Raw genomic sequence first — 70,828 nt, forward strand, 5'->3', positions numbered from 1 at the left:
AACTTTTAATTGTAAATAATGTTCCACTTGGGTTTGGACAGTGTTTACTAAGTTGTTGTACCATACAGCACACTTGACCAAATAAACACTTTGTAGCAAATTGATATGAAATGTTCCATGGTAGTCCGTGTAACGCTTTGCAGTGCTATGTTCTATTTGCAAAATGCACATGAAAAAATATAAAAATAGGCTTAAAAATCCATTATCCATTCTTTAGGACGGGACAGTAAATGGGTTATTGTTGCTTATTTTGATTTTCAATTGAGCACAGTTACGGTTTTCTGTTCAGAAGTTAAAAATTGAAATGATGCGTCAATTTTCTAATTTTCCTTTTTTGCGCTTGTGGTGGGACTGAACCACGAGCACCGGGCGGAGAACACCATCTAGCTGGGCCAGGCTAGATGGTGGAAGAGAGCGCCACCTGAAGTTGTTCGTGATTTTAACTCATTACTTTAGAGATTAATAACTAAAACTTCGCCGATTTTTGGGAGATGGCACATTAAACATAACTTTCAGCCTATGTTGAACATATATGCAGTATATTTGAATACCATGGCCATCCCATACCATAGCAAATAATCCCCCAAAGCAGAATGCTTTGCCATCGACGTCAGTCTATACAGGCACTGTTTGATATGGGAAATTTTTGCTTATTTAACACTTTACGCTAGACTAGGTTTCATTAGGCTAAACGAAGAGACAACAGTGAGTAGGCCTAATTTATCAGTTTATCCATTTATTAATTTCAACAGCAAATGGCCTACATGATAAAATGTGATCACCAACACCGCGCACCAAAATGTATCAGGTCACCCCACGCTTGTGGTTCAGCCCAACAAAAACAGTAAAATCAACAAAAATCCAATATTAACTGAATTTTGCTTTTGTTTCTGTTTTTTTCTTTATCTTGCATGACTAATGACACATTTAGAAAATAGCAGCAATTATCTATTTGCTGACCAGTTAAAAAAATTGACAATTGGATTATTGAACACATTTTTTATTTGGATCAGATGGATGGAGCAAATAGAACAAAGCACTGCAAAGGGTTACACGGACCCATGGTTTATAGCAAATACGTATTTTTCATATTTCATTGAAGGCATCAATGATACATCAAACAAATCATTAATTCTGTCATCTAACTTTGAGTTGAAAATATGAAACAATTACTAATACTAACACCCAAACAAATATATGATCACTGTTATTCCCCATTAATGCCGCATAAAGTGAGTCAGTGTACATACTCTCCATACAGTGGATGTGTCATTTTATGGATATGAAAACATATGCAGTTTGCCTCTTGTTTATTTTTAAATAAATAGGAATCAGATTTCATACAAGGTATCAGAGGGCCTTTAACTGTCCTTTGCCCATTACATGCTTCTTTGTATTTTGCTCTGGTCTAAACATAATTATAAAACACTTTGGGGCAAAAATACATGCAATTAGGCCAAAACTAGAAGCTAAGATGGCAAATATTTCCACAGCTACAGTAAATTTTCCAGGAGAGCTGACATAAGCTGGAATAAAAGTGATCCAGACTGCACAAAATATCAGCATACTGAATGTGATAAATTTGGCCTCATTAAAGTTATCAGGTAGCTTACGGGCCAGAAAAGCCAGGAAAAAACACAAGACAGCAAGGAGTCCAATATAGCCTAATACAGCCCAAAAAGCACCCACTGAACCCAGATCACATTCAAGAATGATTCTTTCCTTGTAATGGGACATATTCCTTATAGGGAATGGGGGTGACAGTGTCAACCACAAAATGCATATTATAATTTGTACAAAAGTAAAAGCGACAACTGCCATTCTTTGCTGTGCAGGCCCAAACCACTTCATGACATTACTGCCTGGAAGAGTGGCTCTGAAGGCCATTAACACCACTATTGTTTTCCCCAGAACACAGGAGATGCAGAGAACAAAGGTGATCCCAAACGCTGTGTGACGCAACATACAGGACCACTCAGAGGGCCGACCAATGAAAGTAAGAGAACAAAGGAAACACAGAGTCAGTGAGAAGAGCAGCAGGAAACTCAGCTCAGAGTTGTTGGCTCTAACAATAGGAGACATCCGGTGTCTGTAGAACACAGTAGCCACAATGACAGCAATACAGGCTCCTGCAATAGAGAAAACAGCTAATACAATGCCAAGAACCTCATCCCAGGACAGAAACTCAACTGGTTTAGGCAGGCATTCATCCCTCTGGGCATTGGGCCAGTACTCATCAGGACAGGAGACACAGTCAACCGCATCTGTACAGAAGACAATAGTGTGTGCTTACAGCAGGCACAGTCAAATTTATCAATGCAATATTTCGGATGTCCAAGTAGCACAAGAAAACATGACAAAATTAGCAAAATGAAATGTACACCTGGTTTGTATACATGTACTGCAAGTACTGTACCTGTTTCATTGCTGATCTCTCCCTCTCCACATGGTATACAGTCATAGCAGCAGACAGGTCTGCCTTTCTGTACAGCCTTCCTGGTGCCTGGGGGACAGCTCTCACTGCACACAGACACAGGCACCTTCCAAAGACATATATATAGGAAGACAGATGATAGAACTTTTTGCGATAAATATAGTATAGCCTAGAGAAAATGTAAGGCCTCTACCTGTATTTGTCCTTCCATCCAAGTGATGTTTTTGTGCATACTAAACTCATGACCTTTGGGTTGTGATGCATCATAACGGCCCACTGTCACAAATTCCATAACTCCATTTTCAGTGACTTGCCAGTTAACAAGCTCATATGTGGCAACAGGGTCCCCGTTAGCATCAAAAGAAACATGATTTCCATTTATGGTGAAATTGACCTTTTTAAGTTGCTCGAAAACCTTTAGAGCAGAGACATTTCATATTTCTTCACAAATAACAATGTAAATTCATATTTAGTTTCAGTTTAAATTCTTTCTTATAATAGACTACTTTTGATGTTATTAACACAATACATTATTTAATCAATGACATATCCCCAATGAACTCATGGATTTGAAAGCTGACATATAGGCTACATTCATTTATAACCCTGTTATAACTTTGTCACATTATATTTATTTTCATTATTATTAAATTGACTCCAGTGTCCATTTTACCTGATCTGACTCCAGGACTAAGCTTCTGTTGCACTGAGATAAAGACTCTGGCCTATCTTTGCATACAAGGCCATGGATAGCATGAGCTATAGCATAAGCAGCTTTGTAAACCATGTTGGTGATGCGCAGCTGCGAAGTGTCCGTGTAAGGAATCTGAATGCCATCCAGGTTTTCATTGCCGCTACATGGCTCAGCTGCTCCACTTTCATGGCCTGCTTGTGCCGAGAGAAGGGTGCAGTCAAAAACGCCTTCCCAGAACTCAGTGAGAAGTGTGGATTTGGACGCTTGAGCAGGGGAGAGGTCCAGAAGGAAGTTTCGCAAACCAGGAATGACCGAACGCTCAATTCCAAAACCAATGGCTCCGGAACACAGTCCAAACCGTAACATATCTGTATCTGTTACCCACGACTCACTGCCAATCCACTGTAAGGATGGAGGGTTATGTCGCGATAACTCTTCTAACAAATTGCGCATGTCACCTGAGGCAAGAAAAGCCACCACAACTCGTGCAGTAGAGCGGCGTATTACCTCTGCTACTCTTTCTAATTTACTACGAGGATTTGTCCTGTAGTAAGCCACAGAATATTCTACACAGATCCCTTCACTTTTTGCAGCAGTCAGGAATGATGCCATCCCATTGTTACCATAGTCAGAATCACTACGAACTGCCCCAATCCATGTCCAGCCGAAATGTTTAATCAGTCGTGCCAGTGCGGCTGCTTGGTAGTGGTCGCTTGGTATAGTCCTGAAGAACGCAGGGTGCTGTGTCTTGTCGCTCAGACAGGCACATGTGGCAAAGTGACTAACCTGTAAGAGTTCGTGTAAAACAGTGAAATTAGACGTCTGTCGATTCCTGTCGGTTTGTAATGTAAAGAAAGCATTTAGGCCATTTTTTTGAGACATACATTCATATTCACACGGTTTACTCAATTAATTTGGAATCACCTGTGGAATTCCGAAAAGACCTAGAATTCTGGATAATCCAATGGACGGTGTTGAGCCAGACTCCCCTACAACAGCTACAACGTTGGCTTTCTTGGGACAAGAGGTATCCATTGAAATATTAGGGGTCATCCCATTAGCAAACTGAAAAGCAACTTTCACAGCGACAGACACAGCTGCACAAGAGTCATGTATTTCATACCCCAGGGTAATATTTGGTAGGATATCTGTTCTATTATTAATTTCTTGTATGGCAAATTCCATCGTGCGAGCAAATCGAAGTTCCCGAGTGTCCATGCTGCAAAAATATATAATAGAAGAGGTTAATGAGGTTAATACACAAAGAGGCCTTTTCTTTATTATATAATTTGTTTTATCTGCTTTAACTGAACTCTCCCCTTTGTAATGTACCTCCCAGTGCATTTTAGAGGCTCTGGCATACTGGAATAGTTGTGCTGTAATGTATGCAGGTAATAATGGATTGAGAAAATCCCCCCAATCACAAAATCTCCATCCTTGAAAAATGCAGGGGGCTTGGTAGCTCCTTGCAACCTACAATTTAAAGAACTCATGTCAGACTCCACAGTAAGCCCCGCTCCCCACAGGGCAACAAGGAGGGTGAGAGTCAGAGCCTGAGTGATCCACATCACAAGACTTACAAATACTCACAGATGAGAGCTATTTGTTTCAGGTTTAAATAACTTTGTCTTATATGCTTCCTCCCCCATGTGTCCTAAAGATGAATCACAAATTGGGGGCCGGGCTAGTTTTACCTGGGTTCACTGGTTCTATTGTTGGTGATGGCAGTTGTTTTGTGCAAATCTTGTCTTTGAAATGAATGATAATAATCCTTTATGATTATTCTATAACATTTATATTTATGATTGACAAAAGTTTCTGTACTACACATTGAATGTATTGCCAGCCCTTTCCACTTATTATCATACTGTAAAACCCATACTGGTTTATATCATACCCTTACTCATATAACATTTGATTTATTGCCCTTGAAAGCCATATTCAAGTTGCCATCCAGCAATGACATTTGCCAATTGTTACCTACTAAAAGTGATCGAGGGGCCTCATTTTTATTGATGTGTCAAACAAATGAAGAGTTTTGTTCTAAAACGCAATTTTAATGAATTTTCCATGTAATTTCAATGGAACTCTATAATTGGGTTATTGTTATTTGATTTATCTTTACTCAATCAAAACAATTGCAATTGTATTGTAATTAAATAACATGAATGTTTTTTTATATATAAAATTGAGATATATTTATATTTTCCCAGCAATGAGAATAATGTTTGATCTATGCATTTGATACACTATACTAAACTTTAGACATGGCATGTCAGTTAAATGAAAGTAATGCAAGTAATGTATAAATTTAATGAAGAGAGAGAGAGAGTATTGTTACCACCACATAGTAGATATAATTATTTAATGTGGAAGAAAACAAAGATATTATAGATTTATGTTCTTAAAATGGAAGTGAAGGACTTGAAAGATTAGGATACTGTGGTCCCAATGTAACCAAAGGCATTTCCCTCTCCATCTGAATTTAATGATTTAATCCAGTAGTGTATTATATATTTTAAACGGTGAAAATGAAACAAATACATATATCCTGATCTAGAATAAGGGTAAACTAAGTTTTCAAAGTTAGCAAACACAGACAGATTAACTGAAATTGTTAGACACAGAAACAATTTTTACAGTGGAGCAGCCTTGCCTTTGCTCACAGGGCCAGCAGGTCAGGGCATGTGACGTCTAACTGGGGGCCACTAGGAGACTGACGTGGCTGCAGGTCAGGTGTTGGTTGTGGTTGAGGTTGCTGAGGTGTTGGTGGTTGTGGAGTATTAGGGCCCCCTTTGGCTCTATATGTGCTGGCATATTCCCCCACATTTTCTCTTGGCAATGACTAAGTTTGAAATCCAGGGGGCAGCATTGACTGGCTAGATAATTCTCGAAGCTCGCAGTTGACCTCATCTCTCAAGGGGTGCATCTCATTTCTCTATTCGTCCATCCTCCCTTCCTTCCTTCCTTGCTTCCTTCTTCCTGTCCTAACCCCTTCTTCTAATTCATTTTGTGAAGGAAATGAGGAAGGAATGTATGGAGTACAATGGAGTATTCAAGGAGAGAAAGATATGAGAACTGAAACAACCTGTTCACTCACGCATCTCTTTTAAGAGACGTTAATTACTCATGATGCGGAGAAGCATCACCTTAGCCTAGAATAAACAGATCATTGTTACACACAAATTGCAGAGAATATGAACGTATACCAAAGCCTAAAAATATCCTATGAACATGGAGTATTCCCACTTATTGACCCTGATAATTTCTAAAATTTGAACAAAATATCTATCTATCTATCTATCTATCTATCTATCTATCTATCTATAATGAGGTAATGTTTGATAGTTCTTGTCATGTAGTAGTTCATAATAAGTAGTCATGAATGAATACTTATTAAAATACAACACGTGAACAAAATAGGCTTCCACTTTTTTTAAAGGGACACCAGGCAAGCCTGATGCTTTTTCTCTATGAAACTCCCCCTCGCTCGGTCTGAAGCTGTTTTCCTTTTCTTTGCATCTTCCGTCAAGGGTTTTTGCTGCTTCTTCGCCGGCTCTGCCATTATACACACGTTTGCAACAATCTCTAGCGTTTCATTAGCCTGCCTCTGTGCTGTAAACTGATCCTGCTTCGGTCGGTGGGTAGGATACACCGAACTTGCAAGTGGGATATTCTTCCTACAGGCAGTAGGGGCGGGCGAGAGAACCTTCATTCGCCCCGTAATGAGTCATTTAACCATATACCGACTTACGAAGATGATTAATTAACACGAAAACGTTGCCTGGTGTCCCTTTAAGTTTGCATGGTAGTTCCAGGATATAAAGATATTTTCTTGGTCTATTTAGTAATTAATTGTCACTAATAAATCGTTACGAACTTGTTTGAAACCGAAAGTTGACATATGTGGGAGGGAACTTTTCATCTTGGCAGCTTGGACCAATGATCGCACAATTTCGACTGAAAACATTTCCGCATAGCATGCTATTGTGTTTCCTTGCGTATCGGCCCTTTCTCCTCTCTCTTCATTCTCACCTCCTCTGTTTGCAATTAGACCAATACTCTAATCCTCGATGACGTTGAGCTTTGAGTGATTTAGATGAGCACGAGCTAGAGCAGTGGTTCTCAACCTTTTTTCAGTGATGTACCCCCTGTGAAATATTTTTTTCAGCCAAGTACCCCCTAACCAGCGTAAAGCATTTTTAGTTGAGAAAAAAGACTTAAAACAGAGCACTGTGCCATCAATGTCTAATTTATTTATTTTTAATTTTTTTTTAATGTACTTTTTAAATATATTTTAACTCTTAGTACCCTAAGCTATGAACAGCGGAGCAATGCAACAGAGAAGAAAGGATGTGTTTTTTGACGCACTTTGCCTCAAAGGGTTCTTCTAAGGGTTAAAATCTCACGTACCCCCTGCCTTCACGTACCCCCAGGGGTACGCGTACCAGGCTTGTGCAAAATTCCAGAACTGAATTGAAACTGGCTCTTAAATTCCAATTCAATTCTTGAATTTCACTTGCATTTCAATTGAGGTAGCAAACAGGAAGCAGAATTGCAATTTGAATTGTGCACAACCCTGACGCGTACCCCCATTTGAGAACCACTGAGCTAGAGGACCAAGGGCCGAGGAGAGAGCAAATAGATTAGTATTGGCCATGTTTGCTTCCAGATGGAGGTGACATGGTGAATGTCTGAGTCAGCATTGTCCATGAGCCTGTGTCTCAAGCCTGTAAACAGGTCTAGGCCAAAAAGGTAGCCTCCTCCTAGCAATGTAAACTGGGAATGGTCTAGTTTTTTCTGCATTTTTGTCCTCTGGTAGGGCAATGCTGTGCCAGTGTGATTTAGAACCACAGATGACACATATCTCTGAGATTTGCCTGCCTGTTCTGCCTCTTTGTGAGCTGCACTGGCTATAGTTTGTGGAGTGAGTGCTGTAATACACTTGATATTTTGCCTGATGCCTCATTTACACATACCCGGATATTTCTACAAATGGATATTAAATAGGTAGTTAGCTTGCTACAGGCCCATACACACCAGATCCCATATGAAATAACAGTGCGAAAATTCGAAAAATTTGTGAGCGAAATTTTAATTAGACCAGCGATTACCAAAAATGTATGTATGACAAATTTTGTCCCTCTCCGTTTGTAGAAATATACGTGTTTACATAAAAACGTTTACAAAAAGAATTGCCTTTTGACGACTTTGCATAAATACGACGCTCATGCTAGCCAATCAGAACCCTGCTAGAGAACTACTGTTTGTACAAGGTGTTAGGGTGCTCTGAAAATGAGAACCAAAATGATTTTTTAGACTTGTGAGGTCTGCTGTTCAGACCTTGAAGGAACTTATTTTCTGTTCATTGCTTTTTGTGAGAGTGTTTCTACTTACCTCAATAAGGAAAATAAATCAAGAGCCTATGTTGAGTACAAATATGTCTTCTGAAGGCCTATAAACAGAGCCCAGCCAAAACCAAAACAATAAAATTTTGATAAACTTTGAGGGACAGCTATGACCATGCAGGATCATCCAGACCAAACGTGACGATTTTGCTACACACTATTCCTATTTATGTACCAGCATGCAAAATTTGAGCCTCGTACATGGTTTAGTTCTTCCGCTATGGACTTGTGAACTTTGACAAAAAAAAGAGGCCGAACAAAATCGACCCCCCCCCCCCCTTCCCCCGTAAAACTGGCTGTATTAGTTGAATTGACGTGGAATGACCCTTTATTTATTTGATTGAAATATTTCCACTTATTATGACCGCCGCGCAGCGAAGCTGCCAAATTTTCCGTCAAGGATTCCCGGGACACTGAAAGACCGGGGTACACGAAACTTGGTGGGCATGTACCCCCACATGGATAGCATGGAACCGTCATTTTTCGTTTTCATCTGCAGCCCCCCCGCTGGACTGGACCCCCCGAAAGGTGGGTAGGGCAGACACAGTTCTCTGTGAATCTTTTATGGTATGTTGGTCTCAAGGGCCCACATCAACCTGGCTCATAATCACTCATTTGTGATTTGCCCCCCCCCCCCCCGCCCCGGTCAAAAATGAAAATGCAATATTATTCTGCTTTAATCGCCCCTATCTTCAGTTAAGATGTTCAGAACTGCACCAAATTTTATGTGTATGATTGACCTGGCATTCTCTGGGGGTCTGGGGGTATGCCAAGTTTCGTAGAATTTCATCCATGGGGGGGGGTTAAAAAAATTAGGTTATGTGTACATTTAGTGACTGTACACTCATTGGCCTGTAAATGGCGGTGCACACATATAAACATGCACACACACAGGCACCCACATACTATCGGTATTAGAACGGCCGATACATAATTACAAATTCAATAGGATCAAAAGAAAGCCAAAATATTCATCATCATCATCATGGCTGCATTTTCAGTATTGGCGAAAAGTAGTCGTTTGTCCACTAGATGGCGCATCGTTGCAGTGAGACGTAATTTTTGGAAGTTAAAAGTGGGTTGAAAAAATAATGGACACTTCCTACAAGGACTGTAATTTACATGGCGAACATCTAATAAGGACAGGGCGATGTTCACATGAAGTGTAAGTGAGGATGAAGTGAGGATGTTTATCGGACATGCTTGGTTTTACTGCAGGTACGTTAATCTTGTAATATCAATAAGGACCTAGGTAATGTTACCGTTAAGCGTTGGTTGAGTGATGGAGGCCCATTTGATTGATTGCATTTGTAGAAAACTATAAATGCGGTTATACCAAACAAATTGATAGCAGCACTGTTTGTATCTTTCGACTGTCATTTATTGCACGTGCTACAAAATCATTCTGTGCAATGGAAGATTTACCAACGTTACACCGGTCTGATACAGTTTTGCCTATACATGCGTGAGACTGAGACGCCTGTTTATTTTGTTTTAAGTGCGTGCAGGGTGTGAGAGGGGAATCGATGTGCTTTGATTCCAGCTTGGTAGTTGTAGTCTGTGAAATTAAAAAGCACGTGTGTGTGAAGTATCCAAACAATGACACCTTCATTTCATTATGGCTGCTTTAGCAACACACCTTAAGCTACTGTGTAGTGGGTCCCATTTAGAAGTGGCTACTTCATTCGCGCTTTCCTTGACTCATGGAACTGCGTGAATGTTATTACAACTTTTCGCCACGATATGGCAGTTTAAGTCCGCTTGATACTGTAAATTAAGTAAGCCATTGGTTTCAAAGGAGATTTTATTTGTGTCGCCAGCATAGCCTATTGACAATTTATGTTGTAAATAGGCCTACCTTATAATCCTACCTGTAGCTTAGGGAAGCTAACAGTTTTCTATTAGGATCTAGTTTGTTAGTTACAGTTTTGTCATAACTCCCTAATGCATTTTGCATTTAGAATAGCCAGAGCGTGTATATCTCAATCTGAAAATTAAACAATATCGGGTGCCTATGGACTAGGCTGGGTGAACCCAGCCTGATCTGCCCGCTATTTATTTTTGATTTCTTAAAAGATTGAGCTTGGTCTGATGAAAGCCAGACTAGCCATGGACCTCAGTTACACAATGCAAGGGAACATGAATCAGCCTATATTTGCACGAACAATAACGGACAAAAGCTCTTCAACTTTGGCCCGTTAAAATGTGTATGAACAGTCTAGCGACGCATTTCATCAAGGCCCATTTGGACATGTCAGTTATTTGCACCACTGGTTAGATGTAAAACAGCATTTTCGTTTCAGACTACTGTTACTTAATTTGTGCATTAACAATAACGTTTCAGACTACTGTTACTTAATTTGTGCATTGACAATAAAGTATTACATGAACTAAAGATGACTAAAATCTTATGTAGAAGAAGAAATATTCACAAAAAATCCATCCATCCAAAAATGACCTTTGTTTTTGATAGCTGTTGAAAACGGCATGGAACTGACAGAGATGTTTTTGTTTATAAATACATAAAAAATAAATAAATAAATAAATAACATTATGCTGATACCTTTTGCTTTTCCCAAATACAATGTAGCCTACAGGTGTAAGTGACCTTTTATCAATCCAGTTGCAATGGATGAACTGTGATGACCTGCCCTACTTGTGATTGTTTAGAGATTTTAAAGGTTTTATAACAATGCTACATCTTCTTTGGCTATTCTACAATCTATTCACCTTTTCAGCACAAGTAGGCTACTTTCTGTGCAGCCGCACACACACACTCAGGCATGCCAAACAAGCATACACAAAAGTTTCAAGAGTGGGGGATGGAGTAAAAGATGGAGACAAATTGAAGTGTGATTTATTTTCGCGGAATGGATGTACAGGACTGAGCGGCGGTCATATTTTGTACCGCTATGCGGTACATCTAGTTCATACTTGAGGCTGTACACATCACTTTGTTTCTATTTTCTTTATTGATGTCACCCAAACTTCAACTTTCTGTATGCCCCTGAACTCACACAAATTGTAAATTGCAATGCGCCATTTAACCAGTGGTGTAGTCTAGTTAGCTGTAGTGGTGGGTATACTGTGAGCAACCCCAAATGTTATTTAATATGTATCCTTGCCTATTTTAAATGGGTACACTGAGATGATGATGCTTTTTAAATGGGTTTACTGTGTAGTCCTGTGTATCACGTAGACTATACCACTGCATTTAACTGCTTTGGTATTTAAGTCAAAGGTCATTGCTTAATATTTAACAGTAGCCTTCACAAAGTTGTAGAAGTTAGAAGAATATTAATATCAGAATAATTATTGGTTATTAATTCAATGATCAAGATGTAAATCCCCAACCGCCCACTGCGTTCTTCTGATGAGCCTCTGTTGTGTCGACCAGTCTTAAACGCTAGGTCAAATTCAAGACTCTTTTCCTCAGTGGTTCAATGTTGGTAGAATGAGTTGCCCAGTGCTCTTCGTTCTTGTGATAGTTTTTGGTCTTATAACACTTATGTGTAGTTTGTATGCAGTAGTACTGTTTTATTTTCATTAGCCTGTTGATTAATTTGACATTGTGTATTATTGATATTCTCCTTGATGTAGTCTTACCATGTTATTATATTACTGATTGGATGGACATTATTACTTATTATTGCTTCCCCCTCCTCATTATCATTGTTTATTTCATTAGGCTTTTGATTGATCCCTGTTTTAAGGATTATATTGTTTTGTATTTGTATGTCGCTTTGGACAAAAGCGTAACCATAACCATCATCATCATAATGTGGTATTTTCTTGTGCACTTGAAACAAAGAATAAAAATAAGTTTCTTTACATGTAGTACAACTTTAACACATCACACACTGAACAGCAAAGTAGCTTCCTGATTATGTGTAAAATGTTTACAGAGTATCCTGATGTAGTAGGTCCATGTTCTCATATTTTTACAGCTGACATGAAGGCTGCAATATTACAATTTTGATTTATAATGGAGCACCTGTCTCTGGTGAAAGACTAGCAAGCCTGTGGTAGAGGCATACGATTACAGACATATTGAGAAAGCCTATCAATGAGGTGTCACAGTTTTCAAATTAGATGTATTATTTTGAAATGGGGTACGTCTACGGGAGGATTTACACATCACTGGCAAGACCTGATCAAATCATACCAATGCAAAATGCTTCTCCAGCAGTGCAACGATACCTTAACTCAGCATTTTCAGATACCGCTGTTATGAGCATACTAAGCAAATTGTCCATTTGTAACTTTGAATACTACCTCACGTTAAGCTACGGTCCAATATGTGTTCACTAAAAAACAAGTAAAGTTATTTGTCGGGCTGATTCATAAATGGGCATACCGAGGTTGTCGACCTAGCAGGCTAGGTGACGTTTATTGCCATTCGTGCAAAACTAAGCAAGAGTTAATGTTAATGAAACTTAACATCGCCTTCTCCCAGTGACGTAAGTGTATTCAAAAGAAGTTGCAATGGTGGTGGCGGCAATCACTGGTTACATTAAACCATTTGAAACAAGTAGGACTGTAAATGATCGTGACTATGGCTAACGTTACTTCGGATCAATATAGCAGAGCCCTTTTACTTTACCTCTCAACTGGCTAATGCTAGCATGATTTAGCATGCTATAAGCTAATATACTTAGCATCTACGAAAGAATAGCACATATATTTTTTCACTAAGAATCTGTCACAACTAACAACGATGTCTCTTACAAACAATTATACAATGTATGACTATCGATATGTATTTAATCAGACTGTGATAAGATATAGCGTAATGATAACAACAGCAACACTTATTTAGGTTAGATTACGTGTCGATATTAGGTGTCGTTAAAATAAGGTAGCGACAAAGCGTTGTGTCTGCTGCCAGCCAGCTGTCAATCATAGGTGTAAACACGGCCTTTTTAGATTTGTTAAAATAACACAAAAAAAATAATTTCAGCGAGAAAAGAAAAATAGTGTGTATTGAAGCATCTTGAAAACAATTTTTTCGAACAAAATGTTGTAGATGCAAAAATAGTTTTAGGTGAGAAAAGTGATACGGAAAGTTGGCTACTTGCCCATTGAAATACATGGAGATGGGCGGAGTTACGCATTGTACTGCAACCAGCCACCAGGGGGCTCTGGACTAGCGCTCGCATCACTCTTAACAGACGGCACACTGTCCAGTTCTATATATACAGTCTATGTTTTAACCCATTCCATATGCACACATGTGCATAAACAGATACACACGCACACACATACACAGTAATCATGTGTACATAATGTCATGTTTATTTTTTGTATTGATTTGTCTAGTTAAATGTTTTCTCACTTTATTTACGTTATTTTTTTTTTAGTTTTCATGTTATTCTCTTAGTCCTTTTTACTGCTTTGAAGTCGGCTGATGTTGTTAACGTTTGTCCATTGGGAGCTTGCTATGGCTAACGTTAGCTTTTGCTCTGGGCCTCTGAAATCCTTCCCATCCATCTGTGAGCCGGTGCTGCACTTCACTGTCTGGTCGAGGGGATTTCTCGGGACAGCACCTGGAGCTACTCTGCGAAAGATCTGCCGAGGCCGCCGAGCTGTTTCTGACCTGTGAGCTGCCATGCCAACTGCCTGGAGTCTGGATTGAGCAGACTAACGTTAACGTTGAAGAACTCTGCATTACGGACCAACAAACTGTCGCTGTAAAAAGTCCACCGAGTTGCTGATCTACAAGATCGCCCACGACTTCGGACTGTTATGCTTCTAGTGATCTCCAGACTAACAAGTTAACGTTATCTCCAGACTGCCAGTGAGTGTAACTTTGCGGGCGTTGCATCGGTTGTGGAGACAAAGCTGTGCGCAGTTTCACGCGAGTCATCATTGCCCTTGGACATTTTCAGCCGGTTGGAAATTGGACTAATTTTATTTTTAATTTTTATTTATTTTATCTATTAATTTGTTTGTTGTGTGTCTTGGTGTCACGGGTACGCTGGCGACTACGCCGCTCCGTCCGGCAACTTTTGCGTTTGTTATTTCTTAAATATAGTTCTATGTCTTGGTGTCACGGGTACGTTAGTCTATGTGTCAATGACAATGTCTTATATGTGGAGTGCTTTGGGTTGTACTCTGTGCTATACAAATAAAACTGACTTGACTTGATTTGACTTAATCATACATATGACACATACTCACACAGTAGACATATGTATGCATGCATACACATGCACACACACACAGGCACATACACAGGCACACACAAAAGCACCCACACACACACCCACACACACATAAACATGAACATGTACACGCCCACATGCACACAATTCAAGAATTTCTCAGAATTATGAACAGGCAAGATGGGGGTGGGGTTGTATAAAATGTATTTTACATGTGAAATCTATGAACTAATCATGTTTTGGTACTTGTTGTCTAGCAGATACCATGAGAATTGAGTGTGAATAATGCAAATCAGTGAGACATCATATATGCCTTTCAGCGTGACTTATTTTTGTGGAAAAAATGTGCTGGACTGGGCGGCGGTCATATTTTGTACATGTCTATCTATCCAATGGACTGTTAGGACAATCAGTTTACCATCAAGATAAAAGGAAATTCACACCACAAGATTTCAATGAGATTTTATTCTAACATTGCATACATGTACTTGATTTTACCAGTTCCTGAATATTACATGTTATTTTGGTTACTTTTCTTTCCCCATTAAGTGATGCTTAGTGTTCTTCTCTGGTTTTACCAAGATGATGTAACACTTTGGAGCAAATAAGCACAATAATAGACCAAAACTGGATGCCAAAATGGCGAAAATCTCCACAGCTACGGTGAACTTTCCAGGCGAGCTAACATAGGCTGGAATAAAGGCTAACCAAACAGCACAGAAGATCAGCATGCTAAATGTGATGAACTTTGCCTCATTGAAGTTTCCAGGGAGCTTCCGGGCCAAGAAGGCCAGCACAAAACACAGACAGGCCAGAAGTCCAATATACCCCAGAACACACCAGAAAGCCAAATCAGAGCCCACGCTACACTCCAGAATAATTTTGGGCTGCTGGTACTCGTGATTTCTCGAGGGAAAAGGGGGAGCAGCAATGAGCCAGGCAGCACAGATTATCACCTGAACCAGAGTACAGGAGAAGATGATGACCCTCTGTTGCTTCGGCCCCAGCCACTTCATTATGTTGTTTCCAGGCCGAGTGGCTGTGAAAGCAGCAAGGACCACTAAGGTCTTGCCCAGGATGCATGAGATGCATAGGGAGAATGTGATACTGAAGGCAGTGTGGCGCAGCATGCAGGACCAGTCTGTAGGTTCTCCGATAAACACCAGTGCACACAGGAAACATAGAGTGAGAGACAATAGGATGAAAAAACTCAGTTCTGAGTTGTTCACACGGACAATGGGAGTGTTTCTGTAATAGAGGAATACTGCTAGAACAGAAATTGTGAGACAGGCACCTACAATTGCTATCACTGTCAAAGTCACTCCCATTGCATCGTGGGAAAGAAATTCAACAACCTTGGGTATGCAGTGAGTTCCCTCAGCATCTGACCAAAAGTCTTCAGGACAGGACATGCAGTCTATTGAATCTGTAGGGAGAGAAGAATATTAATTTAAAACATTAAAACGTTAAAAATGGTTGTTCAGAAGAATATTTCATGATGGGGCCTCACCTGTCTCATTGCTAATCTTGCCACTGTCACATGGTACACAGTCAAAGCAGCACAGAGGCTCCCCAGAACGGACAGCCTTCCGGGATCCTGGAGGGCAGCTGTCGCTACACACAGACACCAGCACCTGTTTATCACAGAGCACAGGGAATCACTCTTATTTCAGACATCTAGTGCAGTGATATTCTAAATGATATGGAGGGTATGATATCCTGTTGTTTATTACAGTTGCACAATCTTCAAAGAGATTTCTTAGCCTAAGTTTGTGCAGCCATTTACACCCATTACAGCCATTTTTTGTTACACTCACCTCCTCTCTACCCTAAAGAACTTGAAAAGATGGCATCTCATGTATTCAAAAACACACTGTGAGCAGCTTGCCTTGCTCTGATGGCCTGTCCACATGATCATTTTGTCCTCTATGAGCAGCTCTCTCCCAGCTTCCTTTGCACCGTCAAACAGTCCGACATTAATGAATTCAATGTTCCCTTCATGGCCTCTCTGCCAGTTAATAAGGTCATATGATGGAATTGAATCCCCCTTTTCATCAAAGTTTACTTCTTCTCCTGATATGGTGAAGGATACGTCTTGAAGGTAGTGCTGAAGCTTTACATTATTTAAAAAAAAAAAACATAAAATCACACAATATGTACCAATGTTGAAGAAAATAAAGATTTTGATTTTCCTTCATATGTTTCTGCTACCAACCAATACCTGTTTATTGGCTGTGCACAGGGATTTCTAATTAATAAATCAATTGGGTCAGTAATACCTGCCATGGATAGATGTTGTTGATGTCTGCACATGAAGAATTTTTGAATGGCCCCTGTCCAGATTTACAGTGCATGAGGTTGTGCATGGAATGAGCAATAGCATATACACCTTTGTACACATTGTAGGAAATGCGAGGGCTTGAAGTATTCATATAGGCAGAATGCTGCTCTAGCAGAGTCTCATGTCCTGTACAGGGTGGCAACTGGGTTTTTCCAGTTGTGTTATTGGGAGAACAGCCATAGAGAGTCTCCCATAGCTCCTGTACAAGGGCATTAGAGGGGTAATGCCATGGGTCCACTGTCATCAGGTAATCTCTGAGATCTGGGATTTGGCCTTTTCGTATCCCAAAGCCAATCGTGCCCCCCAGGAAAGGGTAGTATTCACTCCCAGTGAAAACAGAGGAAGTCACCCACGCCTCACTGGCAATCCACTGGATCCCTGTGACATTCTGCTCCATGTAGTCTCTCAGGAAAGGGGTGAGCTCACCCTCAGCAGAAAAGACCACCACTACTCGAGCGCTTGAGGTCTGCATGACATTAATGATTTTGAGGGCTCTCTGCCGGTCATACAACAGAGGAATCATCTCCTGGTAGGCAACACAGACACCTGTGCCCATCAGCTCTCTCAGGAGGCCCTGCAGGGCAAAGCGGCCATACTCATGGTCCCCTCGCACCACACCTACCCACGTCCAGTTGAAGTGCTGCAGGAGCTGGGCGATGGCTTTAACCTGGTAGTCATCACTGGGAATTACTCTGAAAAAGGTGGGGAACTCCCTTCTGTCACTGAGACAGGCACAAGAGGAAAAGTAGCTGATCTAAAAGACAGATAATTTGACATGTTTTCCTTATTTTGCTGTTAATTATTTTCAGTCATTACACAATGTACATTACACACTAGAAACTTCCCAATGCTTTAAGAATATGAAACAAATCAGTGTTAGTATTATTTTTATAATATAGCTACAACCAACACATTGTTTTCACAAAGTAAACATTTTTTTCAAATCTTCACAGAGTAAAAATACCATTGGTATCCTAAAAGGTTGAAGAATCCTGGACACCACTATTGACTGAGCAGACCCTGACTCTCCAATAACAGCTATTAATGGACCAGAACCAGAGCACAGTGGGCTACTGACTTCACTGGGTCCATTTAGTACAGCCAAAGCTGCCCGCTGACCAGTTAAAGGGTATGCACAGGAGTCAAAAATCTTATAGCCCAGTGTGTGGTTAGGTAGTAAATCTTTGCTGTTGTTGATCTCCTCCACAGCCAGCCTCATGGTTAAGGCCCAGCGGAAGGCACGTGGGTCAAACCTGCATACAAAGAAAAATATGTCACCGAGTATGAATTGATCTCTATTGCAGCAAACAAAAAAAACATATGTGTGGTAGTAGTGGACTAGGACTAACAAAATATATTACAATATGACTATTTACAAACAAACTTGCATGTTTTATGTTTTATAAATTAGAATATTTGACTCTCACTCACCCATTACATTGTATCGGTGGCGGTTTGTAGGTAGAGTTGAGGTCTGGCATCTCCATATTGTAATGCAAAGGAAATATGCCTCCAATAATATAATCTCCATCAGCTCTAAAGCCAGCCTCAAAATGTGCCTGCAGAGCACATGGTGTTTCCAGTGCCAAGGCAGGAATAAGAAGAACAGAGAGATGGTGGACCAAGGAGCATAGGAGACGGGGAGTCATCCTCTGACAACACTGGTGTCTCTCGTGGAGTGGGAAGGGAGACACAAGAGCTGTTTTATAACCGCAGTACTCAACACAGTTGTCCACCTTTCAGTTCACCTGGAATAACGTTGCTTTGACCAAAATGACATCATCATAAAAACAATCCCCAAGGACGTATGACATTCGATATCCAAGCTCCACATACATCTGATAATTTACGTGTACCAAAAGGGGTTCATTAATCCTCCTGTGTACCTGTGATTTGTCACTTAAAATGAGTAAATGTTATGAAATAAAATAAATATATTTGTTGTTTTAAAATTTTGATAGATAGATAGATAGATAGAAACTTTATTTATTCCAAAGTGAAATTCTAGGTATATTTTAGATAAGGACATTTTGATATGACACAAACCACCAAAAATACTCTTCTTGAACTGATGTTGATATTAAGAATTTCTTTCAGTGTTGAGCACACGGTATCAATTCTTTCTGCTCTGGAATTTATATTCCATATTTAGGGCCTGAGCACAGGAGATGCAAAGCCCTATTGTTACTGTAAGGATTATTATAGTTGCCGGTCTCCTGCCGTGCTTCGCTTTTCCTTCCCCTTCGCTTTTTTTGCGGTGGCTCCTAAGATTTGGCATAGTGCCACCAACTGGCAACAGAAAGAATGGGTATTGCACTGATGTCACATGATCAATTTGGATGCACCTCTCATAGGCTGTTCATCTGATTCATGTCAAATGTGGTATACATGTCAAGATGTTACTGATATTATATTGTGCCAATATTTTTGATATGTTGTAATATGCTGAAATGGAGATGAGATGAATTTAAATCAATTGTCATAGATAACAGTCAGTGACAATACCTTGGCCCTGGGTGTGGCTCAGGAACTCCACAGCGCCCCCTTGTGTCACTGAGTCTTGTGCCTACCATATATAGTAGCTTTAGCTACACGCACAAAATTTGGGAGGTGTGTGTAACTCCTCAAGACGGACAACTTTCCCATGTACACTGCATTAGCCACACCCAATAGGAAGTAAGGTAATTGGGATTTTGTACATTGTGACATGATAAATTTTGAACAAATTGGCGATACAATGAATTTTAATATTTCACCACATAAACACAAACACATTGTGTCACAAATTCGCCATACATTGCTTGACATGACTGAAATATCAGTTTATTGAAACCTGAGGTAATGATATTCACATGCCCACAATGCATGTCTGGCATAGGGCCACAATCTGGCAACAGATAGAATAGCTATTTCACTGGTCTTACCATTCCTAGATGTTTTATCAGACTCATTTCACTTTTGGTGTATAAAAAGTCTATAGCTGGGTATAGTTTGGGTTTTATTTGATACCGGTGCTAAATTAATACTTTTAAAACGGTGCCAGTGCCAAAACGGTGCCTGAACCGGTATTTTGTTTTTATAATGAAATGGCCAAACCAATTGTCAAAAGCATGAATTGATTTATTTTTAATGATAAAACAAATATGAACATGAAATTGAACTATATATTCAATTTATTATCAATATATTCAATTTATTATCACTATATATTCAATTTATTATCGGTAGTTTCATTGCTTCTAGGCACAATTCTAATTGCAGGTGCACTCTAAAAAATGGTTAAAAATAACCTAAATATAACCCAGGCGCTGGTTATTAGATTGGGTATGATTCTAACCCAAAACGCTGGGTTATATCAACACAACGTTAGTTAAATTGGCACAATAGACTGGGTAAAGGTAACCAATGTGCTGGGTTATAACTATATAAATGTTGAGTACAATTCACACAGTATACTGGGTATAGATTCAACCCAAACCACTGGGTTACATCACCAGAACTGCTAGTTAAAATTACCAGTTGTCAGGTTTTCCAAACCCAGTATTTGGGTTGCATTGAGAGAAAAGGGGCAACAATAGCCACGCAATGAAATAAAACAGTTCGACATAATAATTTTTTTTACAAAAAAAAATATTTTTGAATGGATAGCCTACTCTAAAAGCAGCATGCAAGTTACTTCCATGAAGGCAGCTAGATTCCACGGTCCATTTGGGGATCAGCCCTGTCAATCAAAGAAAGAAAAAGAGTGAATTAATCACTGCTATTTACAGAACTTTGTATCAAGACTTTCAGAACCATTATCAGTGAATGATGTTGACAAATATTAAAAATCCCCCATGAGATAAAATATTAGCGCAACACACTCGGAAACCATGAGCACCTCATGGAGCTGTTTAACAGCAGAGTGACAAACATACGTTCAGTAATGTTAACCTTTGTGGCAGTGATACCTTTAGCTAGCTCATGTTAACACATTCAGTTAGTTAAATCCAAGTTGTGTGTAACGTTAATGTTACCACCAAAACCACCCAGTAAGTTACATGGCTAATATGATGCTACCCTGAATAAATTAGGCTAATACGTTGTTTGGCATGATGATTAACGTAGGCTACGTGTGAAGAGACTACTTCGACTGTATACATTAGCTGACACACATGCTGCACTACCACGAAGCATATTTAATTATGACCGCCGCTAGCGAAGCTAGCGAAGCAGTCATATAATGATTGTCAAAGTTTTTTTTTTTTTTTTGTCATCTACTTCCTGAATTTTTGACGATACCCGGGACACCGAAACACCGACACCACCCCCCGTGGTGGCCCCCAGAACTGCAAAAAAAGCAGTTTTTCCTAAATAACTACCTGAACCATGGCACTGAGGATCTTCAGTTAAGATGTTCAGAACTGCACCACATTTTATGTGTATGATTGACCTGGCATTCTCTGGGGGTATGCCACGTTTCGTAGAATTTCATCCATGGGGGGGTCTAAAAAAATTTAGGTTATGTGTACATTTAGTGACTGTACACTCATTGGCCTGTAGATGGTGGTGCACACATATACACATGCACACACACACAGGCACGCACATACTATCGGTATTAGAACGGCCGATACATAATTACAAATTCAGTACGATTAAAAGAAAGCCAAATATTCATCATCATCATGGCTGCATTTCCAGTATTGGCGATAGGTAGTCGTTTGTCCACTAGATGGCGCATCGTTGCAGTGAAATGTAATTTTGTTGGGAAGTTAAAAGTGGGTTGGAAAAACAATGGACGCTTCCTACAAGGACTGTAGTTTACCGCAGAAAACGTCTAATAAGGATAGGACGATGTTCACATTAAATGTAATTTCCATTTCTTCTTGAAGCCGAAATAAATCTGAGAATGTTTATCGGACATGCTTGGTTTTTACTGCAGGTACGTTAATCTTATAATATCAATAAGGACCTAGGCACAATAATGTTACCATTAGCGTTGGTTGAGTAATGGAGGCCAATTTGATTGCATTTGTAGAAAACTATAAATGCGGTTATACCAAGCAAATTGATAGCAGCACTGTAATTGTATCTTTCAACTGTCATTTGTTGCACGTGCTACAAAAATCATTCTGTGCAATGGAAGATTTACCAACGTTACACCGGTCTGATACAGTTTTGCCTATACATGCGTGAGACTGAGACGCCTGTTTATTTGTTTTAAGTGCGTGCAGGGTGTGAGAGGGGAATCGATGTGCTTTGATTCCAGCTTGGTAGTTGTAGTCTGTGAGATTAAAAAGCACGTGTGTGTGAAGTATCCAAACAATGACACCTTCATTTCATTATGGCTGCTTTAGCAACACACCTTAAGCTACTGTGTAGTGGGTCCCATTTAGAAGTGGCTACTTCATTCGCGCTTTCCTTGACTCATGGAGCTGCGTGAATTTTATTACAACTTTTCACCACGGTATGGCAGTTTAAGTCCGCTTGATACTGTAAGGCGTAAGCCAAGGTTTCCCAAGGAGATTTTATTTGTGTCGCCAGGATAGCCTATTGACAATTTATGTTGTAAATAGGCCTACCTTATAGGCCTACCTGTAGCTTAGGGAAGCTAACAGCTTTCTATTAGGATCTAGTTTGTTAGTTACAGTTTTGTCATAACTCCCTGATGCATTTCTTCAAAAACAAATGACCGAAAGTGGGGGATGGAGTAAAAGATGGAGACAAATTGATTAGTGTGATTTATTTTCGCGGAACGGATGTACAGGAGTGAGCGGCGGTCATATTTTGTACCGCTATGCGGTACATCTAGTTAACGTTAGCATACCAACCGTCTGCTAACGTTAACCTAGCCAGCTGTTGGTATGGAAATTTTAGTTCGTTGTAAAAGTTTGTTTTGTTTCTGTTCAGCAGTTCATACCCAGTGAACACAGAACTATGTTTTTAAGAGTCTGTCTTTGTGTAGATTTAACAATAACATGAGCAGTAACTGTAAGTTAATGTTAGCTAACGTTAGCTGGCTTGAATGACACAATTCTTAACCAGCTTGAGGCTGAATGGAATTGGCAGGCAAATCCATATCACAAAGGTTATCTCTGGGTGGACTTTTAAAATCCATAAAAAAAAAAAAAGTTAAAAGCAGACACATACCTTCCAAAATAGCCTGATTTCCATTGCATGTTGACAGCTGCTGGACTGCATGGACGGTTGAAAGAATAACGATTTCCCCGAACTCTCAAATAACTATGCAGCTGTGTTAAAGTTACCCTGGTGCTGGGTAGTGTACTCACGTCAGGTGGGGGAGAGGAGGGGCGCTGTCCTAAACTATCAACCCAACAAGCTGGGTTACAGAAAATAACCCAACATGAGTAAAAACGACCCCACACAATGACCCAACAGTTTCAACCCAGCGTTTGGGTTGAGAAAATAACCCAGTATTTTTTAGAGTGTGGCTTGTCATAAGTTTAAACGTTAAAACAGCTTACCATGGATGCACACACAATGGCAAGTAGCCTAATCAATCGCCCCTCTGCTTTCAAGTTTATCCAGTGCAGATGACTTGCCATATCTATAAAAAAACGACTTGCCATGGAACTGTCAGATCATGGACAACGGCAATTGCAAGTAGCTTAATCTACGGAGTCTGCGTTCAAGTTCAATGTGTTTCTAAATGTTCGTTAAAATGCAATCATTATTTAGCACGAAAGATTAATGTAATTATGTAGGCCTAGTTCAGACGTTATCAGAACTTACTGTAAAACAAAGTTTTCACATTACGACTTTGCTGATAACATTTTAAATAGATTAGGCCAGTTAGTGCATTACCAAGGTTTTTGAGTGAACTAGACTGTTGATGTTGTTTCATACCCATTTGCTTGTGTGTAGTGGGCTTTGTTGGTTGGTTGTCACCGGGATGTAGAGCTAGAGTTCAGTAGGGTGACAGCCACAGGGAAGAAGCTTCCTCTTAACTTGCTGGTAAGGGTGTGGAGAGACCTCAAAGTCAAAGTCAAAGTCAAAGTCAGCTTTATTGTCAATTTCTTCACATGTTCCAGACATACAAAGAGATCGAAATTACGTTTCTCACTATCCCACGGTGAAGACAAGACATATTTTACCTATTTAAGTCCACAGACAAACATAACATTCAAGTAAACAAAAAAGTAAGTAAATAAGTAAATAAGAGGGCACATATAATAATGAAAAAATAAGAGCAGCAAAATTTGGTTGAAATTGTGCATAGACAGTCAATAAAATACTAGTGCAAAGTCAGGCCAATAAAAGGCTTGGGTAGTTCTGTTTGACCTAAGTAATAAAGAAAGTGGCATAGTGGTGCAAGTTATGTAAGAGCAGCAGAAGTGTTGTGTTTTCAGGACAACAACACCAAGTTGTAAAGTGTACAAGTGTGCAAGTGTTCAAGTGTGCAAGTGGAGAGTGCAGGCGGCCATTGTGGGTTCAATGTCCAGGATGTTATGTAGCTGAGGGTGGAGGGGGGGGAGAGGAGGAGAGAGTTCAGCATCCTTACAGCTTGGTGTATGAAGCTGTTGGTGAGTCTGGTAGTGCGGGAGCGCAGGCTTCTGTACCTCTTCCCAGAGGGCAGTAGATCAAACAGATTGTGAGCGGGGGTGACTTGCATCACTCACAATTTTTGGTAAGCCTTGGGCGGGTGAGGTGGGTGGTGTAAATGTCCTTCAGGGGAGGGAGTGAAGCACCAATAATCCTTCCAGCTGTGTTCACTATGCGCTGCAGGGCTTTCCTGTTGTATTCAGTGCAGCTTCCGCCCCACACAGCGATACAGCTGGAGAGGATGCTCTCAATGGTGCCTCGGTAGAATGTGGTCATGATGGCTGGTGGAGCACTTGCTTTCGCCTGAGTTTCCGCAGGAAGTACAGGCGGCTGAGCCTCTTAGCCAGTGATGCAGTGTTGGTGGTCCAGGAGAGGTCTTCACTGATGTGCACCCCCAGGAATTTGGTGCTGCTCGCTCTCTCCACCACAGCACCGTCGATGGTCAGACCTGTAACAGTCTTTGATGATGCTATGCAGCTTATGCAAGCAACGCTTGCCCTGGATGGCCCGGAGGGGAGTGAGGAACAGTTGATGCACTTTGGGCACTTTTCACCACCCTCTGCAGTGCTTTCTGGTCAGAGGCAGAGCAGTTGCCATACCAGACTGTGACACAGTTGAGTCTTGTGTATGACACTATTATAAACACATTCAACCTTTATACCACATTTGGTAATGAAGACCAGGTGAATGGTTTAACGTAAGCTTTCTTTTTACTAACTGCAATCAGTCACACTGCTACATTCTCAATGCGCATGTCTCAATCACACGCCACCAATGCGCAGCAACCATACCAGCATAAAATACCATAAAACCACATACACAACAGTGAGGATGCTCTCGATGATGCAGCAGTAGAAGTTCACCAGGATCTGTGGAGACAGGTGGACTGTCCTCTAGAAGAAGAGACGCTGGTGAGCCTTCTTGATCAGGTAGAGGTGTTGAGGGTCCAAGAGAGGTCCTCAGAGATGTGGACACCCAGAAACTTGAAGCTGGTGACATGCTCCACCTCAGTCCCATTGATGAGAATGGGGGTGTGTGTGCTAGCTCCCTGTAGGCCGTCTCATCATTGTTGCTGATTAAGATAGATGAGACCAATCACCGTAGTGTTAGAGCCATGTACAGGTGTCAGAACGCTGTTGAATCGGCCGCTCCTCCGCTTAAATTCACTTTAGGTCGCTCTGCTCAATTTGGCTCAACGCTCCACTTAAAAATCCTCCCATTCCAGTAAAATGGTTCCACGCTCGCTCCAATTTAAAAGAGGGAGAAATAATCTTTAAGCCAATTGTGTTTAAATGTAAATTCTGTTTAAATGTAGTAGGTGCTTCAGCCTCTGGCAAGCTCAGAAGGGGGCGGCAAGTGACTGAGCTTGAGAGCGAAGTGTTGATGTAGGACAACGACTTTTCATTGGCAACAGTATAAAATATTTTTATATATATTTATATTGAGTTAAATCAACAAATCAAACAATCAACACGGTTCCTTGCAGTCAATAAACGGTTTCGAATCAGTTTATTGGGAATAAACCGAATATGCCCGTGTCTTGTAGCCTAAATCTTTTCAATATATTGAAATAAACCGAAAAAGGCCATATTCGGCTTACAAATAAACTGTTTGCACACCCTAGCAAATGCCTGTTGTAAACGGAATATCGGGTCATGAAAACACCTTAAACGGAATATGCTCCCATAAGGAAGAGTGTTGTAGGCCTGCACATGCTCAATTCACACAGAATTAGAATAAAATAAACCAATAGTCTCTCACGCACTTTCCCTTAAGGGCAGCCGTGGCCTACTGGTTAGCGCTTCGGACTTGTAACCGGAGGGTTGCCAGTTCACTGATTGGGATAAATGCAGAGACCAAATTGTCCTCACGGGATCAAAAGAGTATATATACTTATAGTTATACTTAATCATGGCGAAACAACGCACACACTTTTGGAAAGACCAGGAGACAAACTTATGTCTTGCAATCATGCAAATGTCATGGAGTTCATCGACGGGAGAAAATTACATAATAGCGATGTTTTTAAAAAGATTTGTAAAAAACTTAATGAGGCTGGCTATCGACGTAGGCCTACGCCTGAACAAGTGAAATACAGGTGGAAGACCCTGAAGACGTTGTATTCAGCCAAAAGAGGGAATTCCACCAGCGGAGATTTACGTCATGACGTTGGGAGATTTCTAGGCTGCGTCGCTGACTTATTCGGAATAATGTTGATTGCTAATCAGGAATATGCTCAAAATGTGAGATTCTACTTCCTTATAAACAGGTTAAACGGAATATTGACATAAATGGAATTTGGGCAATAAACTGATTCAAAACGGCTTATTCCCAGCAGGAAAACGTGCTGAATGTCTTCTAGTGCTAATGGACTGATAGCCCTACTGGTAGCCTAGGCAATTATTACTCTGGCTTGTGTTTGGGGGCCGGCCTTTATTTGTCTGAAACGACCACGGCCCCGGCTATAAATAGAATCCCGGCCATAATTTGAGAATTTATGGTAGTTGTTTTCTAGTACACTTGTATGACTTGTAGTTTCCAAAATATTTAGCGAACTCCATCCCTATCATCAATGAGCGTACAATACCCAATTTTTGTATTTTAACAGTCTTGGTTTTATTAGGAAGAAATTAATTCTGAGTGGATTTGGACATGCTCGTGACAGACTTGTGACTCATGGTGTGAGCGGTATCGGACCGAAATCGGAGCGGAACAGAGCGGCCTCTAAATTAAAAAGCGTTCCACGCCTCACCTTATTCCATTGGACGGAAGTCATTAAGGACATGAGTGTTTCCAATGGATAGAACTTGCAAAAACAAATAGCACACACCATCAGATATGTGTATTTGACAGTGCATTGTTGAATTCTGAAATGTCATGTCCTGTCCTTGGACCTGTCATAGCTGCATTTCCTTTTGATGGGTTCATCATTATATAGATTGATATATAATATTTTCATAGCAATAAATTCAGTGTCAGTTATACATCTACAATTTCCTTCCCCATTTTTTAGTTTAATACATTTGTGTGCACACTGCGCATTATTTCTTACAGTATAGTAGTCTACATACATTTCCGGGTTGAGAATTGATTACACATTGCCCATATTTTGGTTCATTCTTGCATTAACAAACAACAACAATGACAAAACAACATCCTCCATGCACCAACCTATACCATGCATCTGTTTAGAGTCAGTGCCATTTGGTATAGATATATGGATAGAAGTATTTCAATAGCAATAACTTAAGTAAATGTAGAAGTCGTAGTGTTTCCCTCTTTTAATACATTTGAGTGTTCATAATATGCATACATGTACCTGATCAGGTAGAGAAATTATGGAACTAAGCTAGAATGACCAGCAGAGGACAGTCTTACAACACATTTGCTAAAATCCTGTTTTGAATGCCCAGCTGCACAGACCAGAAGCATATATGTCTAAATGCTCATCCCAACCACATAATAGTCCAAATACTGTATATTCTGCGGTCATTACCTAATCTCCCTCTAACCGTCCAATGACAGTTTTCCTCCAAAGTTACTAGGATAATGTGACATTTTGGTCTAAATAAGCACATCAGAAGGAGGGTGAATGTGATACTGAAGGCAGAAGCTGTCAGGACCAAGCTTTGGGCCCTCTGATGAACAATAGCACACACAGGGGAACACATCACTGCTCAATGCTGATGTATCTATTTGGGGGAAATTACACTCCATTTACTGGAAGATAAACATGGCTTTTACATGCAAGGAAGCAGGAAAGCAAACCCCTTTTTGAGTGTCTGAAGAGAGTTAGTCTTGAATTTTAGTTTGAAAGTGATCCACAATAATGACAGACAGGAGTTTTACCGGAGCCACACAGATGTATAAACTTCAGATTTTATTTAAAAGTGCCAACATAAGGGACTAACGTTTCGATGTTCTGCCACGTCTTTGTCAGAGTCAAAATACAATAATGACCTTTCTTATTTATTTTACTCATGCAGTATAGCCTTATTAGACTGGGGCAGATCAATGTCATACCAAAGTGTTTTCAAAGTATAATGCCACAGAAAACTGGGAGGTCGGATGTATCCCACTTTGAGGTAGCCTGCTACGCCCACCTATCTCCTTTCAGGGAAATATATGTCTGGAACACCAGAATTCACTAATGTTTCCATCAGACCTCAAAAAGCTCAGGCCAACTCAACAAACTCCATTCCCATCAACAAACTTACAATGGATTTGGTCATGCCTCAGGCTTTTGGTGTGAACGGTATCGGAGCGAAATTGGAGCGGATCAGAACGGCTGCTCCGGCCTCTACATTTAAAAGCGCTCTGCGCTCAACAAAATTCCATCCGCTCCGCTCTCCGCTTGCAAACGCCTGCAAACATCAAAAATTACAATCGGAATAATGTGTACATTTTTAACAGGCAAGGGTAGACCTACATACATTGATCCTCATTTATCAACTGAGTGCAGAAACCAGCAGAGTGCAGAATTCATCTTACGATTGGGCTTGTGTGTGATTCATGAAACGTTTGTATCACTAACAGGCTAGGCTACATTATGGCAAGTAGGCTACAAATGTGAAGGAAAAGTCGTAGGTCCAAGATATTCCATGAATTCAACTCTTCAACTTTCCAATGAGACAATTTACTGCTGTTATGCCGCCACAAAAACTTGCGTTCACGAGTTAAGACTTGAAGTGAGATTTGGGCATAGCCACCGCTCACGTTCAAGTTGATAAATGCCATGCTCAGGAAATAAGCGTGTGCCTGTCCTACGCCTGTTTTTTGTCGTATGCACGTTTCATAAATGAGGGCCATTGTTTCCTGACTGTGGAGCTGTTTATTGTCAGTTTAGGCGAAGGAAGTAACTATGAAAATCTCTGATCAAAACGTAAAAGCATTTTCACATAGAGTGTCCCAGTGACACCACTTCCGTTAGCCTCCATGGGACCTATCTTTCAAAAAATGTTGAACGCCAGTCTATAGCGAAAAATAAATTATTTTCTGGTCCCGGTTGACTTGTGCCTTGAATTACCCATATGATGTTTGTCAATTTTAAATACAATTTTTCATGTAAAGACATTTGCAGTTTGTTTCGTAACTATTGAATTACAACATTGTGAAAGATCGTAATTCCAACGACTACAAACCCATCAGTCGCGCTAGTGGCGTTAGCTCATTCACAGCCACACTACAAGCATACCAGCAACAGGTCTTAATTGGGCTTTCCTTGCCGATGAAAATACCATGAGTCAGAGGATTAAACACATCAGGTAAGTTGTATTCGTCCATAGACTGTACATTAGATACTGTTAAGTGACATAGCAGGCAGCAAGATGCAACCGTTAACTAGCATAACAGCTAATCTTATCGTTTCATTCACGTTGGTGGCGTACATCGTTCGAGACGAGAGATGTAGTCCACTGAGCGGATTTGCATAAAACCAACATAACTTTTGAAGTCTATCGAACAACAGTACTTTCTTGACGTGAAAAATTATCTTTTAAATTCACACACATCATATGTGAAATTCGTGGCACAATTCAAACTGGACCAAAAAATAATTGTTATGTCTCCATTAACTCCCGTTCATATTTTTTTGAAAGATAGGTCCCTTGTAGCGGAAGTAAAACAGAAGTCAGTGGGACACTCTATTGCTAATACTTGTTTGACACGAGTGCTCCGGATGTTATTGTCTCTTCTTCATGAATTTGTGTGAAACATCTACATCGCCACCTACTGGCCAGGCATATGTACTACAGTGTTTTCACTTACTGTAGTTTCCTTGTGGATGAGGTATTTTCTGAAAAGGATACCATGTGGACGCAAAACTTTTTGAAAACAGAAAAAAAAAAAAATGTTATCAAAACCATTCCTTCTCATGTAGATGGGGTCTGAGCTCACACGGTCTGACCTCAAAAATCAGATATAAACAAAGAACTTTGAAAATGACATGAGGTGTTGTGTAGAGTTTTAGCTTGTTTTACCATTCACAAGGTGTGTTTCCATGGGCACCGCCATTGTTAGTTTGCGTCAGATTACTGCATTTTGGCGAAGTCATGGTACATCGATTTGCCCCGACATGCCAGAACAATTACCTAGAGACTATAAAATGCCATTACATGCTCATAACTACCTCTTTTGCCATGAGCCCAGTAAGGGTAACCAGTGTTGACATCTTGCATTCTCCCCCCGAGACCTAAAATTATCAACCATGATGGTCTCTTTTGGCTCGATGTCAACACTTAGAGAGACATATACCATATCGCTTCAAAGAGCATGACATGGGGTTGGTGGTGGCAGGTGCCGAATTAGGCATGAGAGGCCAAGAACACACTCAAAGCCATATCAGAACCGTCGCATCCAAGGCATAGAATCTGGCAAAGGTGTTATCAGATGCCCATGAGGTGCTCTGACAAATCTCGTACACAGGAACTCCCTTCCAAAAAGACCAGGAGGTTGCCATTCCACATGTGGAGTGGGCTTAGATTCTTGAGAAGGGCGGCTCGTCTGCTGCCTCAAAAGCCAGGCCAATAGCATATACCAGCCAGTGTGATCATCTCTGAGTAGAGGGTGCCAACCGCCTGCGCACCATAACACATGAAAAGCTGTTCTGTCTGTCTCAAAGCATATAAGTGCACCAGGCCCTCACAAGGCACAGCTTCGGATGACAGACCTTGTCAGCTTTTTCTTGGGTAAGCTCAATGACCCTAGACCTGTGTTTTGAAGTGAAGACCTTAGGCTGGAAGAACGAATTTGGGTGTAGGATGACGTTGGAATCCCTCACTTCAAATTGCATGCACATCAACACCACCAGAAGGGCAGTCTTGAGAGACAGCAGGGGTCACTGGAGCGTGCCTTTAAAACAAGCATATGGTTCCAATGTGGAACTGAAATGGTCGCTGGGAATCTGAGGTCTCTCATGAAGTCTAGAGGCTAGGGGTTGGCCCCAGGGGACACACCGGCCCAACCTATTTAGCAGGCTGACATAGCTGCATGGTGGACTTTGAGAGTGAACGTTGAGCAACCACACAGTGACACAGTGATAGTCACACACAGTCTTGTCATGTAAAGCTGGAAATGATGGGGATGCAACAGGCCCTGGGGTGTGGTGTTGCTGCCAGTGCACAGCAGGCCGGCCAGCTGGAGGCACAGATACACAGTCACCCGGGCACCCGGACAAAATTGGGCCAGACAGGTGCGGATGTCGTCCTGGCGCCTGTGAGAGAATGTGGCTCTCATGCTGCACGTGTTCAGGAGAAGGACCAGGAACTCCACTTCCTGAGCAAGTCGCAGCATCTTCCTACAAGGTGGTTCAGCACCATTGCAGTGTGGAGTGAATCACTCAGCAACAGCCTGTCGTCCAAGTAGTTCAGGACTTGAACACTGCATTGACATAGAGGGTGGAGTGCAGCTTCTATTCACTTTCTGAATGTCCAGGGGGCCATTGACAAACCAAATGGGAGGGCCGTGTATATACTCATAGGTCACCCCTTCAAAGTCAAAGTGGAGAAACCGTCTGTGCCCCTCTGTGACTGCCAGGTGAAAATATGCATCTTTCAAATCAACTATAGCCATGAAGTCCCTTTGTAGTGCTGTGGGCAGTTGTATGCATCTTAAGCATTCAAAATGGAAGGCAGATTGTCAGATGCTTGTTCACAGCACATAGGTTCAGCACATAGACCCTGTCTTTCCTGGGCAAGAATAAGTATCTGTGAAAAAGCGCTCTGTTATGATAGGCGCATTGAGGAGCACCCTCTTCTCTTTGTCCAGGAGCTGAGAGAGATTCAGTCACAGATGGCGCAAAATGACTACCAGGGAGCCCAGAGCACGGCCTTGTGCCTGTATCGCACCCATTACTTTCGTTTGAATTACTCGCGAACCCTTGATCGCATAGAAATGCCACACATTTCAGATGAAAGAGGAGACACCAAGAGGGGCAGCTGTGGCCTACTGGTTAGCGCTTCGGACTTGTAACCGGAGGGTTGCTGGTTCGAACTCCGACCAGTAGGCACAGCTGAAGTGCCCTTGAGCAAGGCACCTAACCCCTCACTGCTCCCCGAGTGCCGCTATTGTTGCAGGCAGCTCACTGCGCCGGGATTAGTGTGTGGTTCACCTCACTGTGTGTTCACTGTGTGCTGAGTGTGTTTCACTAATTCACGGATTGGGATAAATGCAGAGACCAGATTTCCCTCACGGGATCAAAAGAGTATATATACATATACTTATACTTATACACAGAGCTATCATTCGATACCAAGTACATCCTTCTGGGTTATAAAACAGACGACGTGACACCAAAAAATAATAACTTCATAATAACTTACCCCACGTTTTCGTGGCAAAGCATGTTTATAATCCAACGCTATCATGTTTTTCTCCATGGCAAAGCATGTTCTTAATATGCATGTTTTGAGATCCTACCAAATTCCTGCATGGCATCCAATTCAAGGCTCACATGCATTCAAGTGCATCCCAATTTGTTCGATAAAGAAACACCTTTTTTGCCTTTACTTTGTATAGCAGGGCGAGTTTTTTGCAGGACAGTACTATCACTGTAGCCAGACTACGCCACCCTGGGTCTAGCACCCAGGAAATGAGTTAAGAGAACACATAATTGCACCATTGCACACAGGTTCGTATACACGAGGCAGAGACGTGAATTCCAGTGAAAACATGACCAAGTTTATTTAATTGAAGCCAGGGAAAAGGAAGGGGGGATAGCTGCAAAAAGACATGAAGACTAGTCTGGGTTAGGAAAGTACAAAAATATGTATTATGTTTTCTTGTTGCACTTTTGTTTATTTAAAATGATCACAACTAACAGACAGGTTCCATATGGGATGCATGATGGAGCAGAATGAGCAAGGCAGGGGCTTACCTGGGGGAGGCAGACTACTGATAATGTGCCCTAGAGCCCACACACATGCACACGCACAGCAAGAAAAATCAAATCATGACACCGCAGACCACAGCAAACATTCTGATAATTCACACCAAAATGTGCATCTTTACTGCACCACCACTAGGTGACTGACTAGCCTCCTGCCAGCCGGAACCCTGCCTGCCAAATTAACAAACAGTTAAAGGTTGTTGCCCCCAGACTCTATGGAATAGACAGACACTGGATAACTAAGATAATAAAGTAAAGTAAAACAAGAGGGTACAAGTACAATGCAGGCAGTTGCCAAGTGCAAGCAAAGCTAAACAGTAACAAAACAAAACTAAGACAAGACAAGACAGCAGCACGACCTACGCTTAGGACAACGCGCATGGAAAGGCCGTGCTACCTATACCAAAGTCCTTTTTGGCAAGTCCCTCCACTCGGCAGCCATATGGTAACGCTTTTTGGGCACTCTTCGGGCATCCATTTCGGCAGAAATGCGCGTGCGCAAGGCTTCACGACACCAATCTTGCTCCAGCTGCGAGATCACAACACATGATTGGCACGATGTCTTCACAACACACCATATGATTGGCTCAATGTATTCACATCACACCACATGATTGGCTCAATGTATTCACATATCGACGTTTTGCCGAGGAAGGGGTGTGATATGTGTAGTAACGTTACAAACTAGCCCCATGCATTTCTATGGAGGATTTTTAGGATCGTTTTCATGTATGTTATTGAAAGATCAACTATGCCACTCATTTGCATTTGCTGTAATAAAACCCATAACAAATTAGTCTTTCTTATTTTATAAAAATAAAGTCATATTGTCATTCAACGGTTGATATCTTATTACTATAATCCTGTGACAAGATGGCATATCATATTTATTAACTTACCATGTTTTGTATCAGTAACTTTGCTGAAATGTGTTTAAGAGGTTATTTGATACAGGGCAATTCCGCGCAAAACTGTCACATCCATAACGCCAACACAATGCCATGGTATTTATTTGCCATTATGGATGTGACAGTTTTGCATGGAATTGCCCTACATCAAACCTTATCCTATCAATTTATTTACAATTTATTTAAAATTAGTTAATCTTATTCGGAAATGTTTGACGATTTCTATCACTATATCTGTCTTTTGATCTTGACAATTGGCTAAGCATAAAGTCAAGAGCAAGTTAAAAGAAAATTCACACCACAAGATTTCAAACATTTTATTAAACATTTCCTCTAGCATTTCTTACTTGATTTCTTCAGTTACTCATAGTTACATATTATTTACTAGCTTCTTTTGTTATTTTTCTCTCCCCATTAAGTGATGCTTAGTGTTCTTCTCCGGTTGTACCAAGATGATGTAACACTTTGGAGCAAATAAGCACAGTAATAGGCCAAAACTGGATGCCAAAATGGCAAAAATCTCCACAGCTACGGTGAACTTTCCAGGCGAGCTAACATAGGCTGGGATAAAGGCTAACCAAACAGCACAGAAGATCAGCATGCTAAATGTGATGAACTTTGCCTCATTGAAGTTTCCAGGGAGCTTCCGGGCTAAGAAGGCCAGCACAAAACACAGACAGGCCAGAAGTCCAATATACCCCAGAACACACCAGAAAGCCAAATCAGAGCCCACGCTACACTCCAGAATAATTTTGGAGCGCTGGTACTGCGTATTTCTCGAGGGAAAAGGGGGAGCAGCAATGAGCCAGGCAGCACAGATTATCACCTGAACCAGAGTACAGGAGAAGATGATGACCCTCTGTTGCTTCGGCCCCAGCCACTTCATTATGTTGTTTCCAGGCCGAGTGGCTGTGAAAGCAGCAAGGACCACTAAGGTCTTGCCCAGGATGCATGAGATGCATAGGGAGAATGTGATACTGAAGGCAGTGTGGCGCAGCATGCAGGACCAGTCTGTAGGTTCTCCGATAAACACCAGTGCACACAGGAAACATAGAGTGAGAGACAATAGGATGAAGAAACTCAGTTCTGAGTTGTTCACACGGACAATGGGAGTGTTTCTGTAATAGAGGAATACTGCTAGAACAGAAATTGTGAGACAGGCACCTACAATTGCTATCACTGTCAAAGTCACTCCCATTGCATCGTGGGAAAGAAATTCAACAACCTTGGGTATGCAGTGAGTTCCCTCAGCATCTGACCAAAAGTCTTCAGGACAGGACATGCAGTCTATTGAATCTGTAGGGAGAGAAGAATATTAATTTAAACGTTAAAAATGGTTGTTCAGGAGAATATTTCATGATGGGGCCTCACCTGTCTCATTGCTAATCTTGCCACTGTCACATGGTACACAGTCAAAGCAGCACAGAGGCTCCCCAGGACGGACAGCCTTCCGGGATCCTGGAGGGCAGCTGTCACTACACACAGACACCAGCACCTGTTTATCACAGAGCACAGGGAATCACACCTATGCCACCGCAACGATGCACATACAGTATCTGTATCCTGTGTTTGTTGTTTCTAATGTCATTACAGTATTTTACAGCACTTACTTTTTCTTAATTTGTTTTATGAGGATCTGACACTATCATAATACATACAAAAAATAAGATATTGTAAGGTTAATATACATTAAATCCTTTTGTTTGCGATTAAATTAAAGTACAACTAGGGGTTCACTTACTGCAATTGCTGTCTACAGTACTTCAAAAGATGACATTTTAATTCCAAAAAGATGCATCTTGCCTCTTTCCGTTGTCCTGTCCACTTGATTGTCTCCTTATCAATAATGAGCTCATTCCCAGCACCCTTTGCTTCATCATACAGACCGACTGACACAAACTGAATCTGTCTATTCGCATCCCTCTGCCAGTTTATGAGATCATATGATGGAATAGAATCCCCTTTCATATCAAAGTTTACTTTTTCGTCTGAGATGAAGAAGGAGACATCTTGAAGATAGTGCTGAAGCTATAATTACATACAAGTATGAATTAACACTATTAACTGCATTTTCAAACCATAAATCCCACTACACTCTGAACCAAAGAAACAAAATAATTTTATTTTCCCACTATTTTCTTTATACCTGCCATGGATGGATGTTATTAATATCAGCACATGAAGCATTGAAGAATGGGCCATGGCCAGGGGTGCATTGTATGAGGTTGTGCAGGGAATGAGCAATAGCGTATACACCTTTGTACACATTATATGCAACACGAGGGCTTGTGGTGTTCATATAGGCAGAGTGCTGCTCTAGCAAAATCTCATGCCCTGTGCAGGGTGGCAACTGGATATTTCCAGTTGTGTTATTGGGAGAACAGCCATAGAGAGTCTCCCATAGCTCCTGTACAAGGGCATTAGAGGGGTAATGCCATGGGTCCACTGTCATCAGGTAATCTCTAAGACCTGGGACATGACCCTTACGGACAGCAAAACCAATAGTGCCATCCAAGAAAGGATAAGTCTCAGCCAGCACAGAGGCAGAGACCCACGCCTCACTTGCAATCCACTGGATCCCTGTGATGTTCTGTTTCCTGAACTCTTTCAGGAAAGGAAAAAACTCCCCCTCGCCTGAGAACACCACCACCACTCGGGCAGTGGAACTTCTCATCACCTCGAGTATTTCAAGAACTCTCTCTGTGTTGTAGTCTTTGGGGATCATTTCATGGTAGGCCAGACAGATGTCAGTATTTTCTATTTCCTTTTTTAAGCCCTGCAATGCAAATCTGCCATAATCATGATCCTCTGTTACCACACCGATCCATGTCCAACCAAAGTGTTTCAGAAGCTGAGCAACGGCTTTTACCTGGTAATCATCACTTGGCACAACTCTAAAAAATGTGGGGAACTGTGTCCTATCACTCAGACAAGAGCAAGTCGAAAAATAACTGATCTAAAAAAAAAACAAACATCAGGAAAACAGTGAGAGCAAAGTTCCTTTTCTAACAATTTCATTATATCATTAAATTACACTCATGTGACTCTTGGAAATATGCAGTGTGTGCATTGCATATTTTACCATTGGGATTCTGAAAGGTTGAAGTGTTCTGGACACTACAATGGACTGTGATGATCCAGATTCCCCAATTATAGCCAGAAGAGGACTGGTACCAGAACACATTGTATTCTCTCTACTGTCTTCTCCATTCAGTACTGCAAGAACAGCTCTCTGTGCTGTCACTGGCGTGGCACAGGAGTCAAAAATCTTATAGCCCAGTGTGTGGTTAGGTAGTAAATCTTTGCTGTTGTTGATCTCCTCCACAGCCAGCCTCATGGTTAAGGCCCAGCGGAAGGCACGTGGGTCAAACCTGCATACAAAGAGAAATGAAAAATAAACATTCACTATTTCTACATGGCAGAGAATATTACAGAGAATAGAACATAACTGTGGTAACAATAATCAACCTATATAAACTAAATGAACTAAACTAAATAATTAAGGTTTATACAATTCTAGACAACAATAAACACAACACAATCACATTTGACATAAAAAGAGCATAAAAGTGGTTTCATTCAACACTAAGCTCACCCTCTGCACTGGGCAGAAACAGGTGGCATTTTGAAGTCAGTGTGTGGAAGCTCCACTCGGTAATGCATGGGGAAAATGGCTCCAATAGTGAAGGTTCCATCAGACATGAATCCAGGCAGCTCAAACCCTCCTTGAAGAGTGCATGTGGTTGCTGTCGAGAGGGCTCCCTGGAACAACAGGACATACAGAAAGAGAGATGTCATGTCCACACTCCTTTCCCAGATTGGCAGGATTAAGGAAGTGGTTTGGCTTTTATTGGCCAGCCTCCTCTGCATCTTTGTTTTATTTCTCAGTGGATTACACAATAGGTTTATTATTTTAGTTATAGAGCATCTCCCTAACATTGATTTCAATAAGTTTACCAGGCTCTGCTAAGTTTACTCCAGTGATAGGGCTTATGTCCTACACACCATATCACACACCATACTGTATTAATAAATGTTTCATACATGCCCAGTGGTGGAGGAAGTACTGAACCTCAGTACTTAAGTAAAAGTACAAATACACAGAGAAATATTTACTTTAGTAAAAGTAAAAGTACCACCCACAATGACAACCCTACTTAAGTAAAAGTAAAAAGTACCTGCTTTTAAATGTACTTTAAGTATTAAAAGTAAAAGTATTTGCATAATGATTTATTCTCTTAATATCTATATTCTAAAAGGAAAAATCAGTATGGGCTGTGGCATTTTAATTAAGCTAGTTTTAGGTTATACTCGACTAGATAGTTTTAAGTTAATGCAATTTTGCTTACCATCTGTGGCCCAGTTTACATTCTGACCTACAATTCTAGAGACTGTAATTCTGGTTATCTACTAGGGTGATCTGCTGAGTAATATCATTCAGCAAAACACGAGAGCCTGAAGTTTAACGGGGTAGACAAGGGAAACGTCGGGTGGATCGTAATGCCAATTATGCTGATTGAACAGAAAAGTTGCTGAGAAAGGTGTCTTTATGATTAAGTTCAGTTTCACTTGCGCAGACGCATAGACATTGAATGAGCGCTCACGTTACTCCCCCCCCCAATTGTAGGCTATGCATCTTTATTTAATCACACACAATTAAGGAATATTTCCTAATCTGGAAAATATTACGTTTTTTCCGGCCACCGGTTCATTAATAGTCTACCATTCATTTGTGCCGCAAATGATCAGACGAGTGACAGAAGCATGGGCATAGCCTGTAACTTCGCTGATCCGCGGATAGCAATCTCATCGGAGAGGAGGCCCTAACGCTGCAGATAACAGACAGAGAAAGGCACAGAACACAGTTGCATGTACAGTGTAGCCATGGGTCTGGTGAATATAGCCTACCGAATGCAGATGGCTACAAGCTCACGCTTTGCCTGGTCTAGACTAGAAGCTTATGTTTCTAAGAATGCACGTAGCGCTCCAGAATCTTTGGTAGCAACCCCCGGTAAAAGAAACGTGTTTGTCAGAGAGAAAAAAAAAATGATCATAAACTGTATCGTAAAAAGGAACGATGGTGTTGTAGAAATGTAGCGGAGTAAAAGTACAGATAATTGCTGTAAAATGTAACGAAGTAAAAGTCAAAAGTATGCACTATAAATTTTACTTAAGTAAAGTACAAATACGTGGAAAATGTACTTAAGTACAGATCATAGATGCATTACACAAATATTTGGCATGTACAGTGGTGGAATGTAACATTCCACCACTGTACATGCCAAATATTTGTGTAATGCATCTATGATCTATAATTTCATTTTTATAATCTGCTGTTCATAAGAACAAAAATGTGTGTCACAGAAGATTTAATTGGTTATATTTTATATAAGAAAAAGGTAATTTATTTGAGTGACATTTTATTAAATATCCTGATGCATGTTTGTTGCAAACACAGAAAAAGACAAAGTTGTGTAAATATGTGTTTGTGTGTGGTTGTGAGTAAAAGTGAGTGAGAGAGAGAGAGAGAAAAAGGAAAGAGAGTGTCTGTCCCTTGTCATCACTGATAACTGGACTTTACAGTAAATAGAGCTCTCAACCTGGGAGTTCACTGCCACCTACAGTTGATGAATGTGCATGGCATGTCCAGAATATTTCCTTGTCAACAGCTAGTGGGAAATGTGCACATGTTTTTGACATATGTTTTATTTATGATTTGAAGAAATATACATTATTTTATTTGATGAAATACATATTATTTTATCTTGCCTGGCTTGTCATGTTCAGTTTGGTTGATGTCTTTTGTATGGATTGAAAGATGTTCTTTCTTTCTTTTTTTTTGAGAATGGGGTAACTAAGCTTTATGCCAGCCCCCTAATTCTAGAGCTCTATATAAAGTCCCTCACATGTCTGTGAAATGTGTGAGCAATGGCATATATTTCCAATAAACATCTGGCAATCTGGCTTGTTCTTATGTGTATGCATTTTCAACTTGTAATGAGTAAGAAGTGCACCTTTATAGGTTCAGAGGACACCAACAGTTTTTACCTGGATGGGGATGTTGTTCTTGGGGGATTGTTCCCATTGCATTACCATGCTGAGTCTTTTGTGCAGTCATTTGTCAAAAAACCTATACCATCTGGATATAAGTTGTGAGTTACTGCTGATTTTTTTCACCTGCCTCTACATAGTGAATTGTGTTATAGTCCTAAATGACTAAAACTGAAAAAAAAAAAAATGTTTGTTTGTTCTAGCTTTAGCTCCAGAGCTTTGCGCTGGATGCGTACAATGACCTTTGCTGTGGAGGAGATCAACCAGAAACAGGACCTCCTACCTCACCTAAAACTGGGCTATCACATAAGAGACAGCTGTGATGATATCCCAGTTTCCATGACAAATGCACTTCTCCTTGTGAATGGGCAACCCGACAAGGACAGTGGCTCTACATGCACGGACCTTCACAAAAAGGTTTCTCCTGCAATTGTTGGAGATGCAGGCTCTGGAGTGTCAATGGCTGTACTACGAACTTTAGGCTCTTTTCACGTTCCCTTGGTGAGATGTTTTCATGAAATTGTTACGTAACCTGTTAATTTTTTCAACAAGGCTATGGCATGTTCAATTATGTAACTATGTTTCTCTTATCTTATTTTTTGTATTTCTTTGGAAACATTTTACTTGGTCTTTTTTATGTCAGGTGAGCTACTTTGCATCATGCAGTTGCCTGAGTGACCAAAAAGAGTTTCCTGCTTTCATGCGGACAATGCCAAGTGATGCATTCCAGACAAAGGCTCTGGCCAAACTTGTCAGCCATTTCCACTGGACCTGGGTGGGAGTGATTGGCGTGGAGTCAGACTACGCCCGCTTTGCCATACAGCTCTTTCTCCAAGAAGCAGCAAGATATCATGTTTGTGCGGCCTATGTTCATTTTCTGTCTCTGCCACCAATCAAAGACGCTGTTGTGGATCTGGTAAGGATTATGAAGACGTCCTCTGCTAAAGTTGTGCTGAGTGTAGCTGGGGACTCAGAGATGCGTACGATTCTGACAGAGTGTAGGCGACAGAATGTCACAGATCTGCTTTGGATTGCCAGCGAGGCCTGGTCCACATCACAGTCACTGTGGACTGATTTTGAGGATCTGTTGGTGGGAACTTTGGGGTTTGCAATACGCAGAGGTGACATTCCAGGTCTAGGCATGCATCTCACCAGCCTGCAAACCTCCCAAGCACTGACTTTACATTTTATGGCAGAATTCTGGGAGGAGACCTTCAACTGCAGGCTCAACAGCTCAGTAAATACTCACACACATGGGGAAGGGGCTAACAACAGAGAGCTTTGCAGTGGACATGAGGAACTGAATGAAGTGTACTCTGCCTATACAGATGTGTCCCAGCTCAGGGTCTCCTATAATGTCTATAAGGCTGTGTATCTCATAGCCCATGCACTGCATAATATGAGCCTCTGTGTTCCTGGGAAAGGCCCCTTTTCCAATGGGACTTGTGGAAGTCTGTCACCTGTTGTGCCATGGCAGGTGAGCAGGGCATATTTTTAGGTAAACAAATGAACATAACTTGCATTGATTGGACTACATTAATAAATGTGGACCTGGATAAATAAATAAATAAATCTAAGCACCTATTTTTACGTTTGACTGACATATAATGGTTCATATTTATCATCATATCACTTTATCATTCCTGTCTCTTCTGTATGTCCCACTCAAGCTCCTTCACTACATGAAACAAACAACATTCACAACACTGGGTGAGGAAGTGAGATTTGATGAAAATGGAGATCCAATTGCTACATATGATCTTATGAACTGGCAAAAGGGGCAGGATGGTTTATTGCGCCTGGTGAAAGTAGGATATTATGATGACTCTTTAGCTGGTGAAAAGGGCCTTATCATAAACGAGTCTGCAGTGCGATGGCACAAAGGCTTTCAGGTTTGTAGGCTATCACCAGTATCAAAATGTTTAACATGGCAAATAATGATCATGTACTGTTATCTAGTGCTCAAACTTGCACGTGTCTCATTCTGAAAATGCAGGCCGTCATTAGTATTGTTATTAACAGTATTGTTAGTGGTGCAATAATGATATGAGAGTATATTGCTTATTGAAGTATAGTAATAATAGTTTCGTCCGAAAAAATAACTCTACTGTCATTAAATCTAGCAGGGTTTAATTTACTTGAATGTGATTCATGCTATTCATGCTCATTACTGTGTTCTTCACTGAGTAGCTAAACCAGTATATATTTATCTGTTAAACTACACATATGCTTGCATTTGTCTGACTAGCTTCTCTATCTTCCACTACTTCACTCTCACCGATAGACACCAGTGTCAATATGTAGTAAAGGCTGTCAGCCAGGTTTTAGGAAAGCAATCAGGAAAGGACAGCCCACTTGCTGTTTTGACTGCATTCCCTGCGCTGAGGGGGAGATTAGCAATGAAACAGGTACGTTTGAATGTTGAAAATTCCAAATTCAATATTTCTTGATCTTCAACCAAAGTAATATACATATATTTATATTTGTAAAATATTTCTAAATATTGTACTTCCCTTCACCCTTTCTTTTAGATTCAGTGAATTGTTTGACATGTTCGGAGGACACATGGCCAAACCAAGCTCAAAATCACTGTATTCCAAAAACAATAGAATTTTTATCTTTTCATGAAACCATGGGGATAGTCCTCTGGGTAGTCTCTGCTTTTGGAGCCTTCGCTACAGTAGCTGTTTTGGGAGTGTTTGTTATTTACAGAAAAACACCCATGGTTAGAGCAAACAACATGGAACTCAGCTTCTTATTGCTTCTCTTTCTCTGTGCTTGCTTTCTGATTGGCCTGACTTTCATTGGGGAGCCCACTGATTGGTTCTGTCAGATCCGATACACCGCATTTGGCATCAGCTTTACTCTCTGTATCTCCTGCATTCTTGCTAAAACAGTTGTAGTAATGATGGCGTTCAGGGCCACCCTTCCGGGAAGTAATGTCATGAAGTGGTTTGGGCCAGCCAAACAGAGAGCTAGTGTTATAATATGCACTTCCATACAGGTCCTCATATGCATTATTTGGCTCACCACTCGCCCCCCTTATGCAGCACATAATACTAGGTTCCTGAGTGCTACGATCATCCTGGAGTGTGTCGTAGGGTCAGAAGTGGGCTTCTGGTGTGTGCTGGGCTACATCGGACTTTTGGCCTGCATGTGCTTTTTAATGGCTTTTTTGGCTAGGAAACTCCCCGACAATTTCAACGAAGCCAAGTTCATCACTTTCAGTATGCTTATTTTTTTTGCAGTCTGGATTACCTTTATTCCTGTGTATGTCAGCACGTCAGGAAAGTACACGGTGGCTGTTCATGTCTTTGCCATTTTAGCGTCAGCTTTTGGCCTTCTATTTTGTATTTTTATCCCAAAATGCTACATCATATTGCTTAAGCCTGAGAAAAACAGCAGACAGCATATGATGCGAAAATAAAGGAATGACTTAAATGTATGCAGACCAGATGTGTCATATGTTTAAAAATGTATCATGATTTGCCAATGTTTGTGCAAACGACAATCACCTGTGTGGTAACTGTTTCCTTAGAAGCTATTTCGAAAATGTAGCACCTCAGCAAGCCCAAAACAGTGGTACTATAAACTACAAACTATACAAATTCACATGGAGATCATGACACCCCCGAATTTAAGTTAAAAAAAATAATTTGTTACTTATCATACATATACCATATATCATATAGGCTTTGTAAGCAGATGCATCAGTAACAATATACCACAATGACATTAGAGACATACTATATCATGTCTTCCCTCAGCCCATACCATAGTCCTCAGTCTGTGATGTTTATTCTATAAGGATATATGCCTGATGTACATGTTCATCCCATTTTGTTTGGTGCTTTGATGCATACTACACTCTTAACATAGTGAGGGTCTAATGGAATATTACAATTTTCCATATAAGGGCTTATATGAAAAGGGCAGATCAGTTACGTCTACTCATGTAGTATACGATTTCAAAAACAGCCTGGAAAGTAAGGCAAGGTAAAAAATGGGGAATGTGTAATTTATTCCCTAATAACAATAGGCACATGATTACTTCTTAATGACATTAACTAGCCTGGGTGTTCCCATGCTGCCTTGCGCGCGATTTGATTCACGCTGCTAAGGCAGCCTGGAGACCATGGAGCAAATTTTCGCCTGAGATAGGGAACCAATCACAGAACAGGGGGGAAAGCAAGACGATGACGAGCTATGCACAGACGCATTTGATAGACATCCGTGGCACCCAATAAACGGATCCGGGCATTTTTTTCAAATACGAGAAATTGAACGTTTGGTTCCCAGACCACGTCTCATTGAGAAGTGGTGGTGCTAGCCAGGCTAGACATTAACAACAGTGTGCAAGTATATTTCATCTTGAGGTTTGTTATTTTATTTTAACAGTTACTGTATACTTACACGGCTGTTAAGTTTACAGATCTGAGCAAGTGGACTGTACTTCATTTACAAATTCAAATAAAATATAATATTTAGGCAGAAATGCCTTAAAATGTTTTACTTCTTTTAAACATCTTCAATATTTACCAAAAACACAAGAAGCTTTGTGTCAATTGAGAAACAATGACAATATACATGTGGAGAAGTGTAGGGGTAGAAGGAGCCAGTGGGTAAGTTGGTCCACCACCTGTATCTTGGAGACTGGACAGGTGTTTTGTGATCATACTGTACATTTAGGACAATATTGTTGAGTTACAACAATAACCCCTACAAACAGAGTGGACTCAATGAGCTGCCATACTGCCAACTGAAAGTTGAAGGGACTGTATCAACCTGTGACCTCTTTTGAAAAAACATATTTCATTTGTTTAACCAACCTAATTTACTTACTCACTGGCCACTATTGCATTATAGCATTAGCATTGTGAAGGCTTCCTGACTATATCTGTGCAGAAACTGAGATGAGATATGATGTTGGAAAATTGTGTGAATAACAAGTTCAATGTTAAAAGTGAAAAGCTAAAGCTCTATTATTACACTTAATTCATTAAGTCCAAATTCAGTCACCATTTATTGATCAGGTTCTTATCGTTAAATGCACAGTGACCCAACTCACAACATATAATCTTATCAAATGCTCCTAGGCACCTTCCCCATTATATGTTTTCTAGTGTTTTTCTCAGGATGAAAAATAATAATATAACATTTAGGGGCAAAAATGCAACCAAGTAAACCAAATGCAGAGGACAAAATAGCAAATATTTCCACTGCCACAGTATATTTTCCCGGTGAGCTGACATATGCTGGAATGAATGTGATCCACACAGCACAGAATACAAGCATACTGAAAGTAATGAATTTGGCCTCATTGAAATTATCTGGTAATTTCCTTGCTAAGAAAGCTACAACTAGGCATATACCTGCTAAAAAGCCTATGTACCCCAACACAGCATAAAATGCTGTGTCTGACCCTGTGTTGCATTCCACAATAATCTTTCTATTGTTGTGCCTTATTTGGGGATATGGTGGTGCAATACTTAGCCAGAGTATACAAATAAGAACCTGAATCCCAGTGCATGAATATACAATGATCCTCTGTTGCACAGGCCCAAATTTAGTTGCACCTGGCAAAGTGGCACGGAAAGCTGTGATCACAACCAATGTTTTCCCTAAAACACAGGAGATGCAGAGGGCAAAGGTCACGCCAAATGCTGTGTGGCGCAGCATGCAGGACCAGGCAGTGGGCTCAACTATAAAGGTGAGAGGGCAGAGGAAGCAGAGGAGGAGGGAGAGCAGCAGCAGGGCACTCAGTTCTGCATTATTTGCCCTCACTAAGGGTGTGTGCCTGAACACAAGGAAAATGACTGTGGTTGCTAAAGTAAGGGAGGCCCCAAATAAAGACACGGCTGTCAGAATGATTCCCAGTGTGTCCTTAAAGGACAAGACCTCAATATATTTTAATACACAGCTACTCCTCTCCTCATTGGACCAGTACTCCTCAGGACAGGGGGTGCAGTCCAATGCTCCTGAACAACAAGCAATAATATTGTCAATGTTTGCACAGTATTACAAATATACCACAAGAAATATGTCACCAGAACAGTCCTTCTAAATACAGAATGATAAATTATCGTATTCATAAATACTCTCTGTTAATGAAATGCTGTCAACACAAACTAAACTCAAGGGCACACATTTAAAAATTACTCTAAAGGTTACTGATTGTTTATTTTTGATACCAACCATTTTTAACACAACTTTGTTAATAGTTCTACTTCATTATGCTGGAGTTGCAACTTAATAATCAAAACCTTGTGTACCTGAATGATTAGTGATAGTGCCATCAGCACATGGAACACAGTCAAAACAGCAGCTGGGCCTTCCTTTAATGGGTGCTCTTCTTGTGCCAACAGGACATACCTCTGAGCACACAGCTTTTGGAACCTGGCCAAAAAATAGACCATGGGATGTTTTTAGAGACATGAAACCTTGGATGAGAGGTATTGTTTCAGTGACATGAGAGTGGGTTTCAGAAGAATGCATTTTCCATACCATTTTCCCCATACTCCATATAATGTTCTCCTCCTGTATGAAAAGCTTATAGGCTGCATTAGCAGACGTGCTGAAATATCCCACAGTGACATGCTGGACCTCTCCGTGCCTTAGCTGCCAGTTGATGATATCGTAGGAAGGAGGAAGATCACCATTGCTATCAAAAAACACAGTCTCTCCAAATTCATCTACAAACTTTACTTTTCTTAGCGTAGCAGTGACCTGAAACAAATTGTTAGTAAATCAGCATATATTGAATAATGCTCACATAATTTTGAAATGAAATATGATCTCAAATAAGCTTACCAGCTTTGGACTGATTTGTGATGCATTTAAACAATTCTCTCGAGGAAAATTTTTATTGCAAAATATCAACTCATGTATGGCATGTGCAATAGCATACACCGCCTTGTAAACATTGTAGGACACTCTCAGTTGTGTGACATTGAAGAAAAAATTTGTCAAATCAGGAACCTCATCTCCTCTGCAGACAGGGCTACTAGATGATGTACCGAGATGGTGAAATGGCCTACAACCCACAAGAGTTTCCCAAAAACTACCAAAAAAAGCAGCTCCTGGATTAGAATAGAGACTGATGTTAGTGAGGAAGTTTTGTAGTTTCGGAATTGCCATCTTGCGCACTGAAAAACCAATTGTGCCTGCAAAAGACGTAAACATTTCAGGAGTGGATGGGCGAGCTGCTGTTATCCAGGCCTCACTTGCAATCCACTGTAGTCCAGTTATGTTTTGTCTCACTATCTCCTTCATTACTGGATAAAGATCCCCCTCGGGCACAAAGGCAAGAATAACTCGTACAGTTGACATTTTGATCATTTCAACAACCTCAAGTATTTTACTCTGGGGGTACGTTCGCAAAACAGTCCCAGTAAATGCAATACAAACTCCAAGCTTCTTCACTTCAGTAATGAATGCTGACAGTCCATTTCTACCATAGTCATTATCAGATTGTAAGGTTCCTATCCACTCCCATCCAAATCTTTTCACCAGAAAAGCCAAAGCCTTTGCTTGGTGGTAGTCACTCGGTATTGTTCTGAAAAATGTTGGGTATTTACTTTTGTCACTCAGGCAGGCACAAGTTGAGAAGTAGCTAACCTGCGCATTTAAAAAAAACGAAATAGAGCAAATATTAGTTTCATATTATGTGTCAAACTAGGATGTGTAACAGTAGGTGTAAACAAAACAGTATAATGAAATATAATAATTGATGTCTCAAAAGAAAATAGTTATAATTATAACCAAATATTACCATTGGCAGGTTAAAAGGTCCAAATGTTCCAGCAAGAGCTAATGACTGTGATGAACCTGATTCGGCTATTAATGCTGAAATAGGAGACTGACATTGAGCTGTATACTTGTCCCCATTTTCCTCACTCAACAGCGTGAGAGCAGCACGTAATGTGTTAGTTGGAGAAGCGCATGAATCAAAAATCCTGTACCCTAAGGTGATATTTGGAAGTAAAGTGCCATCACTGTTTATTTCATTAATTGCAAAGATCATCACCTGGGTCCAACGGAAAGCACGCATGTCAAATCTGGGGAAACATAATATTGTGTAAGTGCATATTTCACAATCAATATAAAATATTTAAAAATTCAAAATGAAAAATGTTAAATTCTCATGTCCCCTTACCCCTTACATGTCACCTCTGGAGGTTCTTTCTCAAATGAAGCATTTACGTGATTTTGTTTGTTAAACACAGGGAAAATACCTCCAACCATAATATCACCATCCTTTGCTAAACTAGTCATGCCAAATTCACCAAGTAACTTACATGCAAAACCTGACTGCAGCCAAAGAAGGAGGCATATTTGAGTTCCATGCCCAGACATGATCATTTATCACAGTCATATGTGATAAACTGTACTTCTCATATACTTTTATTCCCTGAGATAATCCTGAACTGAAGCATTTCTATTGGATGCTGAGGATGGCATAGTCCCGTAAGGCACCATGTGTGGCAGCATAATCATTACAGCACACGACAGTTGTGTTTACATAATTTATTTTATTCATTCATGGGAACATGCAGCCTGGACTAAAAATATACTCATCTTGGTACTCTTGATACATTTTTAAAGTTTACAACTGATTGTTATAAAATAGTAGTAGTAGGCAGTAGAGACACTAACATACTAACATCTAGGACAGGAAGACACGTTTATTTCAATTCTGCGTGGCCAAAGCTAGCTTCACCTTTTAGTGGCATTATTACAGTGTTACAAGGAGTGAAATCAATGAGTAGTGAGGATTCTGTGCTTACCGCAGTTATGGACTGAACAGTTGAGAGCTATTATGTGAAAGGCATGTGACTGACTGAGCCTTATACAGTAAGCTCTTTCATCTTGTGAATGCCTTGTGTCTTGTGAAAAGAACATTTCAAAAGGTGGCAAAAAATGAAAAGCTTTATCGGTATTGGCAACCTTTCAGTGGAATTTTAAGTTAATATTTTTATAAGATATTGAGCTTCCATTGTAGCCTAGAAATCTAGACGCGCCCCTAGCGGCAGCAAATTAATTTAGCCAGGCTACTTCTATTGAGCTGTATGCATAAAAAACTCAGAGAGAGATGACAATGACGAAACAAGTAATTACCGTATATCTCTTATCCCTGTTAATTGACGATTGGTGTCCAATCACACTTTTGACCATTCGTTTTAACACCAAAAGGCTAAGAACTGACCTTGGCCTTGACAACATTACCTCAGAGACAACTCAAGGCCAGAGTCAGACTGAAGTTTTGATTAAAACTGCATTACCAAGTAATACCACTGCTTTGTTGAACATAGCATTGTGCAATCCCCTGAAATAAAGATGAATGCATCAGATGTAATGATCTTGCCAGAAAGATGAAAAGAATAACACTGTGAGTTCTGGACACTTTAACAAAGACTAAACCATAGTGCTTTCTCTGTTGTTCCAAACAATTAAATTGACAATCATTGTAGCTTTTCAGACCTGTTTTAAAATGCCCTACCACATACATTTGACTAGACTATCTTATTTCTAATGAGGGTAGCTTAGCACTAGTGCAGCAAAGTCAGCTTAGCCAAAGCTTTTTGCAGATTTTTGGTTGTTGGTTGTTTCTGGAGACATTGCCGATCTGAACACCAGCGTACATGAAACTTGCTGTGCTTGTAGCCCCACTAGGCTGATATGATGTCTACCCTTAAAGTTTACAACATTTCTGTGGTATGTTGGTCTGAAGGAGGCACATCAACACAGACTATTATAACTCATTTGTGATGTAGTGCCTCATGTTCAAACCTCTTAAAATTTGACACATAAAATAACTACGGCATTCTCTGGAGGGAGTGCTATAATTTTACACATTTCTATATCTCAAGAACTGCTTAAAGGTTCTCTAAGCACTGTTGGGTGATGTCACTTCTATTGACGTTTGAAGTATTATCAAACAAAACAGAGAGCTAGCTCGCCCCTTTCTTCCGTTCTTCCCGAAGCTGTTAATCTTCCTGAAGCGCACATTACATGTCGTTGGTGATTGGCTGGAACAGTTTGTTATGTTTCATGGTCCAGCCTGGGCTGTCTACAGGGGCCGGATTTTATACAGCGTATTCAGGGGACAGGTAGATTGTTGGGGAGATGTTTGCTGTATGTCAAAACACGTTCACAAAAAAATTCTAGTTTAGACAACGCGTAACAAGACTTAGAGAACCTTTAAGCAACAGTTTAGAAATTTAGCAAAATCTTTAATAAAGTATTACTAAAGTTCATCCTTTTAACTATAACATGTTCAGTGACTGTAACAGTCACTTTAATGTGATTGATGAATTTAGCTAGCCTCGTTAAAACCAGACTCATTCACTTCTGGGGACTCATGATTGCAAAACTTCTCCAACACAGTGACAGTGTAGACATAGTGTTAACTTTGAAATCATTGGTCTAGCCTAACCAATCACATTGACCAGGGACTCTTAATGTTACTTCCTACTTCACCTAAACTTTACAAACTGACAATAAACAACATTGGCAGTCAGGATACAGTGTATGTAGGTCTCTCTTTACTGTAAATAAATGTGCACATTCTTCCGACTGCAATTATTTTTATATTTACAGGCTTTGATACTACCTTTTTCCACAGCCATTATCGATTTCACAACTATAGCGTCATCCCCTCTCGTCGCTCATTGGCCCCAGTCTTCTGCCAACCGATGTTAGTGAATTATGGTGTTCCAGACTAGCATCTCCTGCTAGCACTGACTAGCAGGAGATCTAAGTAGGCGTGTTCATGCTAGAATTTAGGAACAGTAATGTGTAATGTGATTACATTAATGTATTAATGTGTTATACCCAGCACAGCCCAATTACAGTGTACTTATCAATGTTCACTCTTGGGTACTTTCCCCATTATATGTTTTTTAGTGTTTTTCTCAGGTTGAAATATTATAATATAACATTTTGGGGCAAAAATGCAAACAAGTAAACCAAATGCAGAGGACAAAATAGCAAATATTTCCACTGCCACAGTATATTTTCCCGGTGAGCTAACATATGCTGGAATGAATGTGATCCACACAGCACAGAATACAAACATACTGAAAGTAATGAATTTGGCCTCATTGAAATTATCTGGTAATTTCCTTGCCAAGAAAGCCACAACTAGGCATATACCTGCTAAAAAGCCTATGTACCCCAACACAGCATAAAATGCTGTGTCTGACCCTGTGTTGCATTCCACAATAATCTTTCTATTGTTGTGCCTTATTTGGGGATATGGTGGTGCAATACTTAGCCAGAGTATACAAATAAGAACCTGAATCCCAGTGCAAGAATATACAATGATCCTCTGTTGCACAGGCCCAAATTTAGTTGCACCTGGCAAAGTGGCACGGAAAGCTGTGATCACAACCAATGTTTTCCCTAAAACACAGGAGATACAGAGGGCAAAGGTCACGCCAAATGCTGTGTGGCGCAGCATGCAGGACCAGGCAGTGGGCTCAGCTATAAAGGTGAGAGGGCAGAGGAAGCAGAGGAGGAGGGAGAGCAGCAGCAGGGCACTCAGTTCTGCATTATTTGCCCTCACTAAGGGTGTGTGCCTGAACACAAGGAAAATGACTGTGGTTGCTAAAGTAAGGGAGGCCCCAAATAAAGACACGGCTGTCAGAATGATTCCCAGTGTGTCCTTAAAGGACAAGACCTCAATATATTTTAATAAACAGCTACTCCTCTCCTCATTGGACCAGTACTCCTCAGGACAGGGGGTGCAGTCCAATGCTCCTGAACAACAAGCAATAATATTGTCATTTTTAGAAAAATAAATATATATTTTGTCTCCACACAGTCATACTAACTTTCTGTTTTGTGCTGATGTTGTATTTTAATCAATTATTGGCTTTATTTGAAAAAAGTGGCCCTGATGATCTTAGAAATATTAACTGGTACACAAGTTACTACATAGGTTATACACACAGTAACCTAATAATCAGCAGGTTCTAATGTTAATGCAGCATACCTGAATGATTAGTGATGGTGCCATCAGCACATGGAACACAGTCAAAACAGCAGCTGGGCCTTCCTTTAATGGGTGCTCTTCTTGTGCCAACAGGACATACCTCTGAGCACACAGCTTTTGGAACCTGGACAAAAAAGATCATAAAAGTGATTATTTTTTACAGAAATCATAGTATTATATAACATTGTTTTTTTGAATGGATGCATTTTCCACACCACATTCCCTGTACTCCATATTATGTTCTCCTCCTGTATGAAAAGCTCATAAGCTGCATTAGCAGACGTGCTGAAATATCCCAGGGTCACATGCTTGACCTCTCCGTGTTTCAGCTGCCAGTTGATTATGTCGTAAGAAGGAGGAAAATCACCGTTGTTATCAAAAAACACAGTCTCTCCAAATTCATCTACAAACTTTACTTTTCTAAGTTGAGCGGTGACCTGCGAAAGAAAAACAATTGCCAATGTAATGTCTGAACAATGTAATGTTGTGTAATTTTCCTGATGATATGATATTAAATAAGCTCACCAGCTTTGGACTGATCTGTGACACGTTCAAACACTTCTCTGGAGGAGAACTTTGATTGCAAAATATCAACTCATGTATGCCATGTGCAATAGCATACACCGCCTTGTAAACATTGTAGGACACTCTCAGTTGTGTGACATTGAAGAAAACACTTGTAAAATCAGGAACCTCATCTCCTCTGCAGACAGGGCTACTAGATGCTGTACTGAGATGGTGAAATGGCCTACAACCCACAAGATTTTCCCAAAAACTACCAATAAAAGCAGCTCCCGGAGTAGAATAGGGACTGATGTTAGTAAGGAAGTTTCGTAGTTTTGGAATCACCATCTTGCGCACTGAAACACCAATCGTGCCTCCAAATGATTTAAAATATTCAGGGATGGATGGCTGAGATGCTGTTATCCAGGCTTCACTTGCAATCCACTGTATTCCAGTTATGTTTTGTCTCACCATCTCCTTCATTACTGGATAAAGATCCCCCTCAGGGGTGAAGGCAAGAATAACTCGTACATTTGACATTTTGATCATATGAACAACCTTAAGTATTTTACTCTGAGGGTAAGTTCGACCAACAGTGCCAGTAAATGCAATGCAAACTCCAAGCGTCTTCACTTCAGTAATAAATGCTGACAGTCCATTTCTACCATAGTCATTATCAGATTGTAAGGTTCCTATCCACTCCCATCCAAATTTTTTCACCAGAAAAGCCAAAGCCTTTGCTTGGTGATAGTCACTCGGTATTGTTCTGAAAAATGTTGGGTATTTACTTTTGTCACTCAGGCAGGCACAAGTTGAGAAGTAGCTTACCTGCAAAAAATAAAACACAGAAAATATTAGTTTCATGCCATGCATATGTTGTAAAACTATGATGTGTAAAGTAAATGTTTCACAAATTGAAGAACATTTCAGAGCATGCATTTGTTTTATATCATGCATACTTTGATACAACATACTTGTTCAGTAACTGTGATTAAAGACTTAAAATAAAATAAGGTCATGAGAAAGACTGGGGAGAAGGAGTTTCCCAAAATAAACAACAAATGAACATGTTTTTTTACCAGAACTTACACAATAAATACTGGACTACAATAAGCGAAGCTAACAAAAGAATAAAAAGGCGCATTGTCACTGTTTCCTGATTTGTTTGGGATTGAAAATGTAATCCTGGACCCTAAATTGAAGTTGCCGAAATCTAGATCACTGTATTAAATACATGTGTGCATTACAGAGCTGTCACTTCACGGAGCCAGTGTCAAACAAAGAGTATCATTAATAGAGTAGTTCTTGATTAATACAAAATGTAGAGTTCCTTAATATAGCAATTTTCTTGCATGCAACAGTTAATAAATACAAACAAGAATATTTGCCCCTACAGACATAGCCTGTAATAATCATTAGTTCTCAAATCTGACACAGCCCCAGCCCTGTGCCAGAGAACTTTAAACCACACAAAACAGCATACTGAAATATGGTACTAAATGTCTACAACAGAACATTACATTATTTATTAAGTAGGTCTATTACCATCGGCAGGTTAAAAGGTCCAAATGTTCCAGCAAGAGCTACAGACTGAGATGACCCTGCATCTGCTATTAATGCTGTAATAGGAGGCTGACATTGAGCTGTAGGCCGAGACTTAATTCCATCTGTCTCACTCAATAGTGAAAGAGCGGCACGTAATGTGTTAGTCGGGGAAGAGCATGAGTCAAATATCTTGTAGCCTAGAGAGATATTTGGCAGTAAAGTGTCATCATTGTTGATTTCATTAATCGCAAAGATCATCACCTGGGTCCAACGAAACGCACGGCTGTCAAATCTGAGGAAACAGTATATAGTGTAAATGCATTTGAATTCAACATCATTATAAAATATTTACCAAAAGAATTCTTGTCTTACCTGTCACACGTCACCATTGGAGGCTGTTTTTCAAATGAAGCATTTACGTGATTTTGTTTGTTAAACACAGGGAAAATACCTCCAATCACTATATCACCATCCTTTGCTAAACTAGGCATGGCAAATTCACCCAGTAACTTACATGCAAAGCCTGACTGCAGCCAAAGAAGGAGGCATATTTGAGTTCCATGTCCAGACATGATCATTCATCACAGTCATATGTTGTAAGTTTAATTTCAGTTATACTTTTATTCGCCGAGATAACCTTCACAGGAAGTGTTTTAATTGGATGCAGAGGATGACATAGTCCCTAGAGGCACCAGGTGTAATACAGTATCATAGTCATTACAGTAGTTTTTGCAACATCATATTTTCCATTATTTATGGGAACGCACTACCCTGGGAATAAAGAGTTCTCGCTGAAGCATTTGCACAACGAGAGACTCTGGCAATGAGTAATGATGCACGTAAACTTTTGCCTTTTGCATTGTGGGTCAACCAATTACAGTGCCTATAAAAAGTCTTCAGCCCCATGCTAAAGTTGACTAAAAAGAGGAATAAAAAAAATCTTTTGGAAATGGATCTTAATGCCTGAATTTAAAAAAAAATCAGGAAAAACCCAGTCTTTAAGGACACCAATTTTCTTTGTGAATGAATAATGTATCGTAAATAAATAAATGTTCTTCATTAAAATACAGGGTGCATAAGTATTCATACCCCTATATTAGTGCTGTCAGTTTAACGCGTTATTAACGGCATTAACGTAAACCTATTTTAACGGTGTCAATTTTTTTATTGCGAGATTAACGTTCTTTTTGGTGTAACAAACTTTGTATTTTTTTCACATGCTGTTGCAACAACTAGTAACGTTAGAACAACTACAACACCACACCGGATCTAGCTAGACCGGAAACTAAACAATATGCACTGACGAATGGAATGGAACGTTGTATGTGCTGCACGTACACGCCCGCTTTTAGGTGAAAGATGACTGATATAAAGGAAATCTATGCTGCCGCATAGGGGAGCGAAAAGGGCTTATAGTAAACTTACTAAATCTTGAAACAAACATGAATAAAAGGCACAAAATAAGGTTGGTGTAAGAGTTATCTGTGTGTTTATGGGATTAATGTGACCATGTTCCTATGTTTTGCTCTTTCCAGTTTTCTAACAGGAGTGTCATGAATGTATTGATAGGCACAGTCAAACTGCCCTTGGCTGACTATAATTAAGTTCAGAAAGCTTAACTTTACATGTCATAACATCAAACATAAGTCACACATTCATTCTATCACTAAAATGAACGTAGCCTATTTCCTACAACTAGGTGAGATAATTGGCTATGTTATACCAGAGACTTTCTAATGTAGAGACACAGCACTCAAAAAATAATCCATAGAAATGCATGGGGCTAGTTTGTCACGCCAATATGGCCGTTGTCTACACATATCCCACCCCTTCCTCAGCAAAACGTCGACATGTGAATACATTGAGCCAATCATATGGTGTGTTGTGAAGACATCGTGCCAATTATGTGTTGTGATCTCGCCACTGAAGCAAGATTGGTGTTGTGAAGCCTTGCGCACGCGCATTTCTGCCGAATTGGATGCCCGACGAGTGCCCAAAAAGCGCTGTCAAATGGCCGCTGAGTGGAGGGCCTAAAAGGACTTTGGTTATACTGAAGTTCCACAGTTATCTAGCTAGCAAGCTAAACCGTTTTGCATGGCATATTATTGTAAGTGTAGCGACATGCTAAATTTGTACAATACATGGGGTATTGCAAACGAATTAGGTTGGTAATGTACATCGTTTCGACATGAGTAAGTACCATAAACATAATTCTTCATAACTGCCGTGTTAGTAAAATGATTGAATGAATTAATGTAACGTCAACGTGTGATTACAAGCTATCTTTCCCATGATATAATGTTAACATGTTTTCCGCTGAAATGGGGCTTGATGCAGATTAAATGTATCTTTATGATGATGCGCCATTAGTAGGCTAAAGGCATGCTGCACACACTTGGTTGGGCTTACGAGCTGGCCAAAGAGTAGTAGCCTAGGCTGACGCATTAGTTGTGTGCCGCCAAAGATTTTTTCACCGTCACTTGTTCTGTTATCAACATTCCTCTTTGGCTGCTACTATTTGCGATGCACTCTGCTTTTAGTGTAGGTCAATTTTTAAAAGAAATTAACCCTGAAGGCAAAGCATGTTAATTTTTGGCATACAACATTTTTAGGGGTTTTGAAGGGTGCTGAATTCAAATCTTCTGTATGCCAGGCTCAAAAATGTCCCATAATGCCTCAAAATGGAGAAATCCAATATGGCCACCGCCGCCAGGTCAAAATCGAATTAATCACTTATCTTTTGGACTGTACAAGGTAAAAACCTGAATGTAATGTGCTTTTATAGGTTTTCACATATAGGGAATTCAATGCCATGCTCAGATTTAAGATCAAGACTAAAGAAAATGCTTGAAATGAATGTACATGGTTAAAAATTGTTGTCTCGGATAATGAATAATTCATGAAAAAAGAGGACCATAAACCAGGTCGATGGCTTTCTGAAGTATTTACTTGAAACATGTTTAGAAACAAAGTTGATTACCATATTTTAACTATCTATTTATATTATTTATCTGTTTTTATCTATTTATCTGTATTTTAACTATTTATTTAATAATGCATATTTTCCTATTTATTTAGTAATTAATCCATTCTATTCTATTCAATTCTTGAAACTTCTTGGTATGAAGAGGTAGGCTACACACTTAGGCTATCCTAATCATCCTCATCCTCCTCCTCTCCAGCAGTGTTCTGAAATGTGCTGCTGCAGCTGCATGACTCCATGCATAACATGCCACTTTTCCTGCAACTGCAGCGCAGGCTTAGACATCCCTTGAAGCAACCACAGGAGGTGATCTCCTTACAAGCTTTTGGAATTGGTGAGAGATAGTAGCTGTGGCACTAACTGATCATCCACATTTGGATGGCCATGAGTGTGTGTTGTGTTTGGGCCACCAACATGCTTTCTAGGCAAGGGACGCCCCCCAGTCGTGCATGAATTGTTTTATTATGTCTATACACACAAGCCGTGGGAGGCGAGCTGGCCCGTCTGTTTGAGGAGGTCGTTGGCAGGGCATCCAGGGCTTTTGATATTCCCCTTCCAGAGAAGCCCCTTGCCTCTGCATCTAGGTTCCACACAGACATGACTGAGCGCCCAGTGGTGGCGCTCATTCCTCTCCTACCAGACTTTAGTGACTTGGTCTGTCGCCCGATTTCCTCCCCAACTACTTTTCGTAGGTGGTCTGGCCAGGCTAAGGTGCTTTCCAACATGCACGGCGAAGGGCTGATTGGTTGTGGCTCGCTCCTCCCAGTGGATCAAGCTTTGGAGCCCCTCTTCTCCTCTCCCAACTCCCTCTTTGGTGGTCCCTCCTGCCTCAGTGCCAATGGCAGGACTATGGAGGCTCTGCTGGGTAAGCTGCATAGGCCCAAAGCGATGCAAGTCCACCTGGCTAACACAGCGGCCATTCTGTCCCTGTATGTTCGACACCTCTCTGGTCTCTTGCAAAGCAGTGCCAGTGATCCCGCTCTTTTGAGAGAGCTCAAGTCAGCCTCTGTGTGCCTCGCTGCAGTGTCTAAGGAGCAGGTAGTGGCATCGGGCCGCTCCTTGGCTCAGTTCTGGCTAGCTAGACACCATCTCTGGCTGTCTCAATCTCAGCTCCAGCAGGCAGTCAGAGAGCGTCTTTTGAGAGTGCCGGTGGAGCCTGGGTCCATGTTCGGCCCACAGGCAACCACCCTGTTGCAGCAGGCACGGGACCAGGACCAAACTCTGTGTGACGAGGGCACCTACAATTACCTTGGTGAGCAGTGCCATGCACGCTCAGACCTCAGACCGGTCCCTGAGGTGCAGATTCATCACAGTTCCGAGGGTGCGGCAGCCCATCAATGCAGGGGACTGGTTTGCTACCATCGACCTGCAGGATGCTTATTTTCAGATACCAATCTGGCCGGGGCATTGGCGGTTCCTGAGGTTTGCGTTTGAGGGTCGGGTCTTCAAGTTCCAAGTCCTCCCATTTGGAATCTCTCTGGCCCCCCGAACCTTCACCAGGTGCATGGATGCAGTTCTTGCACCCATGAGGCAGCGGGGGCTCAGGATATCAAACTATCTAGACAACTGGCTCCTCTGTGCAACCTCAAAAGTGCAATGCTGCCTACACGTGGCCTTGCTGTTGAAGCACACTCAGGACTTGGGCTTGCGCCTCAATCCCAAGAAAAGCAGGCTCCAGCCTTCCCAGGTCACCACCTTCCTGGGCATGGTCCTGGACTCCAGGAGGGCATCCGTGACTCTCTCACCGGCGAGACAGCAGTTTTTAGCCATGTCTCTCAGTCGCTTCCACGTTGCACGCCCAGGTGGAGTGGAAACTCTGCCTTCGCCTCTTGGGCCTTATGGTGGCAATGGTGCAGGTAGTCCCCCTTGCCCTCCTTCACATGTGCCCAGTCCAGAGGTGCCTGGTGAGCCTAGGCCTGTGCCCCAAGGCCCTCCCAGGCCAAGGTGACTGTGTCCCGCAGGCTTCACAGGGCCCTACACTGGTGGAGAGATCCCGCCAACACCGAGAGAGGGAGTGCCATGCGACCGGTAATTCGTCGCCGGGTCGTATTTACAGACGCATCCCCAGTAGGCTGGGGCACCGTTCTCGATGGTCAGGGCATCAATGGTCTCTGGACTTGCTTGGCTATCCCAGCACATCAATATCCTGGAGCTGAGGGCCGCTCTCCTCACCCTCCGGCACTTTCTACCGTGGCTAAGAGGCCAACATGTGATGGTGAGGACCGACAGCACGGTGACTGCGGCCTACATCAACAGACAGGAGGGCTGTGGCTCTGGGCTCATCCCCTGTTCACAATGCAAAAACTGCTTATCTAGCAAAATCTAACCAAGTGTCATTAATCTTATATCAAGATAAAAAAAACTAGTTGGTATTGTTTTCAGTATAAAGAGACTTACCTAGCGCTTTCTTGTGAAATCATTTGACTACATTTTTAAAAAAATTGACTTATTTTAAGACATCTCATCTTGAAAACAAGCAAATTTGTCTGCCAGTGTGTTAAGCAAATTTATCCTAAAAACAAGCAAATTTGTCTTGCCTCCTTAAAATAAGTTAAAGTCTTCTTAAATGAAGTCAAAATGATCTTTTGAGAGGGCGCTAGGTAAGTCTTTGCATACTAAAAACAATACAAATTGATTTTTTAATCTTAAAATATAAGATCAATAACACTTGGTTAGAATTCATTTTTTGCAGTGCAGCTCTTTCAGAGTAGTTCATGTGCCGGGGGCCTTGAATGCTGTGGGCGACATCTTGTCAAGAGGGGGCCCACATCCTGGAGAGTGGAGGCTCTAGTTAGCTTCTTCCTATTCACAAAGGCTAACTAGCTAACGTGTTTTTAGTTTCTTATATATTAATTATTCAGTTAGCCTATACATAATCCTCACATAACAATCTTCACATGCTATTACAGACGTATTACATGGTCCTAAACAAATTGTTATGATATTATGTTATAGTTTACCTGTTACTGCTGAGCATCATGTGAGGGGAGTGACATAATTCACAAGCGCCTCCTCAGTGTATAGGTAGAGGGTGTGGCCTCATTCAGGGTTACATAATGGGTATTTGTGTGTGTAGGGGTAAGGGTAGGGGTGGGATGGGCAAACATGTCATCACAGCACACTGGACATCAAAACAATAGCCTCAGGTACAATATTTCATTAGTAGGCAAATCTAGAAGTAACAGTTCGGCATTTAGCTTAAGAGTTTCAAACATTTTATTCAAATACTAAATAAATAGTTAAAATACAAATAAATAATATAAAGATAGTTAAAATATGGTAATCAACCTGGCTTCTAAACATGTTTCAAGTAAATTCTTCAGAAAGCCATCAACCTGTTTCATGGTCCTCTTTTTTTCATGAATTATTCATTATCCGAGACAACAATTTTAACCATGTACATTAATTTCAAGCATTTTCTCTAGTTTTGATCTTAAATCTGAGCATGGCATTGAATTCCCTATATGTGAAAACCTATAAAAGCACATTACATTCAGGTTTTTACCTTGTACAGTCCAAAAGATAAGTGATTAATTCGATTTTGACCTGGCGGCGGCGGCCATATTGGATTTCTCAATTTTGAGGCATTATGGGACATTTTGGAGCCTGGCATACAGAAGATTTGAATTCAGCACCCTTCAAAACCCCTAAAAATGTTGTATGCCAAAAATTGACATGATTTGCCTTCGGGACTTTAAATAAGCACGTTTTCCAAAATCCTGCCTAGTCTATTTCGACATTCATTTACATTAGATTCCATTCTGTTCAATACAACTCCGCACACCAGCATCACACTTTGCCGCCGTGTAAATCACAGTTCAGTTATATTTGGTCGACGCTGCTCCATAAAATCCATTGTTCATCCATTGTTTGCCTGTTAAAAACGTTGGCGTTGATGCGTGTGGCAAGTGACAATGCACCATAGACTGTACGCCTATAAAATGGCAATGCACTCATGTTGAACAGTTCCTTATTTTCAACTGAACTCAAAGATAATGAATATAGTATGAGTATAATATTTTCTGTTTGTTATGCCCTTTATAATGTGTGTAGGCCTACATTTTGTGCATGCACTTCTGCAGTAGCATTTATTTCATTTTATATCAGCTATTTCTGAAGAATATATTGTGTTGCCTCAGGTCTGCTGCACATCTTTTGAAATTTGATTTGAAATAATCAAATAGACCTACGTCTTAAAGTTCAGTTAATAAAGTAACTTGCTTTGCTTTCATTTGAATCCCAATCAAGATACACAATAATTACTTTATTGTTAATATGGACTCCTGGAAAGTTCAGAAATGCAAAATAATAGAATTTTAATCATATGATAAAATATGTGATTAATCGTGATTAACTATAGGAATTCTTGGCCTTTGGAATTAAAATAACCCCCACATCATCACATACCCTTCAACATACCTAGAGATTGGGATGGTTTTATTTCAGTTAGCCTAATAGCTGGTTGATTTGTATTGAGAGATGATCTGATAGAAAGTACCCCACGCCAATAGTGAGATATGGCAAAGGGTATGTGATGATGTGGGGTTTTAATTCCAATGGCCAAGGAAACTTTATCAGGATGTATAGTACTCTGGATCCATGAAATAACTGGCCTTTAAAAATAAAAATCTGTCTGCTTCTATGGGAGTTTGACATAGGGGTATGAATACTTACAGTAAGTGTTTGCTGTGGTCGTCTTTGTTTGCTCAGCTTGTAGTGCACCTTACCTTGGCTTTGGCCTTTTTTGCTGTGCTGTAAATCACACTATTTCCCTTTCTTTTGTTTTCTGTGTGTGTCACTATTTTTGTGAGACCCCGTCCTGGTTGGCCTTTGTGGAGGCTCTTTGTAAACTTGAAGCCTATGTTGAGTGCTCTACCAAACTGTCACCACTGCCTTTAAGGATTTATATTCAGAACATTTAGTATATTGAAACCAATAAACATTGAATGTTTTTATTAGTCTCGTTTTAGAGAGTGCTAGACACATTAGCTTCTAAGCTAGCTAGTTGAGCCTTGTGTTATGTCTAACAGTTTTACGACAGCCGGCTTTCGGACTGTCGAATGACGTACATCCGGTTTGGTATGTATTTTACGTTAGCGAAATAAATTAATGGATATGACGGACATGTGCCTCTCTGATCCTGTGAAAACACGCATAACATTGGCGACGGGGATGGAGCTTTCAATCCCACCACCTACACAGTTCCTCGCACTACCAGACTAGCCTCCGATACCGTGGTTCATTGGCTGGTGTCATTTGAGACGTACCTCGCAGCTCTTGGAGAAGAGGAAGCTAACGATGGGCGACGGAGAGCTCCTCATCCACTGCCTAGGCGCCGAAGGACAACGCATATTCAGGACATTGGGTCAAGCGAAGAAGTACAAGGACGCTACTACATTGCTTAGGGCACACTTCGCTGCACCACAGACAGTAATACTTCGCAGAATTGTTTTCCGGCAGCGCAAACAGACCGCGGGTGAGTCGATCCAGCACTATGTAGCCGACCTCCGTGGCTTAGCCTCCCTCTGTAAATTCGGGACAATGGAGGAGGAAATGATAAGAGATCAGCTCACTGAACATGCAATCCACCCTAAGACACAGGAGAAGTTGGTTATGTCGCCGGACGATCTGACACTAAGCGAGGATTTAAAGATAGCGCTGCAGATTGAAACAGCCACTGAGTTATCCACAAAACTATCTTCCTGCGTTTCCGCGCAGCCCACCTTAACTCAACAGGTGGAGGAGCCTGAGCTGCTGTTGGATACTGGGGCGGCCATATCACTTCTCAACTGGCCCAGAGACAAGTGTTTCCTGCCCCACATAACTTTACAGACGCCATCTGCAGTGCTACACGGGTACGGTAATGATTTTCTTGAATTTCCCCTTGGGGATCAATAAAGTATCTTTCTATCTATCTATCTATCTAATGCAAAGATCTCCTTAGTTGGTGCCCTGAACTGTGCAGTGCGCCATGGGAGTAAATGCGTCCCGACCTTCACCTTCCAGGTGGTGCTAACCTCATGGGGCTGGACCTCATCACCAACCTGGGTTTCACATTCCTGGACAGCGGCGGGGCGCCGATCCTGCAGGTCAGCTCAGCATGGGGACAGCAATGGCCGCAGCTCTTTTCAGGCCTGGGCTGCCTCTCAGCCTTCACACATCAACCTGTCCTGCACACAGACACGCACCCGGTCATCCAGCCCCTTCGAGGCATTCCCCTGGTATTGTGCGACGATGTCAAAGTAGAGCTGACAAAGTTGTTGAAAGCAGGCATCATCGAACCAGTCGACACCTCACCATGGATCTCGAATCTGGTGATTGCCAAAAAGAAAACAGGCGGCTTGCGAGTGTGTGTGGACCTGAGGGTGGCAAACAAGGCTGTGGTACCAGATAAATACCCGCTGCCCACTGCAGAAGAACTGACCTCACAGTTTTATGGCTCCAAGACATTTTCCAAGCTTGATCTCCGCCAGGGCTACCTGCAGGTTCCCCTGCACCCAGATCGTTGTAACCCCACTGCATTTGTCACGCATACAGGTGTCTTCCGCTACACCAGGATGCCTTTTGACCTTTGCTCCACCCCTAGCTGTTTTGAAAAGATAATGTCTACTCTCTTTGCTGGCATCCCTAGAGTGGTCGTTTTTCTCAAAGACATAGTGGTGCATGGACCAACACCTGCTATCCATGGCATATTATCTGCGCTTCCTACCCCAGTATTCTGCCACTACTGCTCCGCTCTGTCTACTCCTCAAGAAGGACGCCCCATGGACATGGACCCCTGCCTGTGCAGACGCCATCACACAGCTGAAGTCTCAACTTATCTCACCACCTGCGCTCACCCACTTTGACCCGTCCAGCCCAACTCTTTTCACCTGCGATGCCTCAAACTTTGCAGCTGGGGCTGTGCTGTCTCAGCTCCATTACGGCATAGAGCGGCTGGTGGTGTTTGCCTCACAGGCCCTTAATTCAGCTGAGCAGAAGTACTCAGTGGGGGAGAGAGGGCATGCGAGCGCTGGCACATATACTTGTATGGCCGTTAATTCACCCTCCGTACAGACCACCAAGCGCTCACAGCTCTGCTCGCTACATCCAGATCAGGACACAGGCCCCTGCGCATCCATCGCTGGTGTGAGAGACTTCACCAGTATAACTTTACACTGCAGTATACTAGGGGTGTAACTGTTCATGTATTCGTATTGAACCGAAATGGTACGGGCGTCACGGTTCGGTGCATGAATTTACACGGAGAATACACGGTATAAAAATACATAAAACTCGTGTGCGCATTAATTAATGTCATGCGCAATTACTATTAAGTAGCGAGAGTTACGGGAGTTCTTTAGCGACACCTAACGCTAATCTGTAGCCTCGCCTTAGCTCTGAAGCTCTGATTGGCGCCTATGTTTTTTTTGTCAGGTCGTCGGTCGAGTCCGTCAGTCATTAGCAGCACTAAGGTTAGACCCACAAGAGTTAGAGGATGCGCTGGTCTCTTTAATATCGCAAGTTTGAGAACTTCAGTTACAGTAACGTTAGTACAGGCGAAAGAGTGGTGGATAAGATTAAACTGTGTGTCGGCGTGGTTAGGTATGTGAGTGGAAAAAATGCTACACATATTCGAAGCCATCACCCAGATGATGTAGGCTACCAATCACTGAAACGAGGGGAAAAAACTTCCCCTGCGCTTCAGCAGCCTTTGGATACACATACAAATAGGGCCAAAACCTATGGCTTAAATTAAATGATTTCGTAATGACAGAAAGCTATGTAAATCGCGTGGTAATTACCTTTATGTTGGGTTAACTTGTAACTTCTCACATGAGGAGCTGGTAGTGTTAAGTGCATAGACAGTAAAATAAAGTGACAACGCTAACCAGGCTAATAAACAAACCATGCTACGGTGAGTTAACGTCAAAGGGCAAAGTCACGTGACGTGATATCACAGTGTGATATTTTCACAGTTAGTAGGCTAGATTATTACTTTACACACAATAAAAAAAATATTGAGGCAAATTGTAGACCCTTCCATATACAACTAAACACATGCAGATGTTGAAGGTCTTGCTTAAGTGGATTTTTAAAAATAATTTTTCTATGTAATTTGCACTTTCAGAAATAAGAGATGCTGTAGGCCTATTTTCAGTTTTATAGCTGATTATCTTATTTTGTTTACAAGTTACAGATGGAGTCTGGGTACTTATTGTACTGTTTAGCCTACATCTTACACACTTCAGGCTGTTGCAGATAGCTCAGGGAAGAGACTGTATGACACTAGGTGGTACAGCCTGAGACATGTACAAAAAAAAATGCTTTCTGCATTTTTGTTTTGCTTTTCCCTCCATTGTACCGAACTCGTACCGAACCGTGATGTCCGAACTGAGGTATGAACCGAACCATGACTTCTGTGTACCGTTACACCCCTAGTGGGCAGTGGAACTCAGTTTGAGGGGGCGTCATATGAATGTCATTGCAAATGATTAAAATGCAGAGGTGCACATAAAACAAAACAAAAAAATAAAAAAGAAAGAACACTGGGCAGGCAAGCAGTCATTTGAAAAAATTTTGTTTGGATGAAAGTAGCCGCACCAATCGTAAGTTTTTCCTAAAGTTGTTCAGCTTCACTGTTGGGTCATGGTTAAATAGCCTTATCACTTATATTGGAGCTCCCTCGATAAAAAGCACTCGTATTACTCACACATGCTTATCGTGTCATTTTGACCACTGGATTAGCCTACCTGCTTTCTGCAAAACACAAATGAAGGGCCATGAAGATTGCTAGATTCGGATACAGGCAGTTGCATAATCTATGGTTTTCTAGCCACTTTCTAGCTACTTTCGGGTAACGTGGAACGACGAGCTGTGTAGTTTTTAATGTCTTTTCGCATGGTGGAGTGCTACAGCATGACGATCATTCTTGTAACGAATTTTAGGACAAAGAGGCCTAAATTGGAGATGTTTGCGTGATGCGTTGTTACCACTGGTAACAACACTTGTTATATTAATAAATGCTTATTAAAATGCTCAAAACAGTGCTCCAAGAAGTGGGGGGACGGCGTTTAAAAGTGACTAAGATTTCCGGTAATTTTCCTATTTAAAACTTGTCTCCTCTCAAGTTAGAAAGTGTAATAAGACCACTGGAAAATCAAATGTAGCGATTTTCTAGGCTGATTTGACATGGAACTATACTCTCAATGGTTGCCCTGCTCATGAACTCCAGGTCCCTGTGTGGCCTGCGTGTGCACAGCTGGATGATGATAGATTGTTGCGCCTGCCAAACCAGACAGCAGTCACCAAGCAGGTAAAAAAGTCCTCATTTTGAGACCACTCTCTGAAAGTAGGATTTGATAGGTCACAGGCATGTGAGTATTACAGAGGGTGTGTCTGGTGAACCTGACACCAGACTATTTTGTTTTGGGTCAAAATGGCTCTATACAGCTGTGCAATTAGTGAAATACACACAGCACACAGCGAACACACAGTGAGGTGAAGCACACACTAACCAGGAGCAGTGAGCTGCCTGCTACAGCGGCGCTCGGGGAGCAGTGAGGGCTTAGGTCAGGGCTCGAAATTAACTTTTTTTCTCAGTGTCCCGCAGCTGTCCCGAATTCTACTTGGCACTGTCCCGGACTTAAACACCAGTTTTCCCAAATTCAAGTTCTTGTTTTTTTCCCATTCTACATAATAAACAACATAATTATCAGTAACTTGCATCACTTAATTAACTCATTATCCATCATGTCAGTTCTGAACAATTTATTAAACACCATTTTTATTAACATTAATCATCTGCTGTTTCACACAACACTCATTTTCAGAGAATGCGCTTTTGGCTCTTTTTTGAGGTTGCACTAGACGTTCTCATTGTCCATCATTTTGACAGACAGGGTTGTAAATCATTCCGTCAATGATCTATTTTCATGTGTCATTTCAATGTCAGTTTGGTGTGATGTCATGGCCACAGATCTCAGTGAAAACAATAAGTAGCGTGGAAAATTACCACAAAGCTGTCAGATAGGCTACTCTCCTGCCGCGCTCTCACCCTCTTGAGCACACTCAAATGCGTTCCCAATTAAATGAAGTAGCAAAACGTAGTTAGATCTGCTGCAACTATGTATCTCGATGTAACAAGCTGTTTTGACATTGTAAACGTTCTCTAAGAAGAGTGTAAAGCAGTTTGCAGTAGCCTAAAGTTAACCACAACGTTGTCTATTGCTGGAAAAAATAGCGAGGCCTATGATAACCTAATTAAAAGCTCGGCAGTCCGGATTAAAGTGTGTGGCGGGCCAGATCTATGATAAACTAATAAATGCTCGGCAGGTCGGATTAAAGTGCGTGCATGGCGGGCCGCAGTTTGGACACCCCTAGCCTTAGAACTGCCACAGCAAAATGTCAAATGCTAACTTAAATAACTGTTTTCATTGTTATAGGCTACCTTGCAACACTATCGTTTTGTCAATTGACAGTTGCAGTAGGCTATCAGCTCAGCATGATATTGGTGACGTTAGTCTGTCACTGACAGAAAACACGCAGCGTTTAGTCAGAGAGGACTGTCATCTTGTTTTTTTAGAACACCAGTGTAACCTTAGGCCTATACACTATCGGCCATTTACCTGCATGCCTGCTAGTTAGGTAAGTTAACCTCTATATCGGAAAGTGACCCATTAGGCCTACCGCCCGTGCCCTATTTTTGTGTCGGCCTATGAGTCACTTAATATTCATTTAACCAATACCGTGGATTCCTAAGGAAACGCAAGCACCCAGCCCATTTGGGTATCTTACTATATTTGTGCCAAAAATAACATTGTAGCCTACAGTGATTTGAAGAGCAGTAGCCTAAAGCCAGTGTTGTAAGGCTGCGTGTACAAAACCGCTTCTTTACAGATCAGCTGGCTAATGCTGATTTTGCCAGCTGCACGTTACGCCAGGTCAAATTTTGTATAATTTTATTCAGATGAGAAAGATACGTTTAGATTCCCATGTGAACGGTTTAGGAAAAAAGTACCTATTTAGAAATTTGCTTTGCCATTTTTTCTACTGTCGCAGAGTTGTCCCAGACATCATTCAATTGTGTCCCGGAAGCATTTTTTATGGTCCCGGGATGTCGGGACATCGTTAATTTCGAGCCCTGGCTTAGGTGCCTTGCTCAAGGGCACTTCAGCCATGGATGTGGGCATGGGAGAGCAGTTTTCAACCACTTCCCCCGCCCACATTTTCCCTACTGGTTGGCGATCGAACCGGCACCGGGACATTTTTTGGTACAAGCCCGCCCTACCAGTAGGCCACGGCTGCCCCTTGTTCCCTTTGGATGAGAGAAGATAACCTGATTTGTATCCCACTCTTGTCTGGGTTTGTATCCTTGTAATATTTAAAATCCAAAGATTTTTCTTAGTCTTAACAAAACATTTAAACCTAATATCATCTTCTACTCTAGCTCTCCTCTGGGTTTATCTCCTGATGGGACTTTCCCACTCCCACCGTTTACTGTGTAGCCTGTCGCATACAGTACCACAGTAAAGTGCTTTTAGTGGCTAGAATAGAGTTTTAAAGTAGGAGAAGCATGTCAGTTCCTAGAATTTACTAGGGTGGATAAATGAAAATTTGGATGGTATTGCAGACTGTCTTTTTGTGTTGGCTGGAAGCTAAAGCAGGTGTGTTTTTATGTGCAATTTGTTTTGATGTCATCGTCATATTCATTGTAGTTTGCATTGAGCAGTGGCCTACAGATGAACACAACTGCCTCTGTTGCAGCCCAGGCTATGCATGAGTTCCGTGATGCAGCACAGACCACCCTCTGACAAATGTAAAAAAAAGCTTTCACAGCATGACATTGGTCATTAGCGTGCAAGCAAGTTTTTATCAACTATGCTCAGTGTTTCCCACGGAATTGGATTCAATTTGTGGCGGTAGCTGACTTTGACAACGGGGGTCTCCTTGGGACAAGAACTTTTGAATTTTGGAAAACACTTTACCATTTACATCGGGAAACATTAAGTGTCAGAGTCAATAAAATGAGCCCTTCAACGAAATTGACAAGCAGCTGTAGACTAAGCATGCTAAATTCGACATCCAAACAGTATTCTAACGTTAGCTTTGAGATACTGTATTATTTAATAACTTCACTTAGTTTAGTCTCTTCAATGTAGCCTACTATGTTGTGATAAGTCCTTAGCAGAGTTCACTTCAATGCAGCAGTTTTGAACAAATTTGCGCAGCATGGTCACGATGCTAAGCGGATTTAATAGCAATTTAGCCAGACGTCTTCTATGCAATGCTTCTATGTGGCAACAACAATCCCTCAACAATCGTGAATATTTTGTTAAATGCACATGCAGAGGAGTGGCAGCGGGCTACGTAGAGAGAGCGGGGCGGGGCAAGGAAAGGCTGCGTGCGTAAAAAGCGCAGCTCAATGGCAATGCAAGGATTTGACCTTATATTTAAATGAAATTAAATTTTACACATAATATATTCATCTATGGCGGCCGATTTTTATTTCGTGGCGCCCCGCCACAGATTAGTCAATGTATGGGAAACACTGATGCTATTGTTGGTGTGTTGTGTTTGCAAGGCATTCAGTACCTTTAGATCAAAATTCTGTTAAAAACATGATAGTAAATCAAATAAAATGTAAAAAATCTAATTATGGTTTAAAGGTAAAATCGTTTATAATGATTTAGATGTGATTTTACCTATTACATGTTTCTTTGAATTTAGTTGAGGTTTAAAAACAATAACATAACACTTGGGAAAGAAGATACATGAAAGCAATCCAAAACTAGAAGCTAAGATGGCAAATATCTCCACAGCCACAGTAAATTTCCCAGGAGAGCTGACATAAGCTGGAATAAAAGTGATCCAGACTGCACAGAATATCAGCATACTGAATGTGATATATTTGGCCTCATTAAAGTTATCAGGAAGTTTGCGAGCTAGAAAGGCCAGTATGAAACACAATACAGCAAGGATTCCTATGTAACCCAAAACAGCCCAGAAACCTACAGCTGACCCAAGCTCACACTCTAGAATAATCTTTTCCTGATAAAGGTTCATGTTTCTGTAAGGAAAGGGAGGGGATATAGTTAACCACAGGACACATATAAGCACTTGTATGAGAGTGAAGCCAAGAACACTGAGTCTCTGTTGCAGAGGCCCAAACCACTTCATGACATTACTGCCTGGAAGAGTGGCTCTGAAGGCCATTAACACCACTATTGTTTTCCCCAGAACACAGGAGATGCAGAGAACAAAGGTGATCCCAAACGCTGTGTGACGCAACATACAGGACCACTCAGAGGGCCGACCAATGAAAGTAAGAGAACAAAGGAAACACAATTTTAATGAGAAGAGCAGCAGGAAACTCAGCTCTGAGTTATTAGCT

At 41.0% G+C, this 70,828-nt stretch overlaps 7 protein-coding genes across 7 annotated transcripts in view; 1 reads left to right on the top strand and 6 right to left on the bottom strand.

Moving 5' to 3' along the window:
- Positions 1–1,192: 1,192 nt before the first annotated feature.
- On the bottom strand, positions 1,193–4,546 carry LOC125308532 (extracellular calcium-sensing receptor-like). Its single transcript, XM_048265090.1, has 6 exons — positions 4,461–4,546; positions 4,053–4,347; positions 3,108–3,914; positions 2,628–2,849; positions 2,417–2,540; positions 1,193–2,264 (listed from the first exon to the last, which is right to left on the bottom strand). Exons 1-6 carry the CDS (start codon positions 4,487–4,489, stop codon positions 1,351–1,353), a joined length of 2,391 nt encoding a protein of 796 aa, XP_048121047.1. The 5' UTR covers positions 4,490–4,546; the 3' UTR covers positions 1,193–1,350.
- A 10,681-nt stretch (positions 4,547–15,227) lies between these two features.
- On the bottom strand, positions 15,228–18,543 carry LOC125308534 (extracellular calcium-sensing receptor). The gene is made up of 7 exons (XM_048265092.1): positions 18,473–18,543; positions 18,006–18,294; positions 17,247–17,795; positions 16,980–17,183; positions 16,612–16,813; positions 16,211–16,333; positions 15,228–16,126 (listed from the first exon to the last, which is right to left on the bottom strand). Exons 1-7 carry the CDS (start codon positions 18,526–18,528, stop codon positions 15,228–15,230), a joined length of 2,322 nt encoding a protein of 773 aa, XP_048121049.1. The 5' UTR covers positions 18,529–18,543.
- A 16,232-nt stretch (positions 18,544–34,775) lies between these two features.
- On the bottom strand, positions 34,776–38,095 carry LOC125308531 (extracellular calcium-sensing receptor-like). Its single transcript, XM_048265089.1, has 6 exons — positions 37,974–38,095; positions 37,461–37,749; positions 36,525–37,334; positions 36,182–36,406; positions 35,750–35,873; positions 34,776–35,674 (listed from the first exon to the last, which is right to left on the bottom strand). Exons 1-6 carry the CDS (start codon positions 38,078–38,080, stop codon positions 34,776–34,778), a joined length of 2,454 nt encoding a protein of 817 aa, XP_048121046.1. The 5' UTR covers positions 38,081–38,095.
- A 2,547-nt stretch (positions 38,096–40,642) lies between these two features.
- LOC125308530 (extracellular calcium-sensing receptor-like) lies at positions 40,643–43,856 on the top strand. Its single transcript, XM_048265088.1, has 5 exons — positions 40,643–40,930; positions 41,073–41,906; positions 42,100–42,321; positions 42,714–42,837; positions 42,961–43,856. Exons 1-5 carry the CDS (start codon positions 40,658–40,660, stop codon positions 43,854–43,856), a joined length of 2,349 nt encoding a protein of 782 aa, XP_048121045.1. The 5' UTR covers positions 40,643–40,657.
- Positions 43,857–45,511: 1,655 nt separating this feature from the next.
- LOC125308583 (vomeronasal type-2 receptor 1-like) lies at positions 45,512–48,673 on the bottom strand. The gene is made up of 6 exons (XM_048265143.1): positions 48,585–48,673; positions 48,201–48,486; positions 47,474–48,046; positions 47,033–47,155; positions 46,702–46,825; positions 45,512–46,404 (listed from the first exon to the last, which is right to left on the bottom strand). Exons 1-6 carry the CDS (start codon positions 48,671–48,673, stop codon positions 45,512–45,514), a joined length of 2,088 nt encoding a protein of 695 aa, XP_048121100.1.
- Positions 48,674–51,290: 2,617 nt separating this feature from the next.
- On the bottom strand, positions 51,291–54,985 carry LOC125308584 (extracellular calcium-sensing receptor-like). The gene is made up of 6 exons (XM_048265144.1): positions 54,846–54,985; positions 54,474–54,765; positions 52,950–53,756; positions 52,640–52,861; positions 52,425–52,548; positions 51,291–52,189 (listed from the first exon to the last, which is right to left on the bottom strand). Exons 1-6 carry the CDS (start codon positions 54,962–54,964, stop codon positions 51,291–51,293), a joined length of 2,463 nt encoding a protein of 820 aa, XP_048121101.1. The 5' UTR covers positions 54,965–54,985.
- A 15,128-nt stretch (positions 54,986–70,113) lies between these two features.
- The window catches only part of LOC125308585 (extracellular calcium-sensing receptor-like), a 4,103-nt gene continuing 3,388 nt past the window's right edge, over positions 70,114–70,828 (bottom strand). The window contains exon 6 of the mRNA XM_048265145.1: positions 70,114–70,828. This exon is cut by the window's right edge and continues 199 nt beyond it. Within this exon, the coding sequence (XP_048121102.1) occupies positions 70,114–70,828 (715 nt within the window).

The sequence above is a fragment of the Alosa alosa genome, chromosome 15 (assembly GCF_017589495.1).
Source record: "Alosa alosa isolate M-15738 ecotype Scorff River chromosome 15, AALO_Geno_1.1, whole genome shotgun sequence".
Classification (NCBI taxonomy): Eukaryota; Metazoa; Chordata; class Actinopteri; order Clupeiformes; family Clupeidae; genus Alosa; species Alosa alosa.

Excerpts from the sequence above, each read along its gene's own strand:
- LOC125308532 (XM_048265090.1), bottom strand. The coding sequence starts at position 4,489 with ATGCCAGAGCCTCTAAAATGCACTGGGAG. Across the intron at positions 3,915-4,052 it reads GTCTTTTCGGAATTCCACAG|GTTAGTCACTTTGCCACATG; the intron begins GTGATTCCAAAT and ends GAACTCTTACAG. Across the intron at positions 2,265-2,416 it reads AGAGATCAGCAATGAAACAG|ATGCGGTTGACTGTGTCTCC; the intron begins GTACAGTACTTG and ends TCTTCTGTACAG.
- LOC125308534 (XM_048265092.1), bottom strand. The coding sequence starts at position 18,528 with ATGGAGATGCCAGACCTCAACTCTACCTACAAACCGCCACCGATACAA. Across the intron at positions 18,295-18,472 it reads CCACCGATACAATGTAATGG|GTTTGACCCACGTGCCTTCC; the intron begins GTGAGTGAGAGT and ends CTTTGTATGCAG. Across the intron at positions 16,127-16,210 it reads CAAGATTAGCAATGAGACAG|ATTCAATAGACTGCATGTCC; the intron begins GTGAGGCCCCAT and ends CTCTCCCTACAG.
- LOC125308531 (XM_048265089.1), bottom strand. The coding sequence starts at position 38,080 with ATGTCTGATGGAACCTTCACTATTGGAGCCATTTTCCCCATGCATTAC. Across the intron at positions 37,335-37,460 it reads AACCTTTCAGAATCCCAATG|ATCAGTTATTTTTCGACTTG; the intron begins GTAAAATATGCA and ends TTTTTTTTTTAG. Across the intron at positions 35,675-35,749 it reads CAAGATTAGCAATGAGACAG|ATTCAATAGACTGCATGTCC; the intron begins GTGAGGCCCCAT and ends CTCTCCCTACAG.
- LOC125308530 (XM_048265088.1), top strand. The coding sequence starts at position 40,658 with ATGCGTACAATGACCTTTGCTGTGGAGGAGATCAACCAGAAACAGGAC. Across the intron at positions 40,931-41,072 it reads GCTCTTTTCACGTTCCCTTG|GTGAGCTACTTTGCATCATG; the intron begins GTGAGATGTTTT and ends TTTTTATGTCAG. Across the intron at positions 41,907-42,099 it reads CACCTGTTGTGCCATGGCAG|CTCCTTCACTACATGAAACA; the intron begins GTGAGCAGGGCA and ends GTCCCACTCAAG.
- LOC125308583 (XM_048265143.1), bottom strand. The coding sequence starts at position 48,673 with ATGGTTGGAGGTATTTTCCCTGTGTTTAACAAACAAAATCACGTAAAT. Across the intron at positions 46,826-47,032 it reads GGCAGCTAAGGCACGGAGAG|GTTCCAAAAGCTGTGTGCTC; the intron begins GTCCAGCATGTC and ends TTTTTTGGCCAG. Across the intron at positions 46,405-46,701 it reads CACTATCACTAATCATTCAG|CATTGGACTGCACCCCCTGT; the intron begins GTACACAAGGTT and ends GTTGTTCAGGAG.
- LOC125308584 (XM_048265144.1), bottom strand. The coding sequence starts at position 54,964 with ATGCCTAGTTTAGCAAAGGATGGTGATATAGTGATTGGAGGTATTTTC. Across the intron at positions 54,766-54,845 it reads CCAATGGTGACGTGTGACAG|ATTTGACAGCCGTGCGTTTC; the intron begins GTAAGACAAGAA and ends CTGTTTCCTCAG. Across the intron at positions 53,757-54,473 it reads GACCTTTTAACCTGCCGATG|GTAAGCTACTTCTCAACTTG; the intron begins GTAATAGACCTA and ends TATTTTTTGCAG.